The 72,089-nt window shown below is 44.5% G+C and overlaps 2 non-coding genes across 2 annotated transcripts; both read left to right on the forward strand.

The window, feature by feature from the left end:
- The first annotated feature begins 17,072 nt into the window (after positions 1-17,072).
- Trnas-aga (transfer RNA serine (anticodon AGA)) lies at positions 17,073-17,147 on the forward strand. The gene has a single exon. It is a non-coding gene; the product is annotated as a tRNA-Ser (tRNA).
- A 4,414-nt stretch (positions 17,148-21,561) lies between these two features.
- Trnas-aga (transfer RNA serine (anticodon AGA)) lies at positions 21,562-21,636 on the forward strand. Its single transcript has one exon. It is a non-coding gene; the product is annotated as a tRNA-Ser (tRNA).
- Positions 21,637-72,089: the final 50,453 nt, after the last annotated feature.

Here is a 72,089-nt window from a genome sequence, read left to right on the forward strand (position 1 = left end):
CATAGCTTTATCAAGACTTGTATCAGCTGTTAATTATGCTACAAGACTAAAACTTGGTGTAGCTTTGTTAATTGTCCTATCTGATCATTGGTCTTAAAGAATTTGTTTTATCATTAAAATTTAAAGTACTTAATCTATAATGCTTATGTACATTTTACTCACAAAAGTAGTTTTTAATAAATTACTAAAAAAACTAGAAGAGGTAACTGATTGTGGTATTTCCATTATTATTATTAGGGTGAACTGAAGCATCCTACCAATTTTCAATATTGTAGCTCTATTATTTCGCGCCTCTGATTTTTCCGAAAAACGCGGATTCTGGAGTCAATTTTAGTTTTATGGTTTTGGAAACCAGCACCACTCATTAATGACTTCTTACTGCACCTTCTCACCAAATTTTGGCTTCCTAGCGTCATTATTTAGCGCCTCCTATTTTTCTTTCAAAACGTGAATTTTACGTAAACTACTAATTTTATAACATTAAGATTTGTTACCCGAAACATTATTACATAGAACTATACTTTAACAAAGTTTTACACACAAATCTTAATTTTTACTTTTATGTTAAATGTGGTGCAATACTATATGCAGGCGCGTTACGATGACGTGACGCTACTAGCAGTGAACTAGGGTAAGTCCCGTGCACTCGCTCGCCTCTGTATCTTATACATGATACAGCGCTTGCTTTGCTTCACCTGCAAGTCCAGTAGTAGTTTCCGAACGACATCTGGGGGCCTTCTGCAATTTGTGGACTATCAGAGTGTTGATGAAACACAGAAATCGCATCAGGATTGAGTACAACAGTCACCATGCGCACTTTTCTCCATTGGAGTTATGTTTCAAACAGTTTACGCTTTGATCGTTCCCTGGAAGACCAGTAGCAGTTTTCGATGCACATCTGTGGGCACTCTGTAATGTGTGGACTATCAGAGTGTTGATGAAACACAGATATAGCATCGTGATTGAATACAACAGTCACCATGCGCACTTTCCTCCATGGGAGTAATGTCTCAAACAGTCTACGCTTTGATCGTTCCCTGGAAGACCAGTAGTAGTTTCCGATGCACATTTGGAGGCATTCTGTAATCTGTGGACTATCAGTGTGTTGTTCAAACACAGAAATTGAATCGGGATTGAATACAACAGTCACCATGCACACTTTCCTCCATGGGAGTAGTGTCTCAAACAGTCTACGCTTTGATCGTTCCCTGCAAGACCAGTAGTAGTTTCCGATGCACATCTGGAGGCATTCAGTAATCTGTGGACCTTCAAAGTGTTGATGAAATACAGAAATTGCCTCGGTATTAAATACAACCGTCATCATGCGCATTTTCCTCCATGGGAGTAATGTCTCAAACAGTCTACGCTTTGATCGTTCACTGGAAGACCAGTAGTAGTTTCTGATGCACATCTGGAGGCATTCTGTAATCTGTAAACTACCAGAGTGTTGTTCAAACACAGAAATTGCATTGGTATTGAATACGACAGTCACCATGCGCTCTTTCCTCCATGGGAGTAATGTCTCAAACAGTCTACGGTTTGATCGTTTCCTGGAAGACCAATAGTAGATTCCGATGCACATCTGGGGGGCATTCTGTAATGTGTGGACTATCAGAGTGTTGATGAAACACAGAAATTGCATCAGGATTGAATACAACAGTCACCATGCGCACTTTCCTGCATGGGAGTAATGTCTCAAAGAGTTTACGTTATCATCGTTCTCTGGAAGACCAGTAGTAGTTTCCGATGCACATCTGGGGGCATTCTGTAATGTGTGGACTATCAGAGTGTTGGTGAAACAAAGAAATTGCATCGGGATTGAATACAACAATCACCATGCGCACATTCCTCCATCGGAGTAATGTCTCAAACAGTCTGCGCTTTGATCGTTCCCTAGAAGACCAGTAGTAGTTTCCGATGCACATCTCGGGGCATTATGTAATGTGTGGACTATCAGAGTGTTGATGAAGCACAGAAATTGCATCGGGATTGCATATAACAGTCACCATGCGCACTTTCTTCCATGGGAGTAATGCCTCAAACAGTCTACGATTTGATCGTTCCCTGCAAGACCAGTAGTAGTTTAGGATGCACATCTGCAGGCATTCTGTAATCTGTGGACATTCAAAGTGTTGATGAAAGACAGAAATTGCATCGGGATTGAATACAACAGTCACCATGCGCACTTTCCTTCATGGGAGTAATGTCTCATACAGTCTACGCTTTGATCGTTCCTTGGATACCAGTAGTAGTTTCCGATGAACATCTGGAGGCATTCTGTAGTCTGTGGACTATCAGAGTGTTGATGAAACACAGAAATTGCATCGGGGTTGAATAAAACAGTCACCATGCGCACTTTCCTCCATGGGAGTAATGTCTCAAACAGTTTACGCGTTTATCCTTATCTGGAAGACCAGTAGTAGTTTCCGAAGCACATCTGGGGGCATTCTGTAATGTGTGGACTATCAGAGTGTTGATGAAACACAGAAATTGCATCGGGATTGAATACAACAATCACCATGCGCACTTTCCTCCCTGGGAGTAATGTCTCAAACAGTTTACGCTTTGATCGTTCCCTGGAAGACCAGTAGCAGATTCCGATGCACATCTGTGGGCATTCTGTAATGTGTGGAATATCAGAGTGTTGATGAAACACAGAAATTGCATCGGGATTAAATACAACAGTCACCATGCGCACTTTCCTCCATGTGAGTAATGTCCCAAACACTCTACACTTTGATCGTTCCCTGCAAGATCAATAGTAGTTTCCGATGCACATCTGGGGGCATTCTGTAATGTGTGGACTATCAGAGAGTTGATGAAACACAGAAATTGCATCGGGATTCAATACAACAGTCACCATGCGCACTTTCCTCCATGGGAGTAATGTCTCAAACAGTCTACGCTTTGATCGTTCCCTGGAAGACCAGTAGTAGTTTCCGATGCACATTTGGAGGCATTCAGTAATCTGTGGACCTTCAAAGTGTTGATGAAATACAGAAATTGCCTCGGTATTAAATACAACCGTCATCATGCGCATTTTCCTCCATGGGAGAAATGTCTCAAACAGTCTACGCTTTGATCGTTCACTGGAAGACCAGTAGTAGTTTCTGATGCACATCTGGAGGCATTCTGTAATCTGTAAACTATCAGAGTGTTGTTCAAACACAGAAATTGCATTGGTATTGAATACGACAGTCACCATGCGCTCTTTCCTCCATGGGTGTAATGTCTCAAACAGTCTACGGTTTGATCGTTTCCTGGAAGACCAATAGTAGATTCCGATGCACATCTGGGGAGCATTCTGTAATGTGTGGACTATCAGAGTGTTGATGAAACACAGAAATTGCATCAGGATTGAATACAACAGTCACCATGCGCACTTTCCTGCATGGGAGTAATGTCTCAAAGAGTTTACGTTATCATCGTTCTCTGGAAGACCAGTAGTAGTTTCCGATGCACATCTGGGGGCATTCTGTAATGTGTGGACTATCAGAGTGTTGGTGAAACAAAGAAATTGCATCGGGATTGAATACAACAATCACCATGCGCACATTCCTCCATCGGAGTAATGTCTCAAACAGTCTGCGCTTTGATCGTTCCCTTGAAGAACAGTAGTAGTTTCCGATGCACATCTCGGGGCATTATGTAATGTGTGGACTATCAGAGTGTTGATGAAGCACAGAAATTGCATCGGGATTGCATATAACAGTCACCATGCGCACTTTCTTCCATGGGAGTAATGCCTCAAACAGTCTACGATTTGATCGTTCCCTGCAAGACCAGTAGTAGTTTAGGATGCACATCTGCAGGCATTCTGTAATCTGTGGACATTCAAAGTGTTGATGAAACACAGAAATTGCATCGGGATTGAATACAACAGTCACCATGCGCACTTTCCTTCATGGGAGTAATGTCTCAAACAGTCTACGCTTTGATCATTCCTTGGATACCAGTAGTAGTTTCCGATGAACATCTGGAGGCATTCTGTAGTCTGTGGACTATCAGAGTGTTGATGAAACACAGAAATTGCATCGGGGTTGAATACAACAGTCACCATGCGCACTTTCCTCCATGGGAGTAATGTCTCAAACAGTTTACGCGTTTATCCTTATCTGGAAGACCAGTAGTAGTTTCCGAAGCACATCTGGGGGCATTCTGTAATGTGTGGACTATCAGAGTGTTGATGAAACACAGAAATTGCATCGGGATTGAATACAACAGTCACCATGCGCACTTTCCTCCATGGGAGTAGTGTCTCAAACAGTTTACGCTTTGATCGTTCCCTGGAAGACCAGTAGCAGACTCCGATGCACATCTGTGGGCATTCTGTAATGTGTGGAATATCAGAGTGTTGATGAAACACAGAAATTGCATCGGGATTAAATACAACAGTCACCATGCGCACTTTCCTCCATGTGAGTAATGTCCCAAACACTCTACACTTTGATCGTTCCCTGCAAGATCAATAGTAGTTTCCGATGCACATCTGGGGGCATTCTGTAATGTGTGGACTATCAGAGAGTTGATGAAACACAGAAATTGCATCAGGATTCAATACAACAGTCACCATGCGCACTTTCCTCCATGGGAGTAATGTCTCAAACAGTCTACGCTTTGATCGTTCCTGGAGAACCAGTAGTAGTTTCCGATGTACATCTGGGGGGCATTCTGTAATGTGTGGACTATCAGAGTGTTGATGAAACACAGAAATTGCATCGGGATTGAATACAACAGACACCATGGCCACTTTCCTCCACGTGAGTAATGTCTCAAACAGTCTACGCTTTGATCGTTCCCTGGAAGACCAGTAGTAGTTCCCGATTTACATCTGGAGGCATTCTGTAATGTGTGCAGCTTCAAAGTGTTGATGAAACACAGAAATTGCATCGGGGTTGAATACAACAGTCACCACGCGCACATTCCTCCATGGGAGTAATGTCTTAAACAGTCTACGCTTTGATTGTTCCCTGGATGGCAAGTAGTAGTTTCCGATGCACATCTGGTGTCATTCTATAATCTGTGGACTATCAGAGTGTCGATGAAACACAGAAATTGCATCGGGATTGACTACAACAGTCACCATGCACACTTTTCCCCATGGGAGTAGTGTCTCAAACAGTCTACGCTTTGTTCGTTCCCTGCAAGACCAGAAAGTAGTTTCCGATGCACATCCGGAGGCATTCTGTAATCTGTGGACCTTCAAAGTGCTGACGTAACACAGAAATTGCCTCGGTATTGAATACAACCGTCATCATGCGCCTTTTCCTCCATGGGAGTAATGTCTCAAACAGTCTACGCTTTGATCGTTCACTGGAACACCAGTAGTAGTATCTGATGCAAATCTGGAGGCATTCTGTAATCTGTAAACTATCAGAGTGTTGAAACTTCCTGGCAGATTAAAACTGTGTGCCCGACCGAGACTCGAACTCGGGACCTTTGCCTTCCGCGGGCAAGTGCTCTACCAACTGAGCTACCGAAGCTCGACTCACGTCCGGTACTCACAGCTTTACTTCTGCCAGTATCCGTCTCCTACCTTCCAAACTTTACAGAAGCTCTTCTGCGAAACTTGCAGAACTAGCACTCCTGAAAGAAAGGATATTGCGGAGACATGGCTTAGCCACAGCCTGGGGGATGTTTCCAGAATGAGATTTTCACTCTGAAGCGGAGTGTGCGCTGATATGAAACTTCCTGGCAGATTAAAACTGTGTGCCCGACCGAGACTCGAACTCGGGACCTTTGCCTATCGCGGGCAAGTGCTCTACCAACTGAGCTACCGAAGCACGACTCACGTCCGGTACTCACAGCTTTACTTCTGCCAGTATCCGTCTCCTACCTTCCAAACTTTACAGAAGCTCTTCTGCGAAACTTGCAGAACTAGCACTCCTGAAAGAAAGGATATTGCGGAGACATGGCTTAGCCACAGCCTGGGGGATGTTTCGAGAATGAGATTTTCACTCTGCAGCAGAGTGTGCGCTGATATGAAACTCCCTGGCAGAACTTCCGAGTTCGAGTCTCGGTCGGGCACACAGTTTTAATCTGCCAGGAAGTTTCATATCAGCGCACACTCCGCTGCAGAGTGAAAATCTCATTCTGGAAACATCCCCCATGCTGTGGCTAAGCCATGTCTCCGCAATATCCTTTCTTTCAGGAGTGCTAGTTCTGCAAGCTTCGCAGAAGAGCTTCTGTAAAGTTTGGAAGGTAGGAGACGGATACTGGCAGAAGTAAAGCTGTGAGTACCGGACGGGAGTCGTGCTTCGGTAGCTCAGTTGGTAGAGCACTTGCCCGCGAAAGGCAAATGTCCCGAGTTCGAGTCTCGGTCGGGCACACAGTTTTAATCTGCCAGGAAGTTTCATATCAGCGCACACTCCGCTGCAGAGTGAAAATCTCATTCTGGTATCAGAGTGTTGTTCAAACACAGAAATTGCATTGGTATTGAATACAACAGTCACCATGCGCTCTTTCCTCCATGGGAGTAATGTCTCAAACAGTCTACGGTTTGATCGTTTCCTGGAAGACCAATAGTAGTTTCCGACGCACATCTGGGGGGCATTCTGTAATGTGTGGACTATCAGAGTGTTGATGAAACACAGAAATTGCATCGGGATTGAATACAACAGTCACCATGCGCTCTTCCCTCCATGGGAGTAATATTTCAAACAGATTACGTTTTTATCGTTCACTGGAAGACCAGTAGTAGTCTCCGATGCACATCTGGGGGCATTCTGTAATGTGTGGACTATCAGAGTGTTGATGGAACACAGAAATTGCATCAGGATTGAATACAACAGACACCATGCGCACTTTCCTGCATGGGAGTAATGTCTCAAAGTGTTAACGATTTCATCGTTCCCTGGAAGACCAGTAGTAGTTTCCGATGCACATCTGGGGGCATTCTGTAATGTGTGGACTATCAGAGTGTTGATGAAACAAAGAAATTGCATCGGGATTGAATACAACAATCACCATGCCCACATTCCTCCATGGGAGTAATGTCTCAAACTGTCTGCGCTTTGATCGTTCCCTAGAAGACCAGTAGTACTTTCCGATGCACATCTCGGGGCATTCTGTAATTTGTGGACTATCAGAGTGTTGATGAACCACAGAAATTGCATTGGTATTGAATACAACAGTCACGATGCGCTCTTTCCTCCATGGGAGTAATGTCTCAAACAGTTTACGCTTTCTTCGTTCCCTGGAAGACCAGTAGTAGTTTCCGATGTACATCTGGGGGCATTCTGTAGTGTGTGGACTATCAGAGAATTGATGAAACACAGAAATTGCATCGGGATTGCATACAACAGTCACCATGCGCACTTTTTTCCATGGGGGGAATGTCTCAAACAGTCTACGATTTGATCGTTCCCTGCAAGACCTGTAGTAGTTTAGGATGCACATCTGCGGGCATTCTGTAATCTGTGGACATTCAAAGTGTTGATGAAACACAGAAATTGCATCGGGATTGAATACAACAGTCACCATGCGCACTTTCCTTCATGGGAGTAATGTCTCAAACAGTTTACGCTTTGATCGTTCCCTGGAAGACCAGTAGTAGTTTCCGATGAACATCTGGAGGCATTCTGTAATCTGTGGACTATCAGAGTGTTGATGAAACACAGAAATTGCATCGGGGTTGAATACAACAGTCACCATGCGCTCTTTCCTCCATGGGAGTAATGTCTCAAACAGTTTACGCTTTTATCCTTATCTGGAAGACCAGTAGTAGTTTCCGATGCACATCTGGGGGCATTCTGTAATGGGTGGACTATCAGAGTGTTGATGAAACACAGAAATTTCATCGGGATTCAACACAACAGTCACCATGCGCACTTTCCTCCATGGAGGTAATGTCTCCAACGGTCTACATTTTGATCGTTCCCTGCAAGACCAGTAGTACTTTCCGATGCACATCTGGAGGCATTCTGTAATCTGTGGACCTTCAAAGTGTTGATGAAACACAGAAATTGCATCGGCATTGAATACAACAGTCACCATGCGTACTTTCTTCCATGGGAGTAATGTCTCAAAGAGTCTACGCTTTGATCTTTCCCTGCAAGTCCAGTAGTAGTTTCCGATGCACATCTGTGGGCCTTCTGTAGTGTGTGGACTACCAGAGTGTAGATGAAACACAGAAATTGCATCAGGATTGAGTACAACAGTCACCATGCGCACTTTTCTCCATGGGAGTAATGTTTCGAACAGTTTACGCTTTGAACGTTCCCTGTAAGACCAGTAGCAGTTTCCGATGCACATCTGTGGGCATTATGTAATGTGTGGACTATCAGAGTGTTGATGAAACACAGATATTCCATCGGGATTGAATACAACTGTCACCATGCGCACATTCCTCAATGGGAGTAATGCCACAAACCGTCTACGCTTTGATCGTTCCCTGGAGGACCAGTAGTAGTTTCCGATGCACATCTGGGGACATTCTGTAATGTGTGGACTATCAGAGTGTTGATGACACACAGAAATTGCATCAGGATTGAGTACAACAGTCACCATGCGCACTTTCCTCCATGGGAGTAATGTCTCAAACAGTTTACGCTTTGATCGTTCCCTGGAAGACCAGTAGCAGATTCCGATGCACATCTGTGGGCATTCTGTAATGTGTGGAATATCAGAGTGTTGATGAAACACAGAAATTGCATCGGGATTAAATACAACAGTCACCATGCGCACTTTCCTCCATGTGAGTAATGTCCCAAACACTCTACACTTTGATCGTTCCCTGCAAGATCAATAGTAGTTTCCGATGCACATCTGGGGGCATTCTGTAATGTGTGGACTATCAGAGAGTTGATGAAACACAGAAATTGCATCAGGATTCAATACAACAGTCACCATGCGCACTTTCCTCCATGGGAGTAATGTCTCAAACAGTCTACGCTTTGATCGTTCCCTGGAAGACCAGTAGTAGTTTCCGATGCACATTTGGAGGCATTCTGTAATCTGTGGACTATCAGTGTGTTGTTCAAACACAGAAATTGAATCGGGATTGAATACAACAGTCACCATACGCACATTCCTCCATGGGAGTAATGTCTCAAACAGTTTACGCTTTCATCTTTCCCTGGAAGACCAGTAGTAGTTTCCGATGTACATCTGGGGACATTCTGTAATCTGTGGACTATCAGAGTGTTGATGAAACACAGAAATTGCATCGGGATTGAATACAACAGACACCATGCACACTTTCCTCCATGGGAGTAGTGTCTCAAACAGTCTACGCTTTGATCGTTCCCTGCAAGACCAGTAGTAGTTTCCGATGCACATCTGGAGGCATTCAGTAATCTGTGGACCTTCAAAGTGTTGATGAAATACAGAAATTGCCTCGGTATTAAATACAACCGTCATCATGCGCATTTTCCTCCATGGGAGTAATGTCTCAAACAGTCTACGCTTTGATCGTTCACTGGAAGACCAGTAGTAGTTTCTGATGCACATCTGGAGGCATTCTGTAATCTGTAAACTATCAGAGTGTTGTTCAAACACAGAAATTGCATTGGTATTGAATACGACAGTCACCATGCGCTCTTTCCTCCATGGGAGTAATGTCTCAAACAGTCTACGGTTTGATCGTTTCCTGGAAGACCAATAGTAGATTCCGATGCACATCTGGGGAGCATTCTGTAATGTGTGGACTATCAGAGTGTTGATGAAACACAGAAATTGCATCAGGATTGAATACAACAGTCACCATGCGCACTTTCCTGCATGGGAGTAATGTCTCAAAGAGTTTACGTTATCATCGTTCTCTGGAAGACCAGTAGTAGTTTCCGATGCACATCTGGGGGCATTCTGTAATGTGTGGACTATCAGAGTGTTGGTGAAACAAAGAAATTGCATCGGGATTGAATACAACAATCACCATGCGCACATTCCTCCATCGGAGTAATGTCTCAAACAGTCTGCGCTTTGATCGTTCCCTAGAAGACCAGTAGTAGTTTCCGATGCACATCTCGGGGCATTATGTAATGTGTGGACTATCAGAGTGTTGATGAAGCACAGAAATTGCATCGGGATTGCATATAACAGTCACCATGCGCACTTTCTTCCATGGGAGTAATGCCTCAAACAGTCTACGATTTGATCGTTCCCTGCAAGACCAGTAGTAGTTTAGGATGCACATCTGCAGGCATTCTGTAATCTGTGGACATTCAAAGTGTTGATGAAACACAGAAATTGCATCGGGATTGAATACAACAGTCACCATGCGCACTTTCCTTCATGGGAGTAATGTCTCAAACAGTCTACGCTTTGATCGTTCCTTGGATACCAGTAGTAGTTTCCGATGAACATCTGGAGGCATTCTGAAGTCTGTGGACTATCAGAGTGTTGATGAAACACAGAAATTGCATCGGGGTTGAATACAACAGTCACCATGCGCACTTTCCTCCATGGGAGTAATGTCTCAAACAGTTTACGCGTTTATCCTTATCTGGAAGACCAGTAGTAGTTTCCGAAGCACATCTGGGGGCATTCTGTAATGTGTGGACTATCAGAGTGTTGATGAAACACAGAAATTGCATCGGGATTGAATACAACAGTCACCATGCGCACTTTCCTCCATGGGAGTAATTTCTCAAACAGTTTACGCTTTGATCGTTCCCTGGAAGACCAGTAGCAGACTCCGATGCACATCTGTGGGCATTCTGTAATGTGCGGAATATCAGAGTGTTGATGAAACACAGAAATTGCATCGGGATTAAATACAACAGTCACCATGCGCACTTTCCTCCATGTGAGTAATGTCCCAAACACTCTACACTTTGATCGTTCCCTGCAAGATCAATAGTAGTTTCCGATGCACATCTGGGGGCATTCTGTAATGTGTGGACTATCAGAGAGTTGATGAAACACAGAAATTGCATCAGGATTCAATACAACAGTCACCATGCGCACTTTCCTCCATGGGAGTAATGTCTCAAACAGTCTACGCTTTGATCGTTCCTGGAGAACCAGTAGTAGTTTCCGATGTACATCTGGGGGGCATTCTGTAATGTGTGGACTATCAGAGTGTTGATGAAACACAGAAATTGCATCGGGATTGAATACAACAGACACCATGGCCACTTTCTTCCACGTGAGTAATGTCTCAAACAGTCTACGCTTTGATCGTTCCCTGGAAGACCAGTAGTAGTTCCCGATTTACATCTGGAGGCATTCTGTAATGTGTGCAGCTTCAAAGTGTTGATGAAACACAGAAATTGCATCGGGGTTGAATACAACAGTCACCACGCGCACATTCCTCCATGGGAGTAATGTCTTAAACAGTCTACGCTTTGATTGTTCCCTGGATGGCAAGTAGTAGTTTCCGATGCACATCTGGTGTCATTCTATAATCTGTGGACTATCAGAGTGTCGATGAAACACAGAAATTGCATCGGGATTGACTACAACAGTCACCATGCACACTTTTCCCCATGGGAGTAGTGTCTCAAACAGTCTACGCTTTGTTCGTTCCCTGCAAGACCAGAAAGTAGTTTCCGATGCACATCCGGAGGCATTCTGTAATCTGTGGACCTTCAAAGTGCTGACGTAACACAGAAATTGCCTCGGTATTGAATACAACCGTCATCATGCGCCTTTTCCTCCATGGGAGTAATGTCTCAAACAGTCTACGCTTTGATCGTTCACTGGAACACCAGTAGTAGTATCTGATGCAAATCTGGAGGCATTCTGTAATCTGTAAACTATCAGAGTGTTGAAACTTCCTGGCAGATTAAAACTGTGTGCCCGACCGAGACTCGAACTCGGGACCTTTGCCTTCCGCGGGCAAGTGCTCTACCAACTGCGCTACCGAAGCTCGACTCACGTCCGGTACTCACAGCTTTACTTCTGCCAGTATCCGTCTCCTACCTTCCAAACTTTACAGAAGCTCTTCTGCGAAACTTGCAGAACTAGCACTCCTGAAAGAAAGGATATTGCGGAGACATGGCTTAGCCACAGCCTGGGGGATGTTTCCAGAATGAGATTTTCACTCTGAAGCGGAGTGTGCGCTGATATGAAACTTCCTGGCAGATTAAAACTGTGTGCCCGACCGAGACTCGAACTCGGGACCTTTGCCTATCGCGGGCAAGTGCTCTACCAACTGAGCTACCGAAGCACGACTCACGTCCGGTACTCACAGCTTTACTTCTGCCAGTATCCGTCTCCTACCTTCCAAACTTTACAGAAGCTCTTCTGCGAAACTTGCAGAACTAGCACTCCTGAAAGAAAGGATATTGCGGAGACATGGCTTAGCCACAGCCTGGGGGATGTTTCGAGAATGAGATTTTCACTCTGCAGCAGAGTGTGCGCTGATATGAAACTCCCTGGCAGAACTTCCGAGTTCGAGTCTCGGTCGGGCACACAGTTTTAATCTGCCAGGAAGTTTCATATCAGCGCACACTCCGCTGCAGAGTGAAAATCTCATTCTGGAAACATCCCCCATGCTGTGGCTAAGCCATGTCTCCGCAATATCCTTTCTTTCAGGAGTGCTAGTTCTGCAAGTTTCGCAGAAGAGCTTCTGTAAAGTTTGGAAGGTAGGAGACGGATACTGGCAGAAGTAAAGCTGTGAGTACCGGACGGGAGTCGTGCTTCGGTAGCTCAGTTGGTAGAGCACTTGCCCGCGAAAGGCAAATGTCCCGAGTTCGAGTCTCGGTCGGGCACACAGTTTTAATCTGCCAGGAAGTTTCATATCAGCGCACACTCCGCTGCAGAGTGAAAATCTCATTCTGGTATCAGAGTGTTGTTCAAACACAGAAATTGCATTGGTATTGAATACAACAGTCACCATGCGCTCTTTCCTCCATGGGAGTAATGTCTCAAACAGTCTACGGTTTGATCGTTTCCTGGAAGACCAATAGTAGTTTCCGACGCACATCTGGGGGGCATTCTGTAATGTGTGGACTATCAGAGTGTTGATGACACACAGAAATTGCATCGGGATTGAATACAACAGTCACCATGCGCTCTTCCCTCCATGGGAGTAATATTTCAAACAGATTACGTTTTTATCGTTCACTGGAAGACCAGTAGTAGTCTCCGATGCACATCTGGGGGCATTCTGTAATGTGTGGACTATCAGAGTGTTGATGGAACACAGAAATTGCATCAGGATTGAATACAACAGACACCATGCGCACTTTCCTGCATGGGAGTAATGTCTCAAAGTGTTAACGTTTTCATCGTTCCCTGGAAGACCAGTAGTAGTTTCCGATGCACATCTGGGAGCATTCTGTAATGTGTGGACTATCAGAGTGTTGATGAAACAAAGAAATTGCATCGGGATTGAATACAACAATCACCATGCCCACATTCCTCCATGGGAGTAATGTCTCAAACAGTCTGCGCTTTGATCGTTCCCTAGAAGACCAGTAGTACTTTCCGATGCACATCTCGGGGCATTCTGTAATTTGTGGACTATCAGAGTGTTGATGAACCACAGAAATTGCATTGGTATTGAATACAACAGTCACGATGCGCTCTTTCCTCCATGGGAGTAATGTCTCAAACAGTTTACGCTTTCTTCGTTCCCTGGAAGACCAGTAGTAGTTTCCGATGTACATCTGGGGGCATTCTGTAGTGTGTGGACTATCAGAGAATTGATGAAACACAGAAATTGCATCGGGATTGCATACAACAGTCACCATGCGCACTTTTTTCCATGGGGGGAATGTCTCAAACAGTCTACGATTTGATCGTTCCCTGCAAGACCTGAAGTAGTTTAGGATGCACATCTGCGGGCATTCTGTAATCTGTGGACATTCAAAGTGTTGATGAAACACAGAAATTGCATCGGGATTGAATACAACAGTCACCATGCGCACTTTCCTTCATGGGAGTAATGTCTCAAACAGTTTACGCTTTGATCGTTCCCTGGAAGACCAGTAGTAGTTTCCGATGAACATCTGGAGGCATTCTGTAATCTGTGGACTATCAGAGTGTTGATGAAACACAGAAATTGCATCGGGGTTGAATACAACAGTCACCATGCGCTCTTTCCTCCATGGGAGTAATGTCTCAAACAGTTTACGCTTTTATCCTTATCTGGAAGACCAGTAGTAGTTTCCGATGCACATCTGGGGGCATTCTGTAATGGGTGGACTATCAGAGTGTTGATGAAACACAGAAATTTCATCGGGATTCAACACAACAGTCACCATGCGCACTTTCCTCCATGGAGGTAATGTCTCCAACGGTCTACATTTTGATCGTTCCCTGCAAGACCAGTAGTACTTTCCGATGCACATCTGGAGGCATTCTGTAATCTGTGGACCTTCAAAGTGTTGATGAAACACAGAAATTGCATCGGCATTGAATACAACAGTCACCATGCGTACTTTCTTCCATGGGAGTAATGTCTCAAAGAGTCTACGCTTTGATCTTTCCCTGCAAGTCCAGTAGTAGTTTCCGATGCACATCTGTGGGCCTTCTGTAGTGTGTGGACTACCAGAGTGTAGATGAAACACAGAAATTGCATCAGGATTGAGTACAACAGTCACCATGCGCACTTTTCTCCATGGGAGTAATGTTTCGAACAGTTTACGCTTTGAACGTTCCCTGTAAGACCAGTAGCAGTTTCCGATGCACATCTGTGGGCATTATGTAATGTGTGGACTATCAGAGTGTTGATGAAACACAGATATTCCATCGGGATTGAATACAACAGTCACCATGCGCACATTCCTCAATGGGAGTAATGCCACAAACCGTCTACGCTTTGATCGTTCCCTGGAGGACCAGTAGTAGTTTCCGATGCACATCTGGGGACATTCTGTAATGTGTGGACTATCAGAGTGTTGATGACACACAGAAATTGCATCAGGATTGAGTACAACAGTCACCATGCACACTTCTCTCCATGGGAGTAATGTCTCAAACAGTTTACGCTTTGATCGATCCCTGGAAGACCAGGATCAGATTCCGATGCACATCTGTGGGCATTCTGTAATCTGTAAACTATAAGAGTGTTGTTCAAACACAGAAATTGCATCGGGATTGAATTCAACAGTCACCATGCGCACTTTCCTCCATGGGAGTAATGTCTCAAGCAGTCTACGCTTTGATCGATCCCTGCAAGACCAGTAGTAGTTTCCGATGCACATCTGGAGGCATTCTGTAAACTATGGACATTCTAAGTGTTGATGAAACACAGACATTGCATCGGGATTCAACACAACAGTCACCATGCGCACTTTCCTCCATGGAGGTAATGTCTCCAACGGTCTACATTTTGATCGTTCCCTGCAAGACCAGTAGTACTTTCCGATGCACATCTGGAGGCATTCTGTAATCTGTGGACCTTCAAAGTGTTGATGAAACACAGAAATTGCATCGGGATTGAATATAACAGTCACCATGTGCACTTTCCTCCATGGGAGTAACGTCTCAAATAGTTTACGCTTTGTTCGTTCCCTGGAAGACCAGTAGTAGTTTCCGATGCACATCTGTGGGCATTCTGTAATGTGTGGACTATCAGAGTGTTGATGAAACACAGAAATTGCATCGGGATTAAATACAACAGTCACCATGCGCACTTTCCTCCATGTGAGTAATGTCCCAAACACTCTACACTTTGATCGTTCCCTGCAAGATCAATAGTAGTTTCCGATGCACATCTGGTGGCATTCTGTAATGTGTGGACCATCAGAGAGTTGATGAAACACAGAAATTGCATCAGGATTGAATACAACAGCCACCATGCGCACTTTCCTCCATGGGAGTAATGTCTCATACAGTCTACGCTTTGATCGTTCCTGGAGAACCAGTAGTAGTTTCCGATGCACATCTGGGGGGCAATCTGTAATGTGTGGACTATCAGAGAGTTGATGAAACACAGAAATTGCATCGGGATTGAATACAACAGACACCATGGCCACTTTCCTCAACGTGAGTAATGTCTGAAACAGTCTACGCTTTGATCGTTCACTGGAAGACCAGTAGTAGTTCCCGATTTACATCTGGAGGCATTCTGTAATCTGTGCAGCTTCAAAGTGTTGATGAAACACAGAAATTGCATCGGGGTTGAATACAACAGTCACCACGCGCACTTTTCTCCATGGAAGTAATGTCTTAAACAGTCTACGCTTTGATTGTTCCCTGGAAGACAAGTAGTACTTTCCGATGCACATCTGGTGTCATTCTATAATCTGTGGACTATCAGAGTGTCGATGAAACACAGAAATTGCATCGGGATTGACTACAACAGTCACCATGCACACTTTTCCCCATGGGAGTAGTGTCTCAAACAGTCTACGCTTTGTTCGTTCCCTGCAGGACCAGAAAGTAGTTTCCGATGAACATCCGGAGGCATTCTGTAATCTGTGGACCTTCAAAGTGTTGATGTAACACAGAAATTGCCTCGGTATTGAATACAACCATCATCATGCGCCTTTTCCTCCATGGGAGTAATATCTCAAACAGTCTACGCTTTGATCGTTCACTGGAAGACCACTAGTAGTTTCTGATGCACATCTGGAGGCATTCTGTAATCTGTAAACTATCAGAGTGTTGAAACTTCCTGGCAGATTAAAACTGTGTGCCCGACCGAGACTCGAACTCGGGACATTTGCCTTCCGCGGGCAAGTGCTCTACCAACTGAGCTACCGAAGCACGACTCACGTCCGGTACTCACAGCTTTACTTCTGCCAGTATACGTCTCCTACCTTCCAAACTTTACAGAAGCTCTTCTGCGAAACTTGCAGTACTAGCACTCCTGAAAGAAAGGATATTGCGGAGACATGGCTTAGCCACAGCCTGGGGGATGTCTCCAGAATGAGATTTTCACTCTGCAGCAGAGTGTGCGCTGATATGAAACTTCCTGGCAGAACTTCCGAGTTCGAGTCTCGGTCGGGCACAGAGTTTTAATCTGCCAGGAAGTTTCATATCAGCGCACACTCCGCTGCAGAGTAAAAATCTCATTCTGGAAACAACCCCCAGGCTGTGGCTAAGCCATGTCTCCGCAATATCCTTTCTTTCAGGAGTGCTAGTTCTGCAAGTTTCGCAGAAGCGCTTCTGTAAAGTTTGGAAGGTAGGAGACGGATACTGGCAGAAGTAAAGCTGTGAGCACCGGACGGGAGTCGTGCTTCGGTAGCTCAGTTGGTAGAGCACTTGCCCGAGAAAGGCAAAGGTCCCGAGTTCGAGTCTCGGTCGGGCACACAGTTTTAATCTGCCAGGAAGTTTTATATCAGCGCACACTCCGCTGCAGAGTGAAAATCCCATTCTGGTATCAGAGTGTTGTTCAAACACAGAAATTGCATTGGTATTGAATACAACAGTCACCATGCGCTCTTTCCTCCATAGGAGTAATGTCTCAAACAGTCTACGGTTTGATCGTTTCCTGGAAGACCAATAGTAGTTTCCGATGCACATCTGGGGGGCATTCTGTAATGTGTGGAATATAAGAGTGTTGATGAAACACAGAAATAGCATCGGGATTGAATACAACAGTCACCATGCGCGCTTCCCTCCATGGGAGTAATGTCTCAAACAGATTACGTTTTTATCGTTCACTGGAAGACCAGTAGTAGTCTCCAATGCACATCTGGGGGCATTCTGTAATGTGTGGACTATCAGAGTGTTGATGGAACACAGAAATTGCATCAGGGTTGAATACAACAGACACCATGCGCACTTTCCTGCATGGGAGTAATGTCTCAAAGTGTTAACGTTTTCATCGTTCCCTGGAAGACCAGTAGTAGTTTCCGATGCACATCTGGGGGCCTTCTGTAATGTGTGGACTATCAGATTGTTGATGAAACAAAGAAATTGCATCGGGATTGAATACAACAATCACCATGCTCACATTCCTCCATGGGAGTAATGTCTCAAACAGTCTGCGCTTTGATCGTTCCCTAGAAGACCAGTAGTACTTTCCGATGCACATCTCGGGGCATTCTGTAATTTGTGGACTATCAGAGTGTTGATGAACCACAGAAATTGCATTGGTATTGAATACAACAGTCACGAAGCGCTCTTTCCTCCATGGGAGTAATGTCTCAAACAGTTTACGCTTTGATCGTTCCCTGGAAGACCAGTAGTAGTTTCCGATGTACATCTGGGGGCATTCTGTAGTGTGTGGACTATCAGAGTGTTGATGAAACACAGAAATTGCATCGGGATTGCATACAACAGTCACCATGCGCACTTTTTTCCATGGGAGTAATGTCTCAAACAGTCTACTATTTGATCGTTCCCTGCAAGACCTGCAGTAGTTTAGGATGCACATCTGCAGGCATTCTGTAATCTGTGGACATTCAAAGTGTTGATGAAACACAGAAATTGCATCGGGATTGAATACAACAGTCACCATGCGCACTTTCCTTCATGGGAGTAATGTCTCAAACAGTCTACGCTTTGATCGTTCCCTGGAAGACCAGTAGTAGTTTCCGATGAACATCTGGAGGCATTCTGTAATCTGTGGACTATCAGAGTGTTGATGAAACACAGAAATTGCATCGGGGTTGAATACAACAGTCACCATGCGCACTTTCCTCCATGGGAGTAATGTCTCAAACAGTTTACGCTTTTATCCTTATCTGGAAGACCAGTAGTAGTTTCCGATGCACATCTGGGGGCATTCTGTAATGGGTGGACTATCAGAGTGTTGATGAAACACAGAAATTGCATCGGGTTTCAACACAACAGTCACCATGCGCACTTTCCTCCATGGAGGTAATGTCTCCAACGGTCTACATTTTGATCGTTCCCTGCAAGACCAGTAGTACTTTCCGATGCACATCTGGAGGCATTCTGTAATCTGTGGACCTTCAAAGTGTTGATGAAACACAGAAATTGCATCGGCATTGAATACAACAGTCACCATGCGTACTTTCTTCCATGGGAGTAATGTCTCAAAGAGTCTACGCTTTGATCTTTCCCTGCAAGTCCAGTAGTAGTTTCCGATGCACATCTGGGGGCCTTCTGTAGTGTGTGGACTACCAGAGTGTAGATGAAACACAGAAATTGCATCAGGATTGAGTACAACAGTCACCATGCGCACTTTTCTCCATGGGAGTAATGTTTCGAACAGTTTACGCTTTGATCGTTCCCTGTAAGACCAGTAGCAGTTTCCGATGCACATCTGTGGGCATTCTGTAATGTGTGGACTATCAGAGTGTTGATGAAACACAGATATTGCATCGGGATTGAATAAAACAGTCACCATGCGCACATTCCTCAATGGGAGTAATGCCACAAACCGTCTGCGCTTTGATCGTTCCCTGGAGGACCAGTAGTAGTTTCCGATGCACATCTGGGGACATTCTGTAATGTGTGGACTATCAGAGTGTTGATGAAACACAGATATTGCATCAGGATTGAATACAACAGTCACCATGCGCACTTCTCTCCATGGGAGTAATGTCTCAAACAGTTTACGCTTTGATCGTTCCCTGGAAGACCAGGATCAGATTCCGATGCACATCTGTGGGCATTCTGTAATCTGTAAACTATAAGAGTGTTGTTCAAACACAGAAATTGCATCGGGATTGAATTCAACAGTCACCATGCGCACTTTCCTCCATGGGAGTAATGTCTCAAGCAGTCTACGTTTTGATCGTTCCCTGCAAGACCAGTAGTAGTTTCCGATGCACATCTGGAGGCATTCTGTAAACTATGGACATTCTAAGTGTTGATGAAACACAGAAATTGCATCGGGATTCAACACAACAGTCACCATGCGCACTTTCCTCCATGGAGGTAATGTCTCCAACGGTCTACATTTTGATCGTTCCCTGCAAGACCAGTAGTACTTTCCGATGCACATCTGGAGGCATTCTGTAATCTGTGGACCTTCAAAGTGTTGATGAAACACAGAAATTGCATCGGGATTGAATATAACAGTCACCATGCGCACTTTCCTCCATGGGAGTAATGTCTCAAATAGTTTACGCTTTGTTCGTTCCCTGGAAGACCAGTAGTAGTTTCCGATGCACATCTGTGGGCATTCTGTAATGTGTGGACTATCAGAGTGTTGATGAAACACAGAAATTGCATCGGGATTAAATACAACAGTCACCATGCGCACTTTCCTCCATGTGAGTAATGTCCCAAACACTCTACACTTTGATCGTTCCCTGCAAGATCAATAGTAGTTTCCGATGCACATCTGGGGGCATTCTGTAATGTGTGGACTATCAGAGAGTTGATGAAACACAGAAATTGCATCAGGATTGAATACAACAGCCACCATGCGCACTTTCCTCCATGGGAGTAATGTCTCAAACAGTCTACGCTTTGATCGTTCCTGGAGAACCAGTAGTAGTTTCCGATGCACATCTGGGGGGCAATCTGTAATGTGTGACTATCAGAGTGTTGATGAAACACAGAAATTGCATCGGGATTGAATACAACAGACACCATGGCCACTTTCCTCCACGTGAGTAATGTCTCAAACAGTCTACGCTTTGATCGTTCACTGGAAGACCAGTAGTAGTTCCAGATTTACATCTGGAGGCATTCTGTAATCTGTGCAGCTTCAAAGTGTTGATGAAACACAGAAATTGCATCGGGGTTGAATACAACAGTCACCACGCGCACTTTTCTCCATGGAAGTAATGTCTTAAACAGTCTACGCTTTGATTGTTCCCTGGAAGACAAGTAGTAGTTTCAGATGCACATCTGGTGTCATTCTATAATCTGTGGACAATCAGAGTGTCGATGAAACACAGAAATTGCATCGGGATTGACTACAACAGTCACCATGCACACTTTTCCCCATGGGAGTAGTGTCTCAAACAGTCTACGCTTTGTTCGTTCCCTGCAGGACCAGAAAGTAGTTTCCGATGAACATCCGGAGGCATTCTGTAATCTGTGGACCTTCAAAGTGTTGATGTAACACAGAAATTGCCTCGGTATTGAATACAACCGTCATCATGCGCCTTTTCCGCCATGGGAGTAATATCTCAAACAGTCTACGCTTTGATCGTTCACTGGAAGACCACTAGTAGTTTCTGATGCACATCTGGAGGCATTCTGTAATCTGTAAACTATCAGAGTGTTGAAACTTCCTGGCAGATTAAAACTGTGTGCCCGACCGAGACTCGAACTCGGGACATTTGCCTTCCGCGGGCAAGTGCTCTACCAACTGAGCTACCGAAGCACGACTCACGTCCGGTACTCACAGCTTTACTTCTGCCAGTATCCGTCTCCTACCTTCCAAACTTTACAGAAGCTCTTCTGCGAAACTTGCAGAACTAGCACTCCTGAAAGAAAGGATATTGCGGAGACATGGCTTAGCCACAGCCTGGGGGATGTCTCCAGAATGAGATTTTCACTCTGCAGCAGAGTGTGCGCTGATATGTAACTTCCTGGCAGAACTTCCGAGTTCGAGTCTCGGTCGGGCACACAGTTTTAATCTGCCAGGAAGTTTCATATCAGCGCACACTCCGCTGCAGAGTAAAAATCTCATTCTGGAAACAACCCCCAGGCTGTGGCTAAGCCATGTCTCCGCAATATCCTTTCTTTCAGGAGTGCTAGTTCTGCAAGTTTCGCAGAAGCGCTTCTGTAAAGTTTGGAAGGTAGGAGACGGATACTGGCAGAAGTAAAGCTGTGAGTACCGGACGGGAGTCGTGCTTCGGTAGCTCAGTTGGTAGAGCACTTGCCCGAGAAAGGCAAAGGTCCCGAGTTCGAGTCTCGGTCGGGCACACAGTTTTAATCTGCCAGGAAGTTTTATATCAGCGCACACTCCGCTGCAGAGTGAAAATCCCATTCTGGTATCAGAGTGTTGTTCAAACACAGAAATTGCATTGGTATTGAATACAACAGTCACCATGCGCTCTTTCCTCCATAGGAGTAATGTCTCAAACAGTCTACGGTTTGATCGTTTCCTGGAAGACCAATAGTAGTTTCCGATGCACATCTGGGGGGCATTCTGTAATGTGTGGAATATAAGAGTGTTGATGAAACACAGAAATAGCATCGGGATTGAATACAACAGTCACCATGCGCGCTTCCCTCCATGGGAGTAATGTCTCAAACAGATTACGTTTTTATCGTTCACTGGAAGACCAGTAGTAGTCTCCAATGCACATCTGGGGGCATTCTGTAATGTGTGGACTATCAGAGTGTTGATGGAACACAGAAATTGCATCAGGGTTGAATACAACAGACACCATGCGCACTTTCCTGCATGGGAGTAATGTCTCAAAGTGTTAACGTTTTCATCGTTCCCTGGAAGACGAGTAGTAGTTTCCGATGCACATCTGGGGGCATTCTGTAATGTGTGGACTATCAGAGTGTTGATGAAACAAAGAAATTGCATCGGGATTGAATACAACAATCACCATGCTCACATTCCTCCATGGGAGTAATGTCTCAAACAGTCTGCGCTTTGATCGTTCCCTAGAAGACCAGTAGTACTTTCCGATGCACATCTCGGGGCATTCTGTAATTTGTGGACTATCAGAGTGTTGATGAACCACAGAAATTGCATTGGTATTGAATACAACAGTCACGCAGCGCTCTTTCCTCCATGGGAGTAATGTCTCAAACAGTTTACGCTTTGATCGTTCCCTGGAAGACCAGTAGTAGTTTCCGATGTACATCTGGGGGCATTCTGTAGTGTGTGGACTATCAGAGTGTTGATGAAACACAGAAATTGCATCGGGATTGCATACAACAGTCACCATGCGCACTTTCCTTCATGGAAGTAATGTCTCAAACAGTCTACGCTTTGATCGTTCCCTGGAAGACCAGTAGTAGTTTCCGATGAACATCTGGAGGCATTCTGTAATCTGTGGACTATCAGAGTGTTGATGAAACACAGAAATTGCATCGGGGTTGAATACAACAGTCACCATGCGCACTTTCCTCCATGGGAGTAATGTCTCAAACAGTTTACGCTTCTATCCTTATCTGGAAGACCAGTAGTAGTTTCCGATGCACATCTGGGGGCATTCTGTAATGGGTGGACTATCAGAGTGTTGATGAAACACAGAAATTGCATCGGGTTTCAACACAACAGTCACCATGCGCACTTTCCTCCATGGAGGTAATGTCTCCAACGGTCTACATTTTGATCGTTCCCTGCAAGACCAGTTGTACTTTCCGATGCACATCTGGAGGCATTCTGTAATCTGTGGACCTTCAAAGTGTTGATGAAACACAGAAATTGCATCGGCATTGAATACAACAGTCACCATGCGTACTTTCTTCCATGGGAGTAATGTCTCAAAGAGTCTACGCTTTGATCTTTCCCTGCAAGTCCAGTAGTAGTTTCCGATGCACATCTGGGGGCCTTCTGTAGTGTGTGGACTACCAGAGTGTAGATGAAACACAGAAATTGCATCAGGATTGAGTACAACAGTCACCATGCGCACTTTTCTCCATGGGAGTAATGTTTCGAACAGTTTACGCTTTGATCGTTCCCTGTAAGACCAGTAGCAGTTTCCGATGCACATCTGTGGGCATTCTGTAATGTGTGGACTATCAGAGTGTTGATGAAACACAGATATTGCATCGGGATTGAATACAACAGTCACCATGCGCACATTCCTCAATGGGAGTAATGCCACAAACCGTCTGCGCTTTGATCGTTCCCTGGAGGACCAGTAGTAGTTTCCGATGCACATCTGGGGACATTGTGTAATGTGTGGACTATCAGAGTGTTGATGAAACACAGATATTGCATCAGGATTGAATACAACAGTCACCATGCGCACTTCTCTCCATGGGAGTAATGTCTCAAACAGTTTACGCTTTGATCGTTCCCTGGAAGACCAGGATCAGATTCCGATGCACATCTATGGGCATTCTGTAATCTGTAAACTATAAGAGTGTTGTTCAAACACAGAAATTGCATCGGGATTGAATTCAACAGTCACCATGCGCACTTTCCTCCATGGGAGTAATGTCTCAAGCAGTCTACGTTTTGATCGTTCCCTGCAAGACCAGTAGTAGTTTCCGATGCACATCTGGAGGCATTCTGTAAACTATGGACATTCTAAGTGTTGATGAAACACAGAAATTGCATCGGGATTGAATATAACAGTCACCATGCGCACTTTCCTCCATGGGAGTAATGTCTCAAATAGTTTACGCTTTGTTCGTTCCCTGGAAGACCAGTAGTAGTTTCCGATGCACATCTGTGGGCATTCTGTAATGTGTGGACTATCAGAGTGTTGATGAAACACAGAAATTGCATCGGGATTAAATACAACAGTCACCATGCGCACTTTCCTCCATGTGAGTAATGTCCCAAACACTCTACACTTTGATCGTTCCCTGCAAGATCAATAGTAGTTTCCGATGCACATCTGGGGGCATTCTGTAATGTGTGGACTATCAGAGAGTTGATGAAACACAGAAATTGCATCAGGATTGAATACAACAGTCACCATGCGCACTTTCCTCCATGGGAGTAATGTCTCAAACAGTCTACGCTTTGATCGTTCCTGGAGAACCAGTAGTAGTTTCCGATGCACATCTGGGGGGCATTCTGTAATGTGTGGACTATCAGAGTGTTGATGAAACACAGAAATTGCATCGGGATTGAATACAACAGACACCATGGCCACTTTCCTCCACGTGAGTAATATCTCAAACAGTCTACGCTTTGATCGTTCACTGGAAGACCAGTAGTAGTTCCCGATTTACATCTGGAGGCATTCTGTAATCTGTGCAGCTTCAAAGTGTTGATGAAACACAGAAATTGCATCGGGGTTGAATACAACAGTCACCACGCGCACTTTCCTCCATGGGAGTAATGTCTTAAACAGTCTACGCTTTGATTGTTCCCTGGAAGACAAGTAGTAGTTTCCGATGCACATCTGGAGGCATTCTGTAATCTGTGGACTATCAGAGTGTTGATGAAACACAGAAATTGCATCGGGGTTGAATACAACAGTCACCATGCGCACTTTCCTCCATGGGAGTAATGTCTCAAACAGTTTACGCTTCTATCCTTATCTGGAAGACCAGTAGTAGTTTCCGATGCACATCTGGGGGCATTCTGTAATGGGTGGACTATCAGAGTGTTGATGAAACACAGAAATTGCATCGGGTTTCAACACAACAGTCACCATGCGCACTTTCCTCCATGGAGGTAATGTCTCCAACGGTCTACATTTTGATCGTTCCCTGCAAGACCAGTTGTACTTTCCGATGCACATCTGGAGGCATTCTGTAATCTGTGGACCTTCAAAGTGTTGATGAAACACAGAAATTGCATCGGCATTGAATACAACAGTCACCATGCGTACTTTCTTCCATGGGAGTAATGTCTCAAAGAGTCTACGCTTTGATCTTTCCCTGCAAGTCCAGTAGTAGTTTCCGATGCACATCTGGGGGCCTTCTGTAGTGTGTGGACTACCAGAGTGTAGATGAAACACAGAAATTGCATCAGGATTGAGTACAACAGTCACCATGCGCACTTTTCTCCATGGGAGTAATGTTTCGAACAGTTTACGCTTTGATCGTTCCCTGTAAGACCAGTAGCAGTTTCCGATGCACATCTGTGGGCATTCTGTAATGTGTGGACTATCAGAGTGTTGATGAAACACAGATATTGCATCGGGATTGAATACAACAGTCACCATGCGCACATTCCTCAATGGGAGTAATGCCACAAACCGTCTGCGCTTTGATCGTTCCCTGGAGGACCAGTAGTAGTTTCCGATGCACATCTGGGGACATTGTGTAATGTGTGGACTATCAGAGTGTTGATGAAACACAGATATTGCATCAGGATTGAATACAACAGTCACCATGCGCACTTCTCTCCATGGGAGTAATGTCTCAAACAGTTTACGCTTTGATCGTTCCCTGGAAGACCAGGATCAGATTCCGATGCACATCTATGGGCATTCTGTAATCTGTAAACTATAAGAGTGTTGTTCAAACACAGAAATTGCATCGGGATTGAATTCAACAGTCACCATGCGCACTTTCCTCCATGGGAGTAATGTCTCAAGCAGTCTACGTTTTGATCGTTCCCTGCAAGACCAGTAGTAGTTTCCGATGCACATCTGGAGGCATTCTGTAAACTATGGACATTCTAAGTGTTGATGAAACACAGAAATTGCATCGGGATTGAATATAACAGTCACCATGCGCACTTTCCTCCATGGGAGTAATGTCTCAAATAGTTTACGCTTTGTTCGTTCCCTGGAAGACCAGTAGTAGTTTCCGATGCACATCTGTGGGCATTCTGTAATGTGTGGACTATCAGAGTGTTGATGAAACACAGAAATTGCATCGGGATTAAATACAACAGTCACCATGCGCACTTTCCTCCATGTGAGTAATGTCCCAAACACTCTACACTTTGATCGTTCCCTGCAAGATCAATAGTAGTTTCCGATGCACATCTGGGGGCATTCTGTAATGTGTGGACTATCAGAGAGTTGATGAAACACAGAAATTGCATCAGGATTGAATACAACAGTCACCATGCGCACTTTCCTCCATGGGAGTAATGTCTCAAACAGTCTACGCTTTGATCGTTCCTGGAGAACCAGTAGTAGTTTCCGATGCACATCTGGGGGGCATTCTGTAATGTGTGGACTATCAGAGTGTTGATGAAACACAGAAATTGCATCGGGATTGAATACAACAGACACCATGGCCACTTTCCTCCACGTGAGTAATGTCTCAAACAGTCTACGCTTTGATCGTTCACTGGAAGACCAGTAGTAGTTCCCGATTTACATCTGGAGGCATTCTGTAATCTGTGCAGCTTCAAAGTGTTGATGAAACACAGAAATTGCATCGGGGTTGAATACAACAGTCACCACGCGCACTTTCCTCCATGGGAGTAATGTCTTAAACAGTCTACGCTTTGATTGTTCCCTGGAAGACAAGTAGTAGTTTCCGATGCACATCTGGTGTCATTCTATAATCTGTGGACTATCAGAGTGTCGATGAAACACAGAAATTGCATCGGGATTGACTACAACAGTCACCATGCACACTTTTCCCCATGGGAGTAGTGTCTCAAACAGCCTACGCTTTGTTCGTTCCCTGCAAGACCAGAAAGTAGTTTCCGATGAACATCCGGAGGCATTCTGTAATCTGTGGACCTTCAAAGTGTTGATGTAACACAGAAATTGCCTCGGTATTGAATACAACCGTCATCATGCGCCTTTTCCTCCATGGGAGTAATGTCTCAAACAGTCTACGCTTTGATCGTTCACTGGAAGACCACTAGTAGTTTCTGATGCACATCTGGAGGCATTCTGTAATCTGTAAACTATCAGAGTGTTGAAACTTCCTGGCAGATTAAAACTGTGTGCCCGACCGAGACTCGAACTCGGGACATTTGCCTTCCGCGGGCAAGTGCTCTACCAACTGAGCTACCGAAGCACGACTCACGTCCGGTACTCACAGCTTTACTTCTGCCAGTATCCGTCTCCTACCTTCCAAACTTTACAGAAGCTCTTCTGCGAAACTTGCAGAACTACACTCCTGAAAGAAAGGATATTGCGGAAACATGGCTTAGCCACAGCCTGGGGGATGTTTCCAGAATGAGATTTTCAGTCTGCAGCGGAGTGTGCGCTGATATGAAACTTCCTGGCAGATTAAAACTGTGTGCCCGACCGAGACTCGAACTCGGGACCTTTGCCTATCGCGGGCAATTGCTCTACCAACTTTTTTTTTTTTTTTATTATCAGATTGACTTGGTATATTTCATGAGAATTCAGACAACCATAGTCAAATCATCATTTAATATTAGCTGCAAAAAGAAAATCAACAAATTAGGTGAAACACAAATAAAACATTTCTTCTGAAGGGGAAGACCAACCCGTTACCCCACCCGTATGAATTTTGGGTGTATATATATACATGCAAAAGAGAGAGAGAGAAAAAAAAATTACGAAAAAATACAACAAGGGAGGGGACTCGAGCTCAGGGAAGAAACAGGAATCACAGGGGAACTTAACCAACCCCTTGACGGTTAAACACAAGAAAAAGCATATTCGCAAAAAGCGTTCGGTATTGTGGTAGCCGCTGCCATTTCCAATGCGCAGTTGACAAATAATGGTGAAATACGCGGGGATCTGGGTCATTACCGCCTTCAATGACGTAATGGACATAGTAACCCAAGAGCCAAACAATCGTGTTCGTTTTCGTCTGAGGAAAATAAGAGATGTCCGGATGTAAGAAGATGTCGTCTGGGAATGCGGTTTCAGGCCCTCTAGTAAGAAAAGCTAATTGACGGCGGACCCAGAGCCAATGATCCCGTCCGCAAGCAACTAGCCTGTGAAGTAAGGTGTCAGTTTGATGACATTCCTCACACTGATCAGTCGGACGGAGGCCAATACGAAAAAGACGATCACCAGTAGGTATCAGACGGTAAATGACCTTATACCACGTTGAAACAATCTCCATCGGCAAAATGGGAAGACTAAGATGAGACCAGACCGTTTTCCATGACGTTGACGGGGAAGCAAGTTCAACAGAAGAAGGGAAACATGCTGTACCCCAACGGATTTGTAGCATGTTGGTAGTTATATGCGTCATAGAAAGTATATCAGCACCCAGAATACCGACAAGTACAAAGTATTCACGAATGTGCCGCAATTTAGGATTAATCCGTCCAACATCAACAGGAGGGGTCAGACTGGCCGGCCGGAGGCGGGAAAGTAAACGAGAGGTGACTGAATGCGGAGCCCGCGTACAGGTTAAAACATTGCGGCGGGCAAATAAGATGGACGTCTTCACTTTGATATCTGAAAGACCCAATCCTCCAAGCTTCCGAGGCCTGGCCACAACTTCATATCGGACACGGAAGACATGGCGGCGCCACAGAAATCGACTAGACAGCTGTTTCAGCCTGCGGGCCATCATCGCGGGAAGCGGGAAGACCTGCGCAACGTAGTATATTTTACTGAAGACATAGGTCTCTAAAACCCGTGCCTTGTGAAGGAGGCTAAGGGAACGGCGGTCATGTTCAAGGATCGCCCCGTGAACACGACTCGTAACCTCACGCCAATTTAGTGCCGCCATTTTGATCGGATTACGATCCACTATGATCCCCAAGGTCTTATGGCGATCGACAACCGTCGCCCAAGGAATGACGACATGATCAAAGCCTCTCAACGGCAGGAACGTGCATTTGCGATCATTAATGCGAGCACCAGCAAGACCACAAAATGAATCCAAGGTATCCTTAAGCCGCGGTATATCCTCGGCATGTCGTACTAAAACCATGACGTCATCGGCGTATGCACGGACTGCAAAAATTTCCCCCAATATATTCCAGCCACGTAAGTGCATGGTGAGATGGCGAAGTAAGGGCTCTAAGGATAGAACAAAAAGTGACATGGATAAGGGGCTTCCCTGGGGTAACCCCCGTCTGATCGATATCCGGGGGGTAGGGTGACCGTTCACAATCACCGAGACACTGATACCGGTAAAAAGATTAGTTAAGACTTGTCGAGCATCATTATTAAAGCCGACAGCGGTGAGCACTCTCGATAAAAAATCATGGCTGACGCGATCGAACGCTTTTTGGAAATCAAGAAAAAGCAAAGCCCCTGGGATATTAGTGGCAGCCGCCACCGAGATTACATCGCGACATTCGAGAACGGAAGTCAGTATCGTGCGTCCAGGCACACAGCTTTGGTGGGCGGCAATAATGGTATCGAGCAGCTTAGAGAGACGGATATTAATTGCTCGAGCGACAAGTTTATAATCAAAGTTAAGGAGAGTAATAGGACGGAGGGAGTCAATTGCAGGTCGACCTGTGGATTTCGGGAGGAGGACCATTCTGCCTTCCTGAAAAGGAGCAGGAAGTGAGACTCCCCGCATCACTTCATTTACCATTGACGTTAAGGTGTCACCAATGAGCGGCCAAAATTGAACATAGAACTCCTTAGGAATACCATCTAATCCAGGCGACTTGCGGGACTGCGATCCTGCAACAACATCATATATGTCATCCTTCTGAAAGGGACGCAGAAAGGCGTCGTTTAATTGAGGAGTGACGACGCGAGGCAGCAAGGAGGTAAAGTCGTCAAGAGAGGTTTCCGCCGGGACATGAGTATCGTACAGATCAGTAAAATAGGTGTAAACGAAGTCAGAAATGTCACGGTGAGAGGTGAACACGCGGCCGTCAGCGGTTGTGAGGGAGGCAAGGCACCCACGTTTCCGGCGCGACCGTAAACGGACTAGATGGTAGAGTGACGTCAGTTCCTCTTGTAGAAGGGAACGTGGTTGAGACCTCGTCCGCAGGCCCTCCATTTGAATGCGTTTGAGCTGCAGCAATTTGGCTTTGATGCGCTGTATATCAGTAACCCGGAGGGGAGCATGCGTAGCACTATCGTACAGTTGACGTAAGACAGAATAGTAAAATTCTTGCGTTCGTCGATCTTCTGCCACCTTCGCAGCCCCAAAACGCATGAGAGCCCTACGGATGTGTGGTTTTGCATACAGTGTCCACCATGCCACGATAGACGGGTACCGGTCCATAGTACGAGAACAACGAGTCCAAATGTCCTCCAGGACGATACCAAGGGAGGTATCTTGCAAATACGCGATATTGAGCATCCAAGGAGGACGAAACAATTTTACCGGTTGTCGCTCGTAATTAAACGTAACGGCTACAGCGCAATGATCAGTAAAACAGGCTGGTATCACATCAACAGCCAGAAGTTGCCCACACAAGGATTCGGAAAGGTAAAAGCGATCGAGGCGACTGCTAGACGTGGGAGTAAAGTAGGTATGTCGCACAAGTGTAGGATAGCGAGAAACCCACACGTCACGCAGGTGCAAGGAGCGCACAAGGTCGTCGAGTTCTTTACTGAAATTAAAATTAGGAGACTGATCTACCGGCCGTAGAACACAATTGAAGTCCCCACCTAAAATTATCTTTGTCGGGGATTTACGAAGCAGGTAAATGACTTCTTCTTTATAGATACTCGAGCGTGCGGTAGTACAACCCGAACCAGAAGGGGCATAAAGAAGGAGTAAACTGAGATCATAAAACGTGCACCCGATCCCCCTTCCACTGTCAAGTACTTCGAAATTCATCAACGGAATGCCTTCTCTATAAAACAAGGCAGTGCCCGTAGAAAGTTCGGAAGCGACATTAAAAAACGTCGAGAACCCAGGAATGGAAAACTGGTCGAATAGGACTTCCTGTAAAAAAACAACATCTGCCCCAGACTGATAGATAAACTGTCGCAAAGCGGCGAGCCGAAGCTCAGAACATATTCTGTTAATATTCAGAGTAAGAAATGTATATGCTTGCATGGAACTTCAACCTACAAAGAAAAACAAAGATCGGTAGAGAGCCGTCAGCTGACGGAGCAGCATACAAGTAATCATACCAGAAACAAGCGCTGAACCACAGAGAGAAAAACTACGAAACAGAACCCTCATCTTCCCACTGCTTTTTCTTCGGCCGTGACGCGGCTCTCCGTGGCTGTTTACGGATTCGACTGCGGCTCCGCGATGCCGACGCTGCAGCGTTCGGCTGCGTAGGAGCATCATGTAGACATTCCGTGTCAGATTGCGAGAGAGAGGCCTCTACATCCCACTCGTCCGCAGACATGGGTTCACGGTGGGACAGTTGGTGAATAACAACGGGATCCACTGGCTCTGGAGAATCAATCAGTTGTTTGATGGGAGGAGGCTGTGACCCAGAGGGGGCGACAGAAATTCCAGAAGGGGGATGCGAAACAGAGTCAATAGGAGAAGTGTCAGAGAGCACCGGAGAAGACACGTGGCAACCAGAAGCAGGTTCCGTCACTGGCGTCTCCGAAGAGGCTGCCGTGGTAGCAGGAACAACGTCAGATAAGGTGTCAGGGAGCTTCTGCAAAGGCGTGATAGCACCTGTGGCTTCCTCATCCACGATTTCCGACTGAGAAAGAGAGTCCTTTACCGGAGGCCCATCGGAAGGGCGAGCCAATAAGGAAGATTCATCAGCCGCATCATCCTGTGTTCGCCGACGCTTGTTGTGAGAAATCAGCGCGGGAACATCCGAATTATGGGCAGCAACATCCCTACTCAAGGACAACGGGGGAAAATCACGGCCGTTGTCGGGTAACGGATCACTGCGTCCCTCAGTAACAGTGAGCGATTCAGTCCGAGATCCTTGCGGGAGAAGATCAGCTAAAGTCAATTTTTTACGCTGTTCGTATGTAGGTTTTAATACCACCACACGCCGCGGACAATTAGTACGGAAATGACCAGTTTCATTACAATAATAACATGTTCCTTCCTGGCCACTGTACGTGATATGGACCCTATAACCACATACCTGTAGGTGAGAAGGAATAGGTTTTTTGACCACCATTTCCACCGACCGAATACCACTATATACCTGTAAGCGGTGCTGAGCAGACCAGCGTTCCTTTCGAATATGGCGTACGTCCCCATAAGGAAGCAAAACGGACTTCAGAAAAGAGTCGTCAACCTCGGGCGGAAGGTTAAATACCCGAACATTCGTATATACCACTTCTGCATTTGCCAAGAGAACCATACTAGTGGAACCATCACGGTGCGTAAAGGGTACCTGAGAACCATGACGAGAAAGTAGCCTATCAACCTGGAGCGGGTCAAGAAACTTAACAAAAAACACATATAATTCGCTGTCGAAATATGCGGTATGCACCTGATCAGTAGTGACCTTAACTGTATCGACTAACCAGTCATGTATCTCCAAAGAACCGGGCTGGACGTGACGCGTGGATTTGTCAAAGGTAAAACTGACTGTACCTGTACGCGGAACTTTCGTGGGAACCATGGTGGACATCACGGCGAGAGACGACGCCGCGACAGGAAGGGCCGCACGAACACCAAACACCAGCCGACAACCAGCGATGCGACGCGCACGGAGACCAACACGGCACTAAACTGACAGGAGGAAAACACGCTGCGCTAAGGCAGAGGCGGAACTAAGAGCACGACCTAGTCGACCGACGTGCGAAGCGAGAATATAGACCCAAGCACGAGCTGTAGACTGTATTACTTTTCCTACTGACCAACTGAGCTACCGAAGCACGACTCACGTCCGGTACTCACAGCTTTACTTCTGCCAGTATCCGTCTCCTACCTTCCAAACTTTACAGAAGCTCTTATGCGAAACTTGCAGAACTAGCACTCCTGAAAGAAAGGATATTGCGGAGACATGGCTTAGCCACAGCCTGGGGGATGTTTCCAGAATGAGATTTTCACTCTGCAGCAGAGTGTGCGCTGATATGAAACTTCCTGGCAGAACTTCCGAGTTCGAGTCTCGGTCGGGCACACAGTTTTAATCTGCCTGGAATTTTCATATCAGCGCACACTCCGCTGCAGAGTAAAAATCTCATTCTGGAAACATCCCCCAGGCTGTGGCTAAGCCATGTCTCCGCAATATCCTTTCTTTCAGGAGTGCTAGTTCTGCAAGTTTCGCAGAAGCGCTTCTGTAAAGTTTGGAAGGTAGGAGACGAATACTGGCAGAAGTAAAGCTGTGAGTACCGGACGTGAGTCGTGCTTCGGTAGCTCAGTTGGTAGAGCACTTGCCCGCGGAAGGCAAATGTCCCGAGTTCGAGTCTCGGTCGGGCACACAGTTTTAATCTGCCAGGAAGTTTTATATCAGCGCACACTCCGCTGCAGAGTGAAAATCTCATTCTGGTATCAGAGTGTTGTTCAAACACAGAAATTGCATTGGTATTGAATACAACAGTCACCATGCGCTCTTTCCTCCATGGGAGTAATGTCTCAAACAGTCTACGGTTTGATCGTTTCCTGGAAGACCAATAGTGGTTTCCGATGCACATCTGGGGGGCATTCTGTAATGTGTGGACTATCAGAGTGTTGATGAAACACAGATATAGCATCGGGATTGAATACAACAGTCACCATGCGCGCTTCCCTCCATGGGAGTAATGTTTCAAACAGATTACGTTTTTATCGTTCACTGGAAGACCAGTAGTAGTCTCCAATGCACATCTGGGGGCATTCTGTAATGTGTGGACTATCAGAGTGTTGATGGAACAAAGAAATTGCATCAGGATTGAATACAACAGACACCATGCGCACGTTCCTGCATGGGAGTAATGTCTCAAAGTGTTAACGTTTTCATCGTTCCCTGGAAGACCAGTAGTAGTTTCCGATGCACATCTGGGGGCATTCTGTAATGTGTGGACTATCAGAGTGTTGATGAAACAAAGAAATTGCATCGGGATTGAATACAACAATCACCATGCCCACATTCCTCCATGGGAGTAATGTCTCAAACAGTCTGCGCTTTGATCGTTCCCTAGAAGACCAGTAGTACTTTCCGATGCACATCTCGGGGCATTCTGTAATTTGTGGACTATCAGAGTGTTGATGAACCACAGAAATTGCATTGGTATTGAATACAACAGTCACGAAGCGCTTTTTCCTCCATGTGAGTAATGTCTCAAACAGTTTACGCTTTGATCGTTCCCTGGAAGAGCAGTAGTAGTTTCCGATGTACATCTGGGGGCATTCTGTAGTGTGTGGACTATCAGAGTGTTGATGAAACACAGAAATTGCATCGGGATTGCATACAACAGTCACCATGCGCACTTTTTTCCATGGGAGTAATGTCTCAAACAGTCTACTATTTGATCGTTCCCTGCAAGACCTGTAGTAGTTTAGGATGCACATCTGCAGGCATTCTGTAATCTGTGGACATTCAAAGTGTTGATGAAACACAGAAATTGCATCGGGATTGAATACAACAGTCACCATGCGCACTTTCCTTCATGGGAGTAATGTCTCAAACAGTCTACGCTTTGATCGTTCCCTGGAAGACCAGTAGTAGTTTCCGATGAACATCTGGAGGCATTCTGTAATCTGTGGACTATCAGAGTGTTGATGAAACACAGAAATTGCATCGGGGTAGAATACAACAGTCACCATGCGCACTTTCCTCCATGGGAGTAATGTCTCAAACAGTTTACGCTTTTATCCTTATCTGGAAGACCAGTAGTAGTTTCCGATGCACATCTGGGGGCATTCTGTAATGGGTGGACTATCAGAGTGTTGATGAAACACAGAAATTGCATCGGGATTCAACACAACAGTTACCATGCGCACTTTCCTCCATGGAGGTAATGTCTCCAACGGTCTACCTTTTGATCGTTCCCTGCAAGACCAGTAGTACTTTCCGATGCACATCTGGAGGAATTCTGTAATCTGTGGACCTTCAAAGTGTTGATGAAACACAGAAATTGCATCGGGATTGAATGCAACAGTTACCATGTGCACTTTCCTCCATGGGAGTAATGTCTCAAATAGTTTACGCTTTGTTCGTTCCCTGGAAGACCAGTAGTAGTTTCCGATGCACATCTGGGGGCATTCTGTAATCTGTGGACTATCAGAGTGTTGATGAAACACAGAAATTGCATCGGGATTGAATGCAACAGTCACCATGCGCACTTTCCTCCATGGGAGTAATGTCTCAAACAGTCAACGCTTTGATCGTTCCCTGGAAGACCAGTAGTAGTTTCCGATGCACATCTGGAGGCATTCTGTAATCTGCAAACTATCAGAGTGATGTTCAAACACAGATATTGCATCGGGATTGAATACAACAGTCACAATGCGCACTTTCCTCCATGGGAGTAATGTCTCAAACAGTTTACGCTTTGATCGTTCCCTGGAAGACCAGTAGTTGTTTCCGATGCACATGTGGGTGCATTCTCTAATGTGTGGACTATCAGAGTGTTGATGAAACACAGAAATTGCATCGGGATATAATACAACAGTCACCATGCGCACATTCCTCCATGGGAGTAATGTCTCAAACAGTTTACGCTTTGATCGTTCCCTGGAAGACCAGTAGTTGTTTCCGATGAACATCTGGGTTCATTATGTAATGTGTGGACTGTCAGAGTGTTGTTCAAACACAGAAACTGCGTCGGGATTGAATACAACAGTCACCATGCGCAATTCTCCTAAATGGGAGTAATGTCTCAAACTGTTTATGCTGTGATCGTTCCCTGGAAGTCCAGTAGTAGTTTCCGATGCACATCTGGAGGCATTCTGTAATCTGTGGACCTTCAAAGTGTTGATGAAACACAGAAATTTCATCGGGATTGAATACAACAGTCACCATGTGCACTTTCCTCAATGGGAGTAATGTCACAAGCAGTCTACGCTTTGATCGTTCCCTGGAAGACCAGTAATAGTTTCCGATGCACATCTGAAGGCATTCTGTAATCTGTGGACTATCAGAGTGTTGATGAAACACAGAAATTGCATCGGGACTGAATACAACAGTCACCACGGGCACTTTCCTCCATGGGAGTAATGTCTCAAACAGTTTAAGCTTTGATCGTTCCCTGGAGGTCCAGTAGTAGTTTCCGATGCACATCTGGGGACATTCTGTAATGTGTGGACTTTCAGAGTGTTGTTGAAACACAGAAATTGCATCAGGAATGAGTACAACAGTCAAAATGCGCACTTTTTTCCATGGGAGTAATGTCTCAAACAGTTTACGCTTTGATCGTTCCCTGGATGACCAGTAATAGTTTCCGATGCACATCTATGGGCATTCTGTAATGTGTGGATTATCAGAGTGTTGATGAAACACCGAAATTGAATCGGGAGTGAATACAACAGGCACCATGCGCAGTTTCCTCCATGTGAGTAATGTCCCAAACAGTCTACACTTTGATCGTTGCCTGCAAGATCAGTAGTAGTTTCCGATGCACATCTGGGGGCATTCTCTAATGTGTGGACTATCAGAGAGTTGATGAAACACAGAAATTGCATAAGGATTGAATACAACAGTCAACATGTGCACTTTCCTCCATGGGAGTAATGTCTCAAACAGTGTAAGCTATGATCGTTTCCTGGAGGACGAGTACTAGTTTCCGATGCACATCTGGAGGCATTCTGTAATCTGTGGACTTTCAAAGTGTTGATAAAACACAGAAATTTCATCGGGATTCAATACAACAGTCACCATGCGCACATTCCTCCATGGGAGTAATGTCTCAAACAGTCTACGCATTGATCGTTCCCTGGAAGACAAGTAGTAGTTTCCGATGCACGTCTGGTGTCATTCTGTAATCTGTGGACTGTCTGAGTGTTGATGAAACACATAAATTGCATCGGGAATGAATACAACAGACACCACGTGCACTTACCTCCATGAGAGTAACGTCTCAAACAATCTACGCTTTGATCGTTCCCTGGAAGACAAGTAGTAGTTTCCGATGCACATCTGGTGCCATTCTGTAATCTGTGGACTATCAGAGTGTTGTTGAAACACAGAAAATGCATCGGGATTGAATACAACAGTCACAATGTGCACTTTCCTCCATGGGAGTAATATCTCAAACAGTTTACGCTTTGATCGTTCCCTGGTAGACCAGTAGTTGTTTCCGTTGAACATCTGGGGGCATTCTGTAATGTGTGGACTATCAGAGTGTTGAAGAAACACAGAAATTGCATCGGGAGTGAATACAACAGTCAGCTTGCGCACTTTCCTATATGGGAGTAATGTCTCAAACAGTTTACGCTTTGATCGTTCCCTGGAAGACCAGTAGTTGTTTCCGATGAACATCTGGGGGCATTCTGTAATGTGTGGTCTATCAGAGTGTTGATGAAACACAGAAATTGCATCGGGATTGAATACAACAGTTTCGATGCGCACTTTCCTCAATGGGAGTATTGTCTTAAACAGTTTACGCTTTGATCGTTCCCTGGAAGACCAGTAGTAGTTTCCGATGCACATCTGGGTGCATTCTGTAATGTGTGGACTTTCAGAGTGTTGATGAAACACAGAGAGTGCATCGGGATTGAATACAACAGTCACCATGCGCAATTTCCTTCATGGGACTAATGTCTCAAACAGACTACGCTTTGATCTTTCCCAGGAAGACCAGTAGTAGTTTCCGATGCACATCTGCAGGCATTCTGTAATCTGTGGACTATCAGGGTTTTGTTGGAACACAGAAATTGCATCGGGATTGAATACAAAAGTCACCATGCCCACTTTCACCTATGGGAGTAATGTCTAAAACTGTCAACGCTTTGATCGCTTCCTGGCAGACCAGTAGTAGGTTCCGATGCACATATGGAAGAATTCTGTATTCTGTGGACCTTCAAAGTGTTGATGAAACACAGAAATTGCCTCGGGATTGAATACAAAATTCACCATGCGCACTTTCCTCCATAGGAGTAATGACTCAAACACTCCACGCTTTGATCGTTCCTGGAAGACCAGTAGTAGTTTTCGATGCACATCTGGAGGCATTCTGTAATTTGTGGACTATCAGAGTGTTGATGAAAGACAGAAATTGCATCAGGAATGAGAACAACAGTCAATATGCGCACTTTTCTCCATGGGAGTAATGTCTCAAACAGTTTACGCTTTGGTCGTTCCCTGGATGACCAGTAGTAGTTTCCGATGCACATCTATGGGCATTCTGTAATGTGTGGATTATCAGAGTGTTGATGAAACACAGAAATTGCATCGGGAGTGAATACAACAGTCACCATGCGCAGTTTCCTCCATGTGAGTAATGTCCCAAACAGTCTTCACTTTGATCGTTCCCTGCAAGATCAGTAGTAGTTTCCGATGCACATCTGGCGGCATTCTGTAATGTGTGGACTATCAGAGAGTTGATGAAACACAGAAATTGCATAAGGATTGAATACAACAGTCAACATGTGCACTTTCCTCCATGGGAGTAATGTCTCAAACAGTGTAAGCTATGATCGTTTCTTGGAGGACCAGTAGTAGTTTCCGATGCACATCTGGTGTCATTCTGTAATCTGTGGACTGTCTCAGTGTTGATGAAACACAGAAATTGCATTGGAATTGAATACAATAGACACCATGAGCACTTTCCTCCGTGGGAGTAATGTCTCAAAGAGTTTACGCTTTGATCGTTCCCTGGAAGACCAGTAGTAGTTTCCGATGCACGTCTGGGGGCATTCTGTAAACAGTGGACTATCAGAGTGTTGATGAAACACAGAAATTGCATCGGGATTGAATACAACAGTCATCATGCGCCCTTTCCTCTATGGGAGTAATGTCTCAAACAGTCTACGATTTGATAGTTTCCTGGATGACCAGTAGTAGTTTCCGATGCACATCCGGAGGCATTCTGTAATCTGTGGACCTTCAAAGTATTGATGAAACACATAAATTGCATCGGGAGTGAATACAACAGTCACCATGCGCACTTTCCTATATGGGAGTAATGTCTCAATCAATTTACGCTTTGATCGTTGACTGGAAGACCAGTACTAGTTTCCGATGCACATCTGGGGACATTCTGTAATCTGTGGTATCAGAGTGTTGTTGAAACACAGAAAATGCATCTGGATTGAATACAACAGTCACAATGTGCACTTTCCTCCATGGGAGTAATGTCTCAAACAATTTACGCTTTGATCGCTCCCTGGTAGACCAGCAGTTGTTTCCGATGAACATATGGGGGCATTCTGTAATGTGTGGACTATCAGAGTGTTGATGAAACACAGAAATTGCATCGGGATTGAATACAACAGACACCATGCGCACTTTCCTCCATGGGAGTAATGTCTCAAGCAGTCTACGCTTTGATCGTTCCCTGCAAGACCAGTAGTAGTTTCCGATGCACATCTGGAGGCGTTCTGTAAACTGTGGACCTTCAAAGTGTTGATGAAACACAGAAATTGCATCGGGATTGAATGCAACAGTCACCATGCGCACTTTCCTCCATGGGAGTAATGTCTCAATCAGTCTACGCTTTGATCGTTCCCTGCAAAACCACTAGTAGTTTCCGATGCGCATCTGGAGGCATTCTGTAATCTGTGGACCTTCAAAGTGTTGATGAAACAAAGAAATTGCTTCGGGATTGAATACAACAGTCATCATGCGCATTTTCCTCCATGGGAGTAATGTCTCAAACAGTCTACGCTTTGATCGTTTCCTGGAAGACCAGTAGTAGTTTCCAATGTACACCTGTAGGCATTCTGTAATCTGTGGACCTTCAAAGTGTTGATGAAACACAGAAATTGCATCGGGAGTGAATACAACAGTCAGCATGCGCCCTTTCCTCCATGGGAGTAGTGTCTCAAACAGTTTACGCTTTGATCGTTCCCTGGAAGACCAGTAGTTGATTCCGATGAACATCTGGGGGCATTCTGTAATGTGTGGTCTATCAGAGTGTTGATGAAACACAGAAATTGCATTGGGATTGAATACAACAGTTTCGAAGCGCACTTTCCTCAATGGGAGTAATGTCTCAAACTGTTTACGCTTTGATCGTTCCCTGGAAGACCAGTAGTAGTTTCCGATGCACATCTGGGTGCATTCTGTAATTTGTGGACTTTCAGAGTGTTGATGAAACACAGAAATTGCATCGGGATTGAATACAAAATTCACCATGCGCTCTTTCCTCGATAGGAGTAATGACTCAAACAGTCCACGCTTTGATCGTTCCGTGGAAGACCAGTATTAGTTTCCGATGCATATCTGGGGGCATTCTGTAGTGTGCGGACTATCAGAGTGTTGATGAAACACAGAAATTGCATCAGGATTGAATTCAACAGTCACCATGCGCACTTTCCTCCATGGGAGTAATGTCTCAAAGAGTCTACGCTTTGATCGTTCACTGCAAGACCAGTAGCAGTTTCCGATGCACATCAGGAGGCATTCTGTAATCTGTGGACCTTCAAAGTGTTGATGAAACACAGAAATTGCCGAGGGATTGAATACAACAGTCACGATGCGCACTTTCCTCCATGGGAGTAATGTCTCAAACAGTCTAAGTTTTGATCGTTCCCTGGAAGACCAGTATAGTTTACGATGCACATCTGGGAGCATTCTGTAATCTGTAGACCTTCAATGTGTTAATGAAACACAGAAATTGCATCGGGAGTGAATACAACAGTCATCATGCGCATTTTCCTCCATGGGAGTAATGCCTCAAACAGTTTACGCTTTGGTCGTTCCCTGGAAGACCAGTAGTAGTTTCCGATGCACATCTGGGGGCATTCTGTAATCTGTGGCCTATCAGAGTGTTGATGAAAAACAGAAATTGCATAGGGATTGAATACAACAGTCACCATGCGCAGTTTCTTCCATGGGAGTAATGTCTCTAACAGTCTACGCTTTGATCGTTCCCTGCAAGACCAGTAGTAGTTTCCGATGCACATCTGGTGCCATTCTGTAATCTGTGGACCTTCAAAGTGTTGATGAAACACAGAAATTGCATCGGGATTGAATGCAACAGTCACCATGCGCACTTTCCTCCATGGGAGTAATATCTCAAACAGTCTACGCTTTGATCGTTCCTTGCAAAACCACTAGTAGTTTCCGATGCACATCTGGAGGCATTCTGTAATCTGTGGACCTTCAAAGTGTTGATGAAACACAGAAATTGCATCGGGAGTGAATACAACAGTCAGCATGCGCACATTCCTCCATGGGAGTAATGCCTCAAACAGTTTACGCTTTGGTCGTTCCCTGGAAGACCAGTAGTAGTTTCCGATGCACATCTTGGGGCATTCTGTAATCTGTGGACTATCAGAGTGTTGTTGAAACACAGAAAATGCATCGGGATTGAATACAACAGTCACAATGTGCACTTTCCTCCATGGGAGTAATGTCTCAAACAGTCTACGATTTGATCGTTCCCTGGAAGACCAGTAGTAGTTTCCGATGCACATCTGGGGGCATTCTGTAATCTGTGGCCTATCAGAGTGTTGATGAAAAACAGAAATTGCATAGGGATTGAATACAACAGTCACCATGCGCACTTTCCTACATGGGAGTAATGTCTCAAACAGTCTAAGCTTTGATCGTTTCCTGGAGGACCAGTAGTAGATTCCGATGCACATCTGGAAGCATTCTGTAATCTGTGGACCTTCAAAGTGTTGATGAAACACAGAAATTGCATCGGGATTCAATATAACAGTCACCATGCGCACATTCCTCCACTGGAGTAATGTCTCAAACAGTCTACGCTTTGATCGAACCCTGGAAGACTAGTAGTAGTTTCCGATGCACATCTGGTGTCATTCTGTAATCTGTGGACTGTCTGAGTGTTGATGAAACACAGAAATTGCATCGGGATTGAATACAATAATCACCATGCGCACTTCCCTCCATGCGAGTAATGCCTCAAACACTTTATGCTTTGGTCGTTCCCTGGAAGACCAGTAGTAGTTTCCGATGCACATCTGGGGGCATTCTGTAATCTGTGGACTATCAGAGTGTTGATGAAACACAGAAATTGCATAGGGATTGAATACAACAGTCACCATTCCCACTTTCCTCCATGGGAGTAATGTCTCAAACAGTCTACGATTTGATCGTTTCCTGGATAAACAGTAGTAGTTTCCGATGCACATCCGGAGGCATTCTGTAATCTGTGGACCTTCAAAGTGTTGATGAAACACAGAAATTGCAACCGGAGTGAATACAACAGTCACCATGCGCACTTTCCTCCATGGGAGTAATGTCTCAAACAGTTTACGCTTTTACCGTTCCCTGGAAAACCAGTATAGTTTCCGATGCACATCTGGGAGCATTCTGTAATCTGTGGACTGTCTGAGTGTTGATGAAATACAGAAATTGCATCGGGATTGAATACAATAGTCACCATGCGCACTTCCCTCCATGGGGGTAATGCCTCAAACAGTTTACGCTTTGGTCGTTCCCTGCAAGACCAGTAGTAGTTTCCGATGCACATCTGGTGCCATTCTGTGATCTGTGGACCTTCAAAGTGTTGATGAAACACAGAAATTGCATCGGGATTGAATGCAACAGTCACCATGCGCACTTTCCTCCATGGGAGTAATGTCTCAAACAGTCTACGCTTTGATCGAACCCTGGAAGACAAGTAGTAGTTTCCGATGCACATCTGGTGTCATTCTGTAATCTGTGGACTGTCTGAGTGTTGATGAAATACAGAAATTGCATCGGGATTGAATACAATAGTCACCATGCGCACTTCCCTCCATGGGGGTAATGCCTCAAACAGTTTACGCTTTGGTCGTTCCCTGCAAGACCAGTAGTAGTTTCCGATGCACATCTGGAGGCATTCTGTAATCTGTGGACCTTCAAAGTGTTGATGAAACACAGAAATTGCATCGGGAGTGAATACAACAGTGAGCATGCGCACATTCCTCCATGGGAGTAATGCCTCAAACTGTTTACGCTTTGGTCGTTCCCTGGAAGACCAGTAGTAGTTTCCGATGCACATCTTGGGGCATTCTGTAATCTGTGGACCTTCAAAGTGTTGATGAAACACAGAAATTGCATCGGGAGTGAATACAACAGTGAGCATGCGCACATTCCTCCATGGGAGTAATGCCTCAAACTGTTTACGCTTTGGTCGTTCCCTGGAAGACCAGTAGTAGTTTCCGATGCACATCTTGAGGCATTCTGTAATCTGTGGACTATCAGAGTGTTGTTGAAACACAGAAAATGCATCCGGATTGAATACAACAGTCACCATGCGCACTTTCCTCCATGGGAGTAATGTCTCAAACAATTTACGCTTTGATCGTTCCCTGGAAGACCAGTCGTAGTTTCCGATGCACATATGGAGGCATTCTGTAATCTGTGGACCTTCAAAGTGTTGATGTAACACACAAATTGCATCGGGATTGAATACAACAGTCACCATGCGCACTTTCCTCCATGGGAGTAATGCCTGAAACAGTTTACGCTTTGGTCGTTCTCTGCAAGACCAGTAGTAGTGTCCGATGCACATCTGGTGCCATTCTGTAATCTGTGGACCTTCAAAGTGTTGATGAAACACAGAAATTGCATCGGGATTGAATGCAACAGTCACCATGCGCACTTTCCTCCATGGGAGTAATGTCTCAAACAGTCTACGCTTTGATCGAACCCTGGAAGACAAGTAGTAGTTTCCGATGCACATCTGGTGTCATTCTGTAATCTGTGGACTGTCTGAGTGTTGATGAAATACAGAAATTGCATCGGGATTGAATACAATAGTCACCATGCGCACTTCCCTCCATGGGGGTAATGCCTCAAACAGTTTACGCTTTGGTCGTTCCCTGCAAGACCAGTAGTAGTTTCCGATGCACATCTGGTGCCATTCTGTAATCTGTGGACCTTCAAAGTGTTGATGAAACACAGAAATTGCATCGGGATTGAATGCAACAGTCACCATGCGCACTTTCCTCCATGGGAGTAATGTCTCAAACAGTCTACGCTTTGATCGTTCCCTGCAAAACCACTAGTAGTTTCCGATGCACATCTGGAGGCATTCTGTAATCTGTGGACCTTCAAAGTGTTGATGAAACACAGAAATTGCATCGGGAGTGAATACAACAGTGAGCATGCGCACATTCCTCCATGGGAGTAATGCCTCAAACTGTTTACGCTTTGGTCGTTCCCTGGAAGACCAGTAGTAGTTTCCGATGCACATCTTGGGGCATTCTGTAATCTGTGGACTATCAGAGTGTTGTTGAAACACAGAAAATGCATCGGGATTGAATACAACAGTCACAATGTGCACTTTCCTCCATGGGAGTAATGTCTCAAACAGTTTACGCTTTGATCGTTCCCTGGTAGACCAGTAGTTGTTTCCGATGAACATCTGGGGGCATTCTGAATTTGTGGACTATCAGAGTGTTGATGAAACACAGAAATTGCATCGGGATTGAATACAACAGACGCCATGCGCACTTTCCTCCATGGGAGTAATGTCTCAAGCAGTCTACGCTTTGATCGTTCCCTGCAAGACCAGTAGTAGTTTCTGATGCACATCTGGAGGCATTCTGTAAACTGTGGACCTTCAAAGTGTTGATGAAACACAGAAATTGCATCGGGATTGAATGCAACAGTCACCATGCGCACTTTCCTCCATGGGAGTAATGACTCAAACAGTCTACGCTTTGATCGTTCCCTGCAAAACCACTAGTAGTTTCCGATGCGCATCTGGAGGCATTCTGTAATCTGTGGACCTTCAAAGTGTTGATGAAACAAAAAAATTGCTTCGGGATTGAATACAACAGTCATCATGCGCATTTTCCTCCATGGGAGTAATGTCTCAAACAGTCTACGCTTTGATCGTTCCCTGGAAGACCAGTAGTAGTTTCCGATGCACATCTGGGTGCATTCTGTAATGTGTGGACTTTCAGAGTGTTGATGAAACACAGAGAGTGCATCGGGATTGACTACAACAGTCACCATGTGCAATTTTCTCCATGGGACTAATGTCTCAAACAGTCCACGCTTTGATCGTTCCTGGAAGACCAGTAGTAGTTTTCGATGCACATCTGGAGGCATTCTGTAATTTGTGGACTATCAGAGTGTTGATGAAAGACAGAAATTGCATCAGGATTTAATACAACAGTCACCATGCGCACTTTCCTCCATGGGAGTAATGTCTCATACAGTTTACGCTTTGATCGTTCCGTGGAAGTCCAGTAGTAGTTTCCGATGCATATCTGGGGGCATTCTGTAATGTGCGGACTATCAGAGTGTTGATGAAACACAGAAATTGCATCAGGATTGAATACAACAGTCACCATGCGCACTTTCCTTCATGGGAGTAATGTCTCAAACAGTCTAAGCTTTGATCTTTTCCTGGAGGACCAGTAGTAGATTCCGATGCACATCTGGAAGCATTCTGTAATCTGTGGACCTTCAAAGTGTTGATGAAACACAGAAATTGCATCGGGATTCAATATAACAGTCACCATGCGCACATTCCTCCACTGGGGTAATGTCTCAAACAGTCTACGCTTTGATCGAACCCTGGAAGACTAGTAGTAGTTTCCGATGCACATCTGGTGTCATTCTGTAATCTGTGGAGTGTATGAGTGTTGATGAAACACAGAAATTGCATCGGGATTGAATACAATAGTCACCATGCGCACTTCCCTCCATACGAATAATGCCTTAAACAGTTTACGCTTTGGTCGTTCCCTGGAAGACCAGTAGTAGTTTCCGATGCACATCTGGGGGCATTCTGTAATCTGTGGACTATCAGAGTGTTGATGAAACACAGAACTTGCATAGGGATTGAATACAACAGTCACCATGCCCACTTTCCTCCATGGGAGTAATGTCTCAAACAGTCTACGATTTGATCGTTTCCTGGATGAACAGTAGTAGTTTCCGATGCACATCCGGAGGCATTCTGTAATCTGTGGACCTTCAAAGTGTTGATGAAACACAGAAATTGCATCGGGAGTGAATACAACAGTCACCATGCGCACTTTCCTCCATGGGAGTAATGTCTCAAACAGTTTACGCTTTTATCGTTCCCTTGAAAACCAGTACAGTTTCCGATGCACATATGGGAGCATTCTGTAATCTGTATACCTTCAAAGTGCTGATGAAACACAAAAATTGCATTGGGAGAGAATACAACAGTCACCATGCGCACTTTCCTCCATGATAATTATGTCTCAAACAGTCTACGCTTTGATCGTTCCTGGAGGACAAGTAGTAGTTTCCGATGCACGTCTGGAAGTATTCTGCAATCTGTTGACCTTCAAAGTGTAGATGAAACACAGAAATTGTATCGGGATTGAATACAACAATCACCATGCGCAATTCCCTCCATGGGAATAATGTCTCAATCAGTCTACGCTTTGATCGTTCCCTCGAAGAATAGTAGTAGTTTCCGATGGACGTCTGGTGTCATTCTGTAATCTGTGGACTATCAGAGTGTTGATGAAACACAGAAATTGCATCGGGATTGAATACAACAGTCACCATGCCCACTTTCCTCCATGGGAGTAATGTCTCACACAGTCTACGATTTGATCGTTCCCTGCAAGACCAGTAGTAGTTTCCGATGCACACCTGGAGGCATTCTGTAATCAGTGGACCTTCGAAGTGTTGATGAAACACAGAATTTGTTTCGGGATTGAATACAACAGTCATAATGCGCATTTTCCTCCATGGGAGTAATGTCTCAAACAGTCTGTGCTTTGATCGTTCCTGGAAGACCAGTCGTAGTTTCCGATGCACATCTGGAGGCATTCTGTAATCTGTAAACTATCAGAGTTTTGTTCAAACACAGATATTGCATCGGGATTGAATACAACAGTCACCATGCGCACTTTCCTCCATGGGAGTAATGTCTCAAACAGTCTAAGTTTTGATCGTTTCCTGGAGGACCAGTTGTAGTTTCCGATGCCCATCTGAAAGCATTCTGTTATCTGTGGACCTTCAAAATGTTGATGAAACATAGAAATTGCATCGGAATTCAATACAACAGTCACCATGCGCACATTCCTAAATGGGAGTAATGTCTCAAACAGTCAACGCTTTGATCGAACCCTGGAAGACAAGTAGTAGTTTCCGATGCACATCTGGTGTCATTCTGTAATCTGTGGACTGTCTGAGTGTTGATGAAATACAGAAATTGCATCGGGATTGAATACAATAGTCACCATGCGCACTTCCCTCCATGGGAGTAATGCCTTAAACAGTTTACGCTTTGGTCGTTCCCTGGAAGACCAGTAGTAGTTTCCGATGCACATCTAAGAGCATTCTGTAAGCTGTGGACTATCAGAGTGTTGATGACACACAGAAATTGCTTAGGGATTGAATACAACAGTCACCATGCGCAGTTTCCTCCATGGGAGTAATGTCTCAAACAGTCTACGATTTGATCGTTCCCTGGAAGACCAGTATAGTTTCCGATGCACATCTGGTGCCATTCTGTAATCTGTGGGCCTTCAAAGTGTTGATGAAACACAGAAATTGCATCGGGATTGAATACAACAGTCACAATATGCACTTTCCTCCATGGGAGTAATGTCTCAAACAGTTTACGCTTTGATCGTTCCCTGGTAGACCAGTAGTTGTTTCCGATGAACATCTGGGGGCATTCTGTAATGTGTGGACTATCAGAGTGTTGATGAAACACAGAAATTGCATCGGGATTGCATACAACAGACACCATGCCCACATTCCTCCATGGGAGTAATGTCTCAGGCAGTCTACGCTTTGATCGTTCCCTGCAAGACCAGTAGTAGTTTCTGATGCGCATCTGGAGGCATTCTGTAAACTGTGGACCTTCAAAGTGTTGATGAAACACAGAAATTGCATCGGGATTGAATGCAACAGTCACCATGCGCACTTTCCTCCAGGAGAGTAATGTCTCAATCAGTCTACGCTTCGATCGTTCCCTGCAAAACCACTAGTAGTTTCCGATGCGCATCTGGAGGCATTCTGTAATCTGTGGACCTTCAAAGTGTTGATGAAACAAAAAAATTGCTTCGGGATTGAATACGACAGTCAGCATGCGCATTTTCCTCCATGGGAGTAATGTCTCAAACAGTCTACGCTTTGATCGTTCCCTGGAAGACCAGTAGTAGTTTCCGATGCACATCTGGAGGCATTCTGCAATCTGTAAACTATCAGAGTGATGTTCAAACACAGAAATTGCATCGGGATTGAATACAACAGTCACCATGCGCACTTTCCTCCATGGGAGTAATGTGTCAAACAGTTTACGCTTTGATCTTTCCCAGGAAGACCAGTAGTAGTTTCCGATGCACATCTGGAGGCATTCTGTAATCTGTGGACTATCAGGGTTTTGTTGGAACACAGAAATTGCATCGGGATTGAATACAACATTCACCATGCCCACTTTCACCCATGGGAGTAATGTCTCAAACAGTTTACGCTTTGATCGTTCCGTGGAAGACCAGTAGTAGTATCCGATGCATATCTGGGGGCATTCTGTAATGTGCGGACTATCAGAGTGTTGATGAAACACAGAAATTGCATCAGGATTGAATACAACAGTCACCATGCGCACTTTCCTCCATGGGAAAAATGTCTCAAACAGTCTAAGCTTTGATCGTTTCCTGGAGGACCAGTAGTAGATTCCGATGCACATCTTGAAGCATTCTGTAATCTGTGGACCTTCAAAGTGTTGATGAAACACAGAAATTGCATCGGGATTCAATATAACAGTCACCATGCGCACATTCCTCATCTTGAGTAATGTCTCAAACAGTCTACGCTTTGATCGAACCCTGGAAGACTAGTAGTAGTTTCCGATGCACATCTGGGGGCATTCTGTAATCTGTAGACTATCAGAGTGTTGATGAAACACAGAAATTGCATTGGGATTGAATACAACAGTCACCATGCCCACTTTCCTCCATGGGAGTAATGTCTCAAACAGTCTACGATTTGATCGTTTCCTGGATGAACAGTAGTAGTTTCCGATGCACATCCGGAGGCATTCTGTAATCTGTGGACCTTCAAAGTGTTGATGAAACACAGAAATTGCATCGGGAGTGAATACAACAGTCACCATGCGCACTTTCCTCCATGGGAGTAATGTCTCAAACAGTTTACGCTTTTATCGTTCCCTGGAAGACCAGTATAGTTTCCGATGCACATCTGGGAGCATTCTGTAATCTGTATACCTTCAAAGTGCTGATGAAACACAGAAATTGCATCGATAGTGGATACAACAGTCACCATGCGCACTTTCCTCCATGATAGTAATGTCTCAAACATTCTACGCTTTGATCGTTCCTGGATGAACAGTAGTAGTTTCCGATGCACGTCTGGAGGTATTCTGTAATCTGTTGACCTTTAAAGTGTAGATGAAACACAGAAATTGTATCGGGATTGATTACAACAATCACCATGCGCAATTCCCTCCATGGGAATAATGTCTCAATCAGTCTACGCTTTGATCGTTCCCTCGAAGAATAGTAGTAGTTTCCGATAGACGTCTGGTGTCATTCTGTAATCTGTGGACTATCAGAGTGTTGATGAAACACAGAAATTGCATCGGGATTGAATACAACAGTCACCATGCCCACTTTCCTCCATGGGAGTAATGTCTCACACAGTCTACGATTTGATCGTTCCCTGCAAGACCAGTAGTAGTTTCCGATGCACACCTGGAGGCATTCTGTAATCAGTGGACCTTCGAAGTGTTGATGAAACACAGAATTTGTTTCAGGATTGAATACAACAGTCATCATGCGCATTTTCCTCCATGGGAGTAATGTCTCAAACAGTCTATGCTTTGATCGTTCCCTGGAAGACCAGTCGTAGTTTCCGATGCACATCTGGAGGCATTCTGTAATCTGTAAACTATCAGAGATTTGTTCAAACACAGAAATTGCATCGGGATTGAATACAACAGTCACCATGCGCACTTTCCTCCATGGGAGTAATGTCTCAAACAATTTACGCTTTGATCGTTCCCTGGAAGACCAGTAGTAGTTTCCGATTCACATCTGGGGGCATTCTGTAATGTGTGGACTATCAGAGTGTTGATGAAACACAGAAATTGCATCGGGATTGAATGCAACAGTCACCATGCGCTCTTTCCTCTATGGGGGTAATGTCTCAAGTAGTCTACGCTTTGATCGTTCCCTGCAAGAGCAGTAGTAGTTTCCGATGCACATATGGAGGCATTCTGTAATCTGTGGACCTTCAAAATGTTGATGTAACACAGAAATTGCATCGGGATTGAATACAACAGTCACCATGCGCACTTTCCTCCATGGGAGTAATGTCTCAAACAGTTTACGCTTTGGTCGTTCCCTGGATGACCAGTATAGTTTCCGATGCACATCTGGGAGCATTCTGTAATCTGTGGACCTTCAAAGTGTTGATGAAACACAGATATTGCATCGGGAGTGAATACAACAGTCAGCATGCGCACTTTCCTCCATGGGAGTAATGTCTCAAACAGTCTACGCTTTGATCGTTCCCTGGAAGACCAGTAGTAGTTTCCGATGCACATCTGGAGGCATTCTGCAATCTGTAAACTATCAGAGTGATGTTCAAACACAGAAATTGCATCGGGATTGAATACAACAGTTTCGATGCGCACTTTCTTCAATGGGAGTAATGTGTCAAACAGTTTACGCTTTGATCTTTCCCAGGAAGACCAGTAGTAGTTTCCGATGCACATCTGGAGGCATTCTGTAATCTGTGGACTATCAGGGTTTTGTTGGAACACAGAAATTGCATCGGGATTGAATACAACATTCACCATGCCCACTTTCACCCATGGGAGTAATGTCTTAACCTGTCTACGCTTTGATCGCTTCCTGGAAGACCAGTAGTAGTTTCCGATGTTCATATGGAAGAATTCCGTATTTTGTGGACCTTCAAAGTGTTGATGAAACACAGAAATTGCATCGGGATTGAATACAAAATTCACCATGCGCACTTTCCTCGATAGGAGTAATGACTCAAACAGTCCACGCTTTGATCGTTCCTGGAAGACCAGTAGTAGTTTTCGATGCACATCTGGAGGCATTCTATAATTTGTGGACTATCAGAGTGTTAATGAGGGACAGAAATTGTATCGAGATTCAATACAACAGTCACCATGCGCACTTTCCTCCATGGGAGTAATGTCTCAAACAGTTTACGCTTTGATCGTTCCGTGGAAGACCAGTAGTAGTATCCGATGCATATCTGGGGGCATTCTGTAATGTGCGGACTATCAGAGTGTTGATGAAACACAGAAATTGCATCAGGATTAAATACAACAGTCACCATGCGCACTTTCCTCCATGGGAGTAATGTCTCAAACAGTCTAAGCTTTGATCGTTTCCTGGAGGACCAGTAGTAGATTCCGATGCACATCTGGAAGCATTCTGTAATCTGTGGACCTTCAAAGTGTTGATGAAACACAGAAATTGCATCGGGATTCAATATAACAGTCACCATGCGCACATTCCTCCACTGGAGTAATGTCTCAAACAGTCTACGCTTTGATCGTTCCTGGATGAACAGTAGTAGTTTCCGATGCACGTCTGGAGGTATTCTGTAATCTGTTGACCTTTAAAGTGTAGATGAAACACAGAAATTGTATCGGGATTGATTACAACAATCACCATGCGCAATTCCCTCCATGGGAATAATGTCTCAATCAGTCTACGCTTTGATCGTTCCCTCGAAGAATAGTAGTAGTTTCCGATAGACGTCTGGTGTCATTCTGTAATCTGTGGACTATCAGAGTGTTGATGAAACACAGAAATTGCATCGGGATTGAATACAACAGTCACCATGCCCACTTTCCTCCATGGGAGTAATGTCTCACACAGTCTACGATTTGATCGTTCCCTGCAAGACCAGTAGTAGTTTCCGATGCACACCTGGAGGCATTCTGTAATCAGTGGACCTTCGAAGTGTTGATGAAACACAGAATTTGTTTCAGGATTGAAAACAACAGTCATCATGCGCATTTTCCTCCATGGGAGTAATGTCTCAAACAGTCTATGCTTTGATCGTTCCCTGGAAGACCAGTCGTAGTTTCCGATGCACATCTGGAGGCATTCTGTAATCTGTAAACTATCAGAGATTTGTTCAAACACAGAAATTGCATCGGGATTGAATACAACAGTCACCATGCGCACTTTCCTCCATGGGAGTAATGTCTCAAACAATTTACGCTTTGATCGTTCCCTGGAAGACCAGTAGTAGTTTCCGATTCACATCTGGGGGCATTCTGTAATGTGTGGACTATCAGAGTGTTGATGAAACACAGAAATTGCATCGGGATTGAATGCAACAGTCACCATGCGCACTTTCCTCTATGGGAGTAATGTCTCAAGTAGTCTACGCTTTGATCGTTCCCTGCAAGAGCAGTAGTAGTTTCCGATGCACATATGGAGGCATTCTGTAATCTGTGGACCTTCAAAATGTTGATGTAACACAGAAATTGCATCGGGATTGAATACAACAATCACCATGCGCACTTTCCTCCATGGGAGTAATGTCTCAAACAGTCTACGATTTGATCGTTTCCTGAATGAACAGTAGTAGTTTCCGATGCACATCCGGAGGCATTCTGTAATCTGTGGACCTTCAAAGTGTTGATGAAACACAGAAATTGCATCGGGAGTGAATACAACAGTCACCATGCGCACTTTCCTCCATGGGAGTAATGTCTCAAACAGTTTACGCTTTGGTCGTTCCCTGGATGACCAGTATAGTTTCCGATGCACATCTGGGAGCATTCTGTAATCTGTGGACCTTCAAAGTGTTGATGAAACACAGATATTGCATCGGGAGTGAATACAACAGTCAGCATGCGCACTTTCCTCCATGGGAGTAATGTCTCAAACAGTCTACGCTTTGATCGTTCCCTGGAAGACCAGTAGTAGTTTCCGATGCACATCTGGAGGCATTCTGCAATCTGTAAACTATCAGAGTGATGTTCAAACACAGAAATTGCATCGGGATTGAATACAACAGTTTCGATGCGCACTTTCTTCAATGGGAGTAATGTGTCAAACAGTTTACGCTTTGATCTTTCCCAGGAAGACCAGTAGTAGTTTCCGATGCACATCTGGAGGCATTCTGTAATCTGTGGACTATCAGGGTTTTGTTGGAACACAGAAATTGCATCGGGATTGAATACAACATTCACCATGCCCACTTTCACCCATGGGAGTAATGTCTTAACCTGTCTACGCTTTGATCGCTTCCTGGAAGACCAGTAGTAGTTTCCGATGTTCATATGGAAGAATTCCGTATTTTGTGGACCTTCAAAGTGTTGATGAAACGCAGAAATTGCATCGGGATTGAATACAAAATTCACCATGCGCACTTTCCTCGATAGGAGTAATGACTCAAACAGTCCACGCTTTGATCGTTCCTGGAAGACCAGTAGTAGTTTTCGATGCACATCTGGAGGCATTCTATAATTTGTGGACTATCAGAGTGTTAATGAGGGACAGAAATTGTATCGAGATTCAATACAACAGTCACCATGCGCACTTTCCTCCATGGGAGTAATGTCTCAAACAGTTTACGCTTTGATCGTTCCGTGGAAGACCAGTAGTAGTATCCGATGCATATCTGGGGGCATTCTGTAATGTGCGGACTATCAGAGTGTTGATGAAACACAGAAATTGCATCAGGATTAAATACAACAGTCACCATGCGCACTTTCCTCCATGGGAGTAATGTCTCAAACAGTCTAAGCTTTGATCGTTTCCTGGAGGACCAGTAGTAGATTCCGATGCACATCTGGAAGCATTCTGTAATCTGTGGACCTTCAAAGTGTTGATGAAACACAGAAATTGCATCGGGATTCAATATAACAGTCACCATGCGCACATTCCTCCACTGGAGTAATGTCTCAAACAGTCTACGCTTTGATCGAACCCTGGAAGACTAGTATTAGTTTCCGATGCACATCTGGGGGCATTCTGTAATCTGTAGACTATCAGAGTGTTGATGAAACACAGAAATTGCATTGGGATTGAATACAACAGTCACCATGCCCACTTTCCTCCATGGGAGTAATGTCTCAAACAGTCTACGATTTGATCGTTTCCTGGATGAACAGTAGTAGTTTCCGATGCACATCCGGAGGCATTCTGTAATCTGTGGACCTTCAAAGTGTTGATGAAACACAGAAATTGCATCGGGAGTGAATACAACAGTCACCATGCGCACTTTCCTCCATGGGAGTAATGTCTCAAACAGTTTACGCTTTTATCGTTCCCTGGAAGACCAGTATAGTTTCCGATGCACATCTGGGAGCATTCTGTAATCTGTATACCTTCAAAGTGCTGATGAAACACAGAAATTGCGTCGTTAGTGGATACAACAGTCACCATGCGCACTTTCCTCCATGATAGTAATGTCTCAAACAGTCTACGCTTTGATCGTTCCTGGATGAACAGTAGTAGTTTCCGATGCACGTCTGGAGGTATTCTGTAATCTGTTGACCTTCAAAGTGTAGATGAAACACAGAAATTGTATCGGGATTGAATACAACAATCACCATGCGCAATTCCCTCCATGGGAATAATGTTTCAATCAGTCTACGCTTTGATCGTTCCCTCGAAGAATAGTAGTAGTTTCCGATAGACGTCTGGTGTCATTCTGTAATCTGTGGACTATCAGAGTGTTGATGAAACACAGAAATTGCATCGGGATTGAATACAACAGTCACCATGCCCACTTTCCTCCATGGGAGTAATGTCTCACACAGTCTACGATTTGATCGTTCCCTGCAAGACCAGTAGTAGTTTCCGATGCACACCTGGAGGCATTCTGTAATCAGTGGACCTTCGAAGTGTTGATAAAACACAGAATTTGTTTCAGGATTGAATACAACAGTCATCATGCGCATTTTCCTCCATGGGAGTAATGTCTCAAACAGTCTATGCTTTGATCGTTCCCTGGAAGACCAGTCGTAGTTTCCGATGCACATCTGGAGGCATTCTGTAATCTGTAAACTATCAGAGTTTTGTTCAAACACAGAAATTGCATCGGGATCGAATACAACAGTCACCATGCGCACTTTCCTCCATGGGAGTAATGTCTCAAACAATTTACGCTTTGATCGTTCCCTGGAAGACCAGTAGTAGTTTCCGATTCACATCTGGGGGCATTCTGTAATGTGTGGACTATCAGAGTGTTGATGAAACACAGAAATTGCATCGGGATTGAATGCAACAGTCACCACGCGCACTTTCCTCTATGGGAGTAATGTCTCAAGTAGTCTACGCTTTGATCGTTCCCTGCAAGTGCAGTAGTAGTTTCCGATGCACATATGGAGGCATTCTGTAATCTGTGGACCTTCAAAATGTTGATGTAACACAGAAATTGCATCGGGATTGAATACAACAGTCACCATGCGCACTTTCCTCCATGGGAGTAGTGTCTCAAACAGTCTACGATTTGATCGTTTCCTGAATGAACAGTAGTAGTTTCCGATGCACATCCGGAGGCATTCTGTAATCTGTGGACCTTCAAAGTGTTGATGAAACACAGAAATTGCATCTGGATTGAATACAACAGTCACCTTGCGCCCTCTCCTCCATGGGAGTAATGTCTCAAACAGTTTACGCTTTCATCGTTCCCTGGAAGACCAGTAGTAGTTTCCGATGCACATCTGGGGGCGTTCTGTAATGTGTGGTCTATCAGAGTGTTGATGAAACACAGAAATTTCATCGGGATTCAATACAACAGTCACTATGCGCACTTTCCTTCATGGAAGTAATGTCTCAAACTGTTTACGCTTTGATCGTTAACTGGAAGACCAGTAGTAGTTTCCGATGCACATGTGGGTGCATTCTCTAATGTGTGGACTATCAGAGTGTTGATGAAACACAGAAATTGCATCTGGATTGAATACAGCAGTCACCATGCGCACTTTCCTCCATGGGAGGAATGTCTCAAACAGTTTACGCTTTCATCTTTCCCTGGAAGACCAGTAGTAGTTTCCGATGCACATCTGGGGGCATTCTGTAATGTGTGGACTATCAGAGTGTTGATGTAACACAGAAATTGCCTCGGGATTGAATACAACAGTCACCATGCGCACTCTCCTCTATGGGAGTAATGTCTCAAACAGTCTACGGTTTGATCGTTTCCTGGAAGACCAGCAGTAGTTTCCGATGCACATCTGGGGGCATTCTGTAATGTGTGGACTATCAGAGTGTTGATGAAACACAGAAATTGCATCGGGATTCAATACAACAGTCACCATGCGCACATTCCTCCATGGGAGTAATATCTCAAACAGTCTAAGCTTTGATCGAACCCTGGACGACAAGTAGTAGTTTCCGATGCACATCTGGTGTCATTCTGTAATCTGTGGGCTGTCTGAGTGTTGATGAAACACAGAAATAGCATCGGGATTGAATACAATAGTCACCATGCGCACTTTCCTCCATGGGAGTAATGTCTCAAACAGTTTTCGCTTTTATTGTTCCCTGGAAGACCAGTATAGTCTCCGATGCACATCTGGGAGCATTCTGTAATTTGTGGACCTTCAAAGTGTTGATGAAACACAGAAATTGCATCTTGAGTGAATACAACAGTCACTATGCGAACATTCCTCCATGGGAGTAATGTCTTAAACAGATTACGCTTTGATCGTTCCCTGGAAGACCAGTAGTAGTTTCCGATGCACATGTGGGTGCATTCTCTAATGTGTGGACTATCAGAGTGTTGATGAAACACAGAAACTGCATCTGGATTGAATACATCAGTCACCATGCGCACTTTCCTCCATGGGAGTAATGTCTCAAACAGTTTACGCTTTCATCTTTCCCTGGAAGACCAGTAGTAGTTTCCGATGCACATCTGGGGGCATTCTGTAATGTGTGGACTATCAGAGTGTTGATGAAACACAGAAATTGCCTCGGGATTGAATACAACAGTCACCATGCGCACTTTCCTAGATGCTAGTAATGTCTCAAACAGTCTACGGTTTGATCGTTTCCTGGAAGACCAGCAGTAGTTTCCGATGCACATCTGGGGGCATTCTGTAATGTGTGGACTATCAGAGTGTTGATGAAACACAGAAATTGCATCGGGATTGAATACAACAGTCACCATGCGCACTTTCCTCCATGGGAGTAATGTCTCAAACAGTTTACGTTTTGATCGTACAATGGAAGACCAGTAGTAGTCTCCGATGCAATCTGGGGGCATTCTGTAATGTGTGGACTATCAGAGTGTTGATGAAACACAGAAATTGCATCTGGATTGAATACAACAGTCACCATGCGCACTCTCCTCCATGGGAGTAATGTCTCAAACAGTTTACGCTTTCATCGTTCCCCGGAAGACCAGTAGTAGTTTCCGATGCACATCTGGAGGCATTATGTAATCTGGGGACTATGAGAGTGTATATGAAACACAGAAATTGCATAGGTATTGAATACAACCATCACCATGCGCACTTTCCTCCATGGGAGTAATGTCTCAAACAGTCTAAGCTTTGATCGGTTCCTGGAGGACCAGCAGTAGTTTCCGATGCGCATTTGGAAGCATTCTGTAATCTGTGGACCTTCAAATTGTAGATGAAACACATAAATTGCTGAGGGATTGAATACAACAGTCACCTTGCGTACTTTCCTCCATGGGAGTAATGTCTCAAACAGTCTAAGCTTTGATCTTTTCCTGGAGGACCAGTAGTAGTTTCCGATGCACATCTGGAAGCATTCTGTAATCTGTGGACCTTCAAAGTGTTGCTGAAACACAGAAATTGCATCTGGAGTGAATAGAACAGTCACCATGCGGACTTTCCTCCATGGGAGTAATGTCTCAAACAGTTTACGCTTTTATCGTTCCCTGGAAGACCAGTATAGGTTCCGATGCACATCTGGGAGCAGTCTGTAATCTGTGGACCTTCAACGTGTTGATGAAACACAGAAATTGCATCGGGAGTGAATACAACAGTCAGCATGCGCACTTTCCTCCATGGGAGTAATGTCTCAAACAGTCTACGCTTTGATCTTTGGCTTGAAGACCAGTAGTAGTTTCCGATGCACATCTGGTGTCATTCTGTAATCTGTTTACTATCAGAGTGTTGATGAAACACAGAAATTGCATCTGGATTGAATACAACAGTCACCATGCGCCCTCTCCTAAATGGGAGTAATGTCTCAAACAGTTTACGCTTTCATCGTTCCCTGGAAGACCAGTAGTAGTTTCCGATGCACATCTGGGGGCATTTTGTCATGTGTGGTCTATCAGAGTGTTGATGAAACACAGAAATTGCATCGGGATTGAATACAACAGTCACAATGCGCACTTTCCTCCATGGGAGTAATGTCTCAAACAGTTTACGCTTTGATCGTTCCCTGGAAGACCAGTAGTAGTTTCCGATGCACATGTGGGTGCATTCTCTAATGTGTGGACTATCAGAGTGTTGATGAAACACAGAAATTGCATCTGGATTGAATACAGCAGTCACCATGCGCACTTTCCTCCATGGGAGTAATGTCTCAAACAGTGTACGCTTTCATCTTTCCCTGGAAGACCAGTAGTAGTTTCCGATGCACATCTGGGGGCATTCTGTAATGTGTGGACTATCAGAGTGTTGATGAAACACAGAAATTGCCTCGGGATTGAATACAACAGTCACCATGCGCACTCTCCTCTATGGGAGTAATGTCTCAAACAGTCTACGGTTTGATCGTTTCCTGGAAGACCAGCAGTAGTTTCCGATGCACATCTGGGGGCATTCTGTAATGTGTGGACTATCAGAGTGTTGATGAAACACAGAAATTGCATCGGGATTCAATACAACAGTCACCATGCGCACATTCCTCCATGGGAGTAATATCTCAAACAGTCTAAGCTTTGATCGAACCCTGGAAGACAAGTAGTAGTTTCCGATGCACATCTGGTGTCATTCTGTAATCTGTGGGCTGTCTGAGTGTTGATGAAACACAGAAATAGCATCGGGATTGAATACAATAGTCACCATGCGCACTTTCCTCCATGGGAGTAATGTCTCAAACAGTTTTCGCTTTTATTGTTCCCTGGAAGACCAGTATAGTCTCCGATGCACATCTGGGAGCATTCTGTAATCTGTGGACCTTCAAAGTGTTGATGAAACACAGAAATTGCATCTTGAGTGAATACAACAGTCACTATGCGAACATTCCTCCATGGGAGTAATGTCTTAAACAGATTACGCTTTGATCGTTCCCTGGAAGACCAGTAGTAGTTTCCGATGCACATGTGGGTGCATTCTCTAATGTGTGGACTATCAGAGTGTTGATGAAACACAGAAACTGCATCTGGATTGAATACATCAGTCACCATGCGCACTTTCCTCCATGGGAGTAATGTCTCAAACAGTTTACGCTTTCATCTTTCCCTGGAAGACCAGTAGTAGTTTCCGATGCACATCTGGGGGCATTCTGTAATGTGTGGACTATCAGAGTGTTGATGAAACACAGAAATTGCCTCGGGATTGAATACAACAGTCACCATGCGCACTTTCCTAGATGCTAGTAATGTCTCAAACAGTCTACGGTTTGATCGTTTCCTGGAAGACCAGCAGTAGTTTCCGATGCACATCTGGGGGCATTCTGTAATGTGTGGACTATCAGAGTGTTAATGAAACACAGAAATTGCATCGCGATTGAATACAACAGTCACCATGCGCACTTTCCTCCATGGGAGTAATGTCTCAAACAGTTTACGTTTTGATCGTGCAATGGAATACCAGTAGTAGTCTCCGATGCAATCTGGGGGCATTCTGTAATGTGTGGACTATCAGAGTGTTGATGAAACACAGAAATTGCATCTGGATTGAATACAACAGTCACCATGCGCACTCTCCTCCATAGGAGTTATGTCTCAAACAGTTTACGCTTTCATCGTTCCCCGGAAGACCAGTAGTAGTTTCCGATGCACATCTGGAGGCATTATGTAATCTGGGGACTATCAGAGTGTATATGAAACACAGAAATTGCATAGGTATTGAATACAACCATCACCATGCGCACTTTCCTCCATGGGAGTAATGTCTCAAACAGTCTAAGCTTTGATCGGTTCCTGGAGGACCAGCAGTAGTTTCCGATGCGCATTTGGAAGCATTCTGTAATCTGTGGACCTTCAAATTGTAGATGAAACACATAAATTGCTGAGGGATTGAATACAACAGTCACCTTGCGTACTTTCCTCCATGGGAGTAATGTCTCAAACAGTCTAAGCTTTGATCTTTTCCTGGAGGACCAGTAGTAGTTTCCGATGCACATCTGGAAGCATTCTGTAATCTGTGGACCTTCAAAGTGTTGCTGAAACACAGAAATTGCATCTGGAGTGAATAGAACAGTCACCATGCGGACTTTCCTCCATGGGAGTAATGTCTCAAACAGTTTACGCTTTTATCGTTCCCTGGAAGACCAGTATAGGTTCCGATGCACATCTGGGAGCAGTCTGTAATCTGTGGACCTTCAACGTGTTGATGAAACACAGAAATTGCATCTTGAGTGAATACAACAGTCACTATGCGAACATTCCTCCATGGGAGTAATGTCTTAAACAGATTACGCTTTGATCGTTCCCTGGAAGACCAGTAGTAGTTTCCGATGCACATGTGGGTGCATTCTCTAATGTGTGGACTATCAGAGTGTTGATGAAACACAGAAACTGCATCTGGATTGAATACATCAGTCACCATGCGCACTTTCCTCCATGGGAGTAATGTCTCAAACAGTTTACGCTTTCATCTTTCCCTGGAAGACCAGTAGTAGTTTCCGATGCACATCTGGGGGCATTCTGTAATGTGTGGACTATCAGAGTGTTGATGAAACACAGAAATTGCCTCGGGATTGAATACAACAGTCACCATGCGCACTTTCCTAGATGCTAGTAATGTCTCAAACAGTCTACGGTTTGATCGTTTCCTGGAAGACCAGCAGTAGTTTCCGATGCACATCTGGGGGCATTCTGTAATGTGTGGACTATCAGAGTGTTAATGAAACACAGAAATTGCATCGCGATTGAATACAACAGTCACCATGCGCACTTTCCTCCATGGGAGTAATGTCTCAAACAGTTTACGTTTTGATCGTGCAATGGAAGACCAGTAGTAGTCTCCGATGCAATCTGGGGGCATTCTGTAATGTGTGGACTATCAGAGTGTTGATGAAACACAGAAATTGCATCTGGATTGAATACAACAGTCACCATGCGCACTCTCCTCCATGGGAGTTATGTCTCAAACAGTTTACGCTTTCATCGTTCCCCGGAAGACCAGTAGTAGTTTCCGATGCACATCTGGAGGCATTATGTAATCTGGGGACTATCAGAGTGTATATGAAACACAGAAATTGCATAGGTATTGAATACAACCATCACCATGCGCACTTTCCTCCATGGGAGTAATGTCTCAAACAGTCTAAGCTTTGATCGGTTCCTGGAGGACCAGCAGTAGTTTCCGATGCGCATTTGGAAGCATTCTGTAATCTGTGGACCTTCAAATTGTAGATGAAACACATAAATTGCTGAGGGATTGAATACAACAGTCACCTTGCGTACTTTCCTCCATGGGAGTAATGTCTCAAACAGTCTAAGCTTTGATCTTTTCCTGGAGGACCAGTAGTAGTTTCCGATGCACATCTGGAAGCATTCTGTAATCTGTGGACCTTCAAAGTGTTGCTGAAACACAGAAATTGCATCTGGAGTGAATAGAACAGTCACCATGCGGACTTTCCTCCATGGGAGTAATGTCTCAAACAGTTTACGCTTTTATCGTTCCCTGGAAGACCAGTATAGGTTCCGATGCACATCTGGGAGCAGTCTGTAATCTGTGGACCTTCAACGTGTTGATGAAACACAGAAATTGCATCGGGAGTGAATACAACAGTCAGCATGCGCACTTTCCTCCATGGGAGTAATGTCTCAAACAGTCTACGCTTTGATCTTTGGCTGGAAGACCAGTAGTAGTTTCCGATGCACATCTGGTGTCATTCTGTAATCTGTGGACTATCAGAGTGTTGATGAAACACAGAAATTGCATCTGGATTGAATACAACAGTCACCATGCGCCCTCTCCTAAATGGGAGTAATGTCTCAAACAGTTTACGCTTTCATCGTTCCCTGGAAGACCAGTAGTAGTTTCCGATGCACATCTGGGGGCATTTTGTCATGTGTGGTCTATCAGAGTGTTGATGAAACACAGAAATTGCATCGGGATTGAATACAACAGTCACAATGCGCACTTTCCTCCATGGGAGTAATGTCTCAAACAGTTTACGCTTTGATCGTTCCCTGGAAGACCAGTAGTAGTTTCCGATGCACATGTGGGTGCATTCTCTAATGTGTGGTCTATCAGAGTGTTGATGAAACACAGAAATTGCATCTGGATTGAATACAACAGTCACCATGCGCACTTTCCTCCATGGGAGTAATGTCTCAAACAGTCTACGATTTGATCGAACCCTGGAAGACAAGTAGTAGTTTCCGATGCACATCTGGTGTCATTCTGTAATCTGTGGACTGTCTGAGTGTTGATGAAACACAGAAATTGCATCGGGATTGAATACAACAGTCACCATGCGCACTTTCCTCCATGGGAGTAATGTCTCAAACAGTCTACGATTTGATCGTTTCCTGAATGACCAGTAGTAGTCTCCGATGCACATCCGGAGGCATTCTGTAATCTGTGGGCCTTCAAAGTGTCGATGAAACACAGAAATTGCATCGGGAGTGTATACAACAGTCACCTTGCGCACTTTCCTCCATGGGAGTAATGTCTGAAACAGTTTACGCTTTGATCGTTCCCTGGAAGACCAGTATAGTTTCCGATGCACATCTGGGAGCATTCTGTAATCTGTGGACATTCAAAGTGTTGATGAAACACAGAAATTGCATCGGGAGTGAATGCAACAGTCAGCATGCGCACTTTCCTCCATGGGAGTAATGTCTCAACAGTCTACGCTTTGATCGTTCCCTCGAAAAATAGTAGTAGTTTCCGATAGACATCTGTTGTCATTCTGTAATCTGTGGACTATCAGAGTGTTGATGAAACACAGAAATTGCATCGGGATTGAATACAACAGGGAGTAATGTCTCAAGCAGTCTACGATTTGATCGTTATCTGCAAGACCAGTAGTAGTTTCTGATGCACATCTGGAGGAATTCTGTAATCTGTGGACCTTCAAAGTGTTGATGAAACACAGAGATTGCATCGGGATTAAACACAACAGTCACCATGTGCACTTTCCTCCATGGGAGTAATATTCAAACATTCTACATTTTGATCGTTCCGTGGAAGACCAGTAGTACTTTCCGATGCACAATCGAGGGCATTCTGTAATCTGTGGACCTTCAAAGTGTTAATGAAACACAGAAATTGCTTCGGGATTGAATACAACAGTCATCATGCGCATTTTCCTCCATGGGAGCAATGTCTCAAACAGTCTACGCTTTGATCGTTCCCTGGAAGACCAGTAGTACTTTCCCATGCACATCTGGAGGCATTCTGTAATCTGTGGCCCTTCAAAGTGTTGATGAAACACAGAAATGGCATCGGGATTGAATGCAACAGTCACCATGCGCACTTTCCTCCATGGGAGTAATGTCTCAAGCAGTCTACGATTTCATCGTTCCCTGCAAGACTACTAGTAGTTTCCCATGTGCATCTGGAGGCATTCTGTAATCTGTGGACCTTCAAAGTGTTGATGAAACACAGAAATTGCTTCGGGATTGAATACAACAGCCATCATGCGCATTTTCCTCCATGGGAGTAATGTCTCAAACAGTCTACGCTTTGAACGTTCCCTGGAAGACCAGTAGTAGTTTCCGATGAACATGTTCGTGCATTCTCTAATGTGTAGACTATCAGAGTGTTGATGAAACACAGAAATTGCATCGGGATTGAATACATCAGGGAGTAATGTCTCAAGCAGTCTACGCTTTGATCGCTCCCTGCAAGACCAGTAGTAGTTTCCGATGCACATATGGAGGAATTCTGTAATCTGTGGACCTTCAAAGTGTTGATGAAACACAGAAATTGCATCGGGATTAAACACAACAGTCACCATGAACACTTTCCTCCATGGGAGTAATATTCAAACAGTCTACATTTTGATCGTTCCGTGGAAGACCAGTAGTACTTTCCGATGCACAACCGAGGGCATTCTGTAATCTGTGGACCTTCAAAGTGTTGATGAAACACAGAAATTGCTTCGGAATTGAATACAACCGTCATCATGCGCATTTTCCTCCATGGGAGTAATGTCTCAAACAGTCTACGCTTTGATCGTTCCCTGGAAGACCAGTAGTACTTTACGATGCACATCTGGAGGCATTCTGTAATCTGTGGACCTTTAAAGTGTTGATGAAACACAGAAATTGCCTCGCGATTGGATGCAACAGTCACCATGCGCACTTTAATCCATTGGAGTAATGTCTCAAACAGTCTACGCTTTGATCGTTCCCTGCAGGACCACTAGTAGTTTCCCATGCGCATCTGGAGGCATTCTGTAATCTGTGGACCTTCAAAGTGTTGATGAAACACAGAAATTGCTTCGGGATTGAATACAACAGTCATAATGCGCATTTTCCTCCATGGGAGTAATGTCTCAAACAGTCTACGCTTTCATCGTTCCCTGGAAGACCAGTAGTAGTTTAAGATGCACATCTGGAGGCATTCTGTAATCTGTAAACTATCAGAGTGATGTTCAAACACAGAAATTGCATCGGGATTGAATACAACAGTCACCATGAGCACTTTCAGCCATGGGAGTAATGTCTTAAACAGTCTACGCTTTGATCGTTTCCTGGAAGACCCGTAGTAGTTTCCGATGCACATCTGGAGGAATTCTGTAATCTGTGGACCTTCAAAGTGTTGATGAAACACAGAAATTGCCGAGGGATTGAATACAACAGTGACCATGCGCACTTACCTCCATGGGAGTAATGTCTCAAACAGTCTAAGATTTGATCGTTTCTTGGAGGACCAGTAGTAGCTTCCGATGCACATCTGGAAGCAATCTGTAATCTAAGGACCTTCAAAGTGTTGCTGAAACACAGAAATTGCATCGGGATTCAATACAACAGTCACCATGCGCACATTCCTCCATTGGAGTAATGTCTCAAACAGTCTACGCTTTGATCGAACCCTGGAAGACAAGTAGTAGTTTCCGATGGACATCTGGTGTCATTCTGTAATCTGTGGACTGTCTGAGTGTTGATGAAACACAGAAATTGCATCGGGATTGAATACAATAGTCACCATGCGCACTTTCCTCCATGGGAGTAACGTCTCAAACAGTTTACGCTTTTATAGTTCCCTGGAATACCAGTATAGTTTCCGATGCACATCTGGTGTCATTCTGTAAACTGTGGACTATCAGAGTGTTGATGAAACTCAGAAATTTCATCTGGATTGAATACAACAGTCACCTTGTGCCCTCTCCTCCATGGGAGTCATGTCTCAAACAGTTTACGCTTTTCCCGATGCACATCTGGGGGCATTCTGTAATGTGTGGTTTATCAGAGTGTTGATGATACACAGAAATTGCATCGGGATTGAATACAACAGTCACTATGCGCACTTTCCTCCTTGGGAGTAATGTCTCAAACAGTTTACGCTTTGAACGTTCCCTGGAAGACCAGTAGTAGTTTCCGATGAACATGTGGCTACATTCTCTAATGTGTAGACTATCAGAGTGTTGATGAAACACAGAAATTGCATCTGGATTGAATACAACCGTCACCATGCGCACTCTCCTCCATGGGAGTAGTGTCTCAAAGAGTTTACGCTTTCATCGTTCCCTGGAAGACCAGTAGTAGTTTCCGATGCACATCTGGAGGCATTATGTAATCTGGGGACTATCAGAGTGTATATGAAACACAGAAATTGCATAGGGATTGAATACAACCATCACCATACGCACTTTCCTCCATGGGAGTAATGTCTCAAACAGTCTAAGGTTTGATCGTTTCCTGGAGGACCACTAGTAGTTTCCGATGCACATCTGGAAACATTCTGTAATCTGTGGACCTTCAAAGTATTGATGAAACACAGAAATTGCATCGGGATTCAATACAACAGTCACCATGCGCACATTCCTCCATGGGAGTAATGTCTCAAACAGTCTACGATTTCATAGAACCCTGGAAGACAAGTAGTAGTTTCCGATGCACATCTGGTGTCATTCTGTAATCTGTGGACTGTCTGAGTGTTGATGACACACAGAAATTGCATCGGGATTGAATACAACAGTCACCATGCGCACTTTCCTCCATGGGAGTAATGTCTCAAACAGTCTACGATTTGATCGTTTCCTGAATGAACAGTAGTAGTTACCGATGCACGTCCGGAGGCATTCTGTAATCTGTGGACCTTCAATGTGTTGATGAAACACAGAAATTGCATCGGGAGTGAATACAACAGTCAGCATGCGCACTTTCCTCCATGGGAGTAATGTCTCAAATAGTCTACGCTTTGATCGTTCCCTCGAAGAATAGTAGTAGTTTCCGATAGACATCTGGTGTCATTCTGTAATCTGTGGACTATCAGAGTGTTGATGAAACACAGAAATTGCATGGGGATTGGATACATCAGGGAGTAATGTCTCAAGCAGTCTACGCTTTGATCGTTCCCTGCAAGACCAGTAGTAGTTTCCGATGCACATCTGGAGGAATTCTGTAATCTGTGGACCTTCAAAGTGTTGATGAAACACAGAAATTGCATCGGGATTAAACACAACAGTCACCATGAACACTTTCCTCCATGGGAGTAATATTCATACAGTCTACATTTTGATCGTTCCGTGGAAGACCAGTAGTACTTTCCGATGCACAACCGAGGGCATTCTGTAATCTGTGGACCTTCAAAGTGTTGATGAAACACAGAAATTGCTTCGGAATTGAATACAACCGTCATCATGCGCATTTTCCTCCATGGGAGTAATGTCTCAAACAGTCTACGCTTTGATCGTTCCCTGGAAGACCAGTAGTACTTTACGATGCACATCTGGAGGCATTCTGTAATCTGTGGACCTTTAAAGTGTTGATGAAACACAGAAATTGCATCGGGATTGGATGCAACAGTCACCATGCGCACTTTAATCCATGGGAGTAATGTCTCAAACAGTCTACGCTTTGATCGTTCCCTGCAGGACCACTAGTAGTTTCCCATGCGCATCTGGAGGCATTCTGTAATCTGTGGACCTTCAAAGTGTTGATGAAACACAGAAATTGCTTCGGGATTGAATACAACAGTCATCATGCGCATTTTCCTCCATGGGAGTAATGTCTCAAACAGTCTACGCTTTCATCGTTCCCTGGAAGACCAGTAGTAGTTTAAGATGCACATCTGGAGGCATTCTGTAATCTGTAAACTATCAGAGTGATGTTCAAACACAGAAATTGCATCGGGATTGAATACAACAGTCACCATGAGCACTTTCAACCATGGGAGTAATGTCTTAAAGAGTCTACGCTTTGATCGTTTCCTGGAAGACCCGTAGTAGTTTCCGATGCACATCTGGAGGCATTCTGTAATCTGTGGACCTTCAAAGTGTTGATGAAACACAGAAATTGCATCGGGAGTGAATACAACAGTCACCATGCGCACTTTCCTCCATGGGATTAATGTCTCAAACAGATTACGCTTTGATCGTTTCCTGGAAGACCCGTAGTAGTTTCCGATGCACATCTGGGAGCACTCTGTAATCTGTGGACCTTCAAAGTGTTGATGAAACACAGAAATTGCCGAGGGATTGAATACAACAGTCACCAAAGGCACTTACCTCCATGGGAGTAATGTCTCAAACAGTCTAAGCTTTGATCGTTTCCTGGAGGACCAGTAGTAGTTTCCGATGCAGATCTGGAAGCATTCTGTAATCTAAGGACCTTCATAGTGTTGATGAAACACATAAATTGCATCGGGATTCAATACAACAGTCACCATGTGCACATTCCTCCATGGGAGTAATGTCTCAAACAGTCTACGCTTTGATCGAACCCTGGAAGACAAGTAGTAGTTTCCGATGCACATCTGGTGTCATTCTGTAATCTGTGGACTGTCTGAGTGTTGATGAAACACAGAAATTGCATCGGGATTGAATACAATAGTCACCATGCGCACTTTCCTCCATGGGAGTAATGTCTCAAACAGTTTACGCTTTTATAGTTCCCTGGAATACCAGTATAGTTTCCGATGCACATCTGGGAGCATTCTGTAAACTGTGGACCTTCAATGTGTTGATGAAACACAGAAATTGCATCGGGAGTGAATACAACAGTCAACATGCGCACTTTCCTCGATGGGAGTAATGTCTCAAACAGTCCACGTTTTGATCGTTGGCTGGAAGACCAGTAGTAGTTTCCGATGCTTAACTGGTGTCATTCTGTAATCTGTGGACTATCTGAGTGTTGATGAAACACAGAAATTGCATCTGGATTGAATACAACAGTCACCTTGCGCACTCTCCTCCATGAGAGTAATGTCTCAAACAGTTTACGCTTTTGCCGATGCACATCTGGGGGCATTCTGTAATGTGTGGTCTATCAGAGTGTTGATGAAACACAGAAATTGCATCGGGATTGAATACAACAGTCACTATGCGCACTTTCCTCCATGGGAGTAATGTCTCAAACAGTTTACGCTTTGATCGTTCCCTGGAAGACCAGTAGTAGTTTCCGATGCACATGTGGGTGCATTCTCTAATGTGTAGACTATCAGAGTGTTGATGAAACACAGAAATTGCATCTGGATTGAATACAACAGTCACCATGCGCACTTTCCTCCATGGGCGTAATGTCTCAAACAGTTTACGCTTTGATCGTTCCCTGGAAGACCAGTAGTAGTTACCGATGCACATGTGGGTGCATTCTCTAATGTGTAGACTATCAGAGTGTTGATGAAACACAGAAATTGCATCTGGATTGAATACAACTGTCACCATGCGCACTCTCCTCCATGGGAGTAATGTCTCAAAGAGTTTACGCTTTGATCGTTCCCTCGAAGAATAGTAATAGTTTCCGATAGACATGTGGTGTCATTCTGTAATCTGTGGACTGTCTGAGTGTTGATGAAACACAGAAATTGCATCGGGATTGAATACAACAGTCAGCATGCGCACTTTCCTCCATGGGAGTAATGTCTCAAACAGGCTACGATTTGATCGTTTCCTGAATGAACAGTAGTAGTTTCCGATGCACATTCCGAGGCATTCTGTAATCTGTGGACCTTCAAAGTGTTGATGAAACACAGAAATTGCATCGGGAGTGAATACAACAGTCAGCATGCGCACTTTCCTCCATGGGAGTAATGTTTCAAACAGTCTACGCTTTGATCGTTCCCTCGAAGGATAGTAGTAGTTTCCGATAGACATCTGGTGTCATTCTGTAATCTGTGGACTATCAGAGTGTTGATGAAACACAGAAATTGCATCGGGATTGAATACAACAGGGAGTAATGTCTCAAGCAATCTACGCTTTGATCGTTCCCTGCAAGACCAGTAGTAGTTTCCGATGCACATCTGGAGGAATTCTGTAATCTCTGGACCTTCAAAGTGTTGATGAAACACAGAAATTGCATCGGGATTAAACACAACAGTCACCATGCGCACTTTCCTCCATGGGAGTAATATTCAGACGGTCTACATTTTGATCGTTCCGTGGAAGACCAGTAGTACTTTCCGATGCACAACCAATTGCATTCCGTAATCTGTGGACCTTCAAAGTGTTGATGAAACACAGAAATTGCACGGGATTCAATACAACAGTCACCATGCGCACATTCCTCAATGGGAGAAATGTCTCAAACAGTCTACGCTTTGATCGGACCCTGGAAGACAAGTAGTAGTTTCCGATGCACATCTGGTGTCATTCTGTAATCTGTGGACTGTCTGAGTGTTGATGAAACACAGAAATTGCATCGGGATTGAATACAATAGTCACCATGCGCACTTTCCTCCATGGGAGTAATGTCTCAAACAGTTTACGCTTTTATAGTTCCCTGGAATACCAGTATAGTTTCCGATGCACATCTGGGAGCATTCTGTAATCTGTGGACCTTCAATGTGTTGATGAAACACAGAAATTGCATCGGGAGTGAATACAACAGCAACATGCGCACTTTCCTCCATGGGAGTAATGTCTCAAACAGTCTACGTATGATCGTTGGCTGGAAAACCAGTAGTAGTTTTCGATGCACATCTGCTGTCATTCTGTAACCTGTGGACTGTCTGAGTGTTGATGAAACACAGAAATTGCATCTGGATTGAATACAACAGTCACCATACGAACTTCCCTCCATGGGAGTAATGTCTCAAACAGTTTACGCTTTGATCGTTCCCTGGAAGACCAGTAGTAGTTTCCGATGCACATGTGGGTGCATTCTCTAATGTGTAGACTATCAGAGTGTTGATGAAACACAGAAATTGCATCTGGATTGAATACAACAGTCACCATGCGCACTTTCCTCAATGGGCGTAATGTCTCAAACAGTTTACGCTTTCATCTTTCCCTGGAAGACCGGTAGTAGTCTCCGATGCAATCTGGGGGCATTCTGTAATGTGTGGACTATCAGAGTGTTGATGAAACACAGAAATTGCATCTGGATTGAATACAACAGTCACCATGCGCACTCTCCTCCATGGGAGTAATGTCTCAAAGAGTTTACGCTTTCATCGTTCCCTGGAAGACCTGTAGTAGTTTCCGATGCACATCTGGAGGCATTATGTAATCTGGGGACTATCAGAGTGTATATGAAACACAGAATTTGTATAGGGATTGAATACAACCATCACCATACGCACTTTCCTCCATGGGAGTAATGTCTCAAACAGTCTAAGGTTTGATCGTTTCCTTGAGGACCAGTAATAGTTTCCGATGCACATCTGGAAGCATTCTGTAATCTGTGGACCTTCAAAGTGTTTATGAAACACAGAAATTGCATCGGGATTCAATACAACAGTCACCATGCGCACATTCCTCCATGGGAGTAATGTCTCAAACAGTCTACGCTTTGATCGAACCCTGGAAGACAAGAAGTAGTTTCCGATGCACATCTGGTGTCATTCTGTAATCTGTGGACTGTCTGAGTGTTGATGAAACACAGAAATTGCATCGGGATTGAATACAACGGTCACCATGCGCACTTTCCTCCACGGGAGTAATGTCTCAAACAGTCTACGATTTGATCGTTTCCTGAATGAACAGTAGTAGTTTCCGATGCACATCCGGAGGCATTCTGTAATCTGTGGACCTTCAAAGTGTTGATGAAACACAGAAATTCAATCGGGAGTGAATACAACAGTCACCATGCGCACTTTCCTCCATGGGAGTAATGTCTCAAACAGTTTACGCTTTGATCGTTCCCTGGAAGACCAGTATAGTTTCCGATGCACATCTAGGAGCATTCTGTAATCTGTGGACCTACAAAGTGTTGATGAAACACAGAAATTGCATCGGGATTAAACACAACAGTCACCATGCGCACTTTCCTCCTTGGGGTAATATTCAAACAGTCTACATTTTGATCGTTCCGTGGAAGACCAGTAGTACTTTCCGATGCACAACCGAGGGCATTCTGTAATCTGTGGACCTTCAAAGTGTTGATGAAACACAGAAATTGCTTCGGGATTGAATACAACAGTCATCATGCGCATTTTCCTCCATGTGAGTAATGTCTCAAACAGTCTACGCTTTGATCGTTCCCTGGAAGACCAGTAGTAGTTTCCGAAGCACATCTGGAGGCATTCTGTAATCTGTAAACTATCAGAGTGATGTTCAAACACAGAAATTGCATCGGGATTGAATACAACAGTCACCATGCGCACTTTCCTCCATGGGAGTAATGTGTCAAACAGTCTACGCTTTGATCGTATCCTGGAAGACCCGTAGTAGTTTCCGATGCACATCTGGAGGCATTCTGTAATCTGTGGACCTTCAAAGTGTTGATGAAACACAGAAATTGCATCGGGAGTGAATACAACAGTCACCATGCGCACTTTCCTCCATGGGAGTAATGTCTCAA

Source organism: Schistocerca gregaria, chromosome 1 (assembly GCF_023897955.1).
Source record: "Schistocerca gregaria isolate iqSchGreg1 chromosome 1, iqSchGreg1.2, whole genome shotgun sequence".
NCBI lineage: Eukaryota > Metazoa > Arthropoda > Insecta > Orthoptera > Acrididae > Schistocerca > Schistocerca gregaria.